Source organism: Leucopleurus acutus, assembly GCF_964270905.1.
Source record: "Leucopleurus acutus genome assembly, chromosome: 10".
Lineage (NCBI taxonomy): Eukaryota > Metazoa > Chordata > Mammalia > Artiodactyla > Delphinidae > Leucopleurus > Leucopleurus acutus.
In genome coordinates, this window is record NC_139153.1 from 92,163,782 (window position 1) to 92,235,870 (window position 72,089).

Sequence of the window (72,089 nt, forward strand, 5' to 3'; positions counted from 1 at the left end):
TTCTTGAAGAAAAAAAAAAGGAGTTTGATTGTCTCTCCTAACTAAAAATGCCAAAGGGTTACTGTTTCAGGTATTACATGACCCAGGGGCTCAAATGACGTCACTAAATCTCAGTCTTTGTTCATCTTTTGACTTTTTATCTCCTCTTTGTTAAATCATGATTCCTTTCCAGCAGAGAGGATGGAAATCCTTCTAACCAGATAAGCAGCAACCCTACGAGTGAGGTGATAAATGGGGGTTATTTGGACCTTAAGACTCTCTCTCTCTCTATCTATCTATCTATCTATCATTGTGGTAAAAGAAACATAGACTTTCCCATCATAATTATTTTTTTTTTTTGTGGTACGCGGGCCTCTCACTGTTGCGGCCTCTCCCGTTGCGGAGCACAGGCTCCTGACGCGCAGGCTCAGCGGCCATGGCTCACGGGCCCAGCCGCTCCTTGGCATGTGGGATCTTCCCGGACCAGGGCATGAACCCGTGTCCCCTGCATCGGCAGGCGGACTCTCAACCACTGCGCCACCAGGGAAGCCCCATAATTATTTTTAAGTGTACAGCAATGTTAAGTATATTCCCATTGTTGATCTCTAGAACTTTATCATCCTGCAAAACTGAAATTCTATACCCATTGAACAAGCACTCCTCATTTCCCCTCCCCTCAGCCCCTGGCAATCACCATTCTCCTTTCCTATTCTATGAGTTTGACTGCTTTGGTTACCTCGTCTAAGTGGAATCATACAGTATTTGTCTTTTTGTGGCTGCCTTATTTCACTTAGATAAAATGTCCTCAAGGTAAATACATCCATGTTTCATCGTGTGTCAGAATTTTCTTCTCTTTTAAGACTGATAGGCCTCTATTTTTTTATTGTTTGTTTCCTTTAACCTACAAATATGCTCAGTGATTCCATCTAAAAATAAACATACAAACATAATCATAATTCCCTGTCTTTTCTCAGATAAACCCTCAAACTTCTCTTTTTCCTTTTTTTCCTCATTATTCTAATAAAGGCCTACTTACCCTGTACTTAGTTCTTTACTCTTTGGGATCCAATTTCTACCTCACCACTTTTCTAAAACCAATTCCTTGAAGAGTATTAGAATCTTCTTCAATTAAAAAAAAAAGTATTTAAAAAATAAAGTCTTCTGTAGCATGATGTACTCATGGGAAATCTACTTCTACTTCTTGGTTTATGTTTTCTTCCAGACTGGGTTCTTTGCCCATTTGTTGCATGCTCTTTTTTTCACTTTTAATTTTCTTTTAGTTTAGTTTTGTTTTCAGCCACAGAACACCTGTAGAGCAGACAGAAGTTATTCATGCTTTAAATAGCTCTGCTCAGTTGTCTAACTGCTCTCATTTGGTGGAATGGATTCTACTTGATGTGTTCCCCACCTTATTTTGAGGCCAGGTTATTGTGCCTTTCCAGTTTGAAGGAAAGGTATTGCCCTTAGACCACTTCTCTGTAGCCTGCTGGTAGGAGGACTGTGGGGGTGGAGCCAAGCTGGGGCTGAAGTCTGAGCCTAGGAGACACGAGCTCTGAAAGTACTTGGAGATTCTGTCAAGTGTAACAGAGCTCAGTCAACCCAGCGAGGGATACACCCAACTTCTGTGAGGTTTGTCTCATCACTCCAACTCAACCCAATGTCTTGGAGGATGGGAAGACCTTGTAGTCTTTCCGGCATCTTTCAAGGGCCCCAAGGGAGAGAAAAGGGCTTCTAATCTTGAAGACTTTTCTACAGTTTCTCCCCGGGATGCCAGTCCATGCCCTTGGTCCTCTTCTCTGCAAATAGGAAGGTGTTAGTGAGAAGATTCAAGGTTTTGTTGGCTTGATATAGTGCTTCTGGGGAGGAAAAAGCAGAAGCCACAACAGACTGTACCGCTCCAGGATCACTTGGTTCTTCTGTTGATGCCTCTTTTTCAAAGTGTATGATGTGAAGTTTTGCCTTTTTTCTTATTTAATTGAGGCTGGTAAGTTTTTATTGTTTCCTTGGCTTTTGTGTGTTTTCAATATTTTGTTTGTTGCTTCAACTCTTGGGGAGAGAAGAGAGCCCATGAGTTGGCTTTGTTCTGCCATCTGTGTCTGGAAGTCCAACAGTTATCATCCTCATTACTAATCATAAAGATATTTTATGGTACTCAACCTCCTTCACCTTTTAAGCATTTTAATACACTTGATTATACCTTATCTGACCCAGGTTACAGGGTCTGCTCCTCTTTGACCCTAGGATCTTTCTTTTCCTCTTTTTTCCTGAAATGAAGCTGTTGGACTACATTATAGTTCTTATTGCTGGCTGCACATTAGAATCACCTAGGGAGCATTTTAGAAATACATCACTCCCAGGAACTCTAATTTATTTAAGCTTGAAATTGAGCCTGAGCGGCAGCATTTTAAAATAAATTATCCAGGGGCCTTCATGAGTGGCAGGAATTGAGATTCCTGGGTCTCTTCATGGTGACAGCGCTTCTCAGCTCTGATGCTGTAAGGCCATCTTCCTCCCTAAAGAAAGCAGGTGGTACTTATAGAAACTCCCCCAAAGTGCAAGTAGTTGAACAACTTTAGCAAGAAGGAAGATTCCATGAACAAACACCACAAAATGCAAAGAAGACATAGGAACAGCAGAAGAGGATCCCCAAATAGGATGCCAATTCTGTTTCATGAGTCAAGAGTGGGACCCAGGACTTCCCTGGTGGCTCAGTGGTTAAGAATCTGCCTGTCAGTGCAGGTGACAGGGGTTTGATCCCTGGGCCGGGAAGATCCCACATGCCGTGGAGCAACTAAGCCAATGAGCCACAACTACCGAGCCTGCATTCTAGAGCCCGTGCATCACAACTACTGAGCCCACACGCTGCAACTGCTGAGCTCACATGCTGCAACTACTGAAGCCCACGCACCTAGAGCCCATGCTCCGCAACAAGAGAAGCCGCCGCAATGAGAAGCCCGCACATCGCAACGAAGAGTAGGCCCCTCTCACCACAACTAGAGAAAGCCCGCGCGCAGCAATGAAGACCCAACACAGCCAAAGATAATAAAATTTAAAAAGTAAAATTTAAAAAGAGATAAAAGAGTGGGACCCAGAAGATAAAGTTTTTAAAAGCCACCCAGAAAATGTTGGTGAGATTTGACAACTGGTGCTCCAGATATCCTTTGCTTATCTCCTGCCAAGTGTAAGGTTTCAGAAAGTTCTCTCTAATGCATCCTGTCCTGCCCACACTCATGCCTCTGGCTTTTTTTTCAGGACTGAGCTACGTGGAACAGCCTATCGAGCTTCAATCTGTATTTACCCCACTGCATCTTCCCTGTTGTTACCAGAACGGTGGTTCTTAAAACTTAAGTGTGCATCGGAATCAGCTGGGCACCTTGATACAACACAGATTCCCAAGCCCCATGACCAGAATTTCTGATTCTGAAGTCTAGGATTGGAGCTGAGAATTTGCAGTTCCACCAAGTTCCCTGGAGAGGCCACTGCTGCTGGTCCACGGCCACACTTGGAGGAGCGCTGCACTGGAATGAGCGTCCTAAAACAGACCGATGGGTTTGTCCTTTGCCTAAAAGCCTTGAATGTTTACAGCAGAAAGCCCAACCACTAAGCAGCGTCCACAGACACTTCAGCTTTCCCAGTGACCTCTCCACCTCTCCCTCCTGTCCACATCTCTGGCTCAGGTACACCAAACACTTCCCTGTGCTACCACAATGCCGTGTTCCTTCATACTCGCAGTCTTTGCAGATACAAGTCTCTCCCTGGAGAGATTCTCCTCTTTCTATATTGGGTCAACTCCCACTCATCAGTCAAGATTCTGCTTAAATGTCACTTTCTCCATGAAACCATCACAGGATCCTTCAGAAATATCATTCCTCTCTCTGCTCCTCTGTGCTCTGATGTGGAATACAGTGCCTTGCATTTTGATTCTCTGTTTGAATATCTCGATTATCTGTTTGCATACCTTGCTAATGCTTCGTGAACCTCTTCAATAAAGCTAAATTTTATTCTCTTTATTGCTTATTCTCTATATCCCTAAGACCTAGCACAGAAGACATGCTAGATTAACACTTGTTGCACGGAAGACTGGATAGTCAAGGGCACTACAGGCAAAGAGTTGGTTGGCTTTTTCCTTAAAGCATAAAAGTACTTAAAGTAAAAAAACAGAATCACTGTTCAATGGGGGTTAAGCTATCAGTCAGCTAGATGTGGAAACTGTTTAAGGCTGGACAGTGTGGAAAATATACAGATTTCATAAAGAATATCCTTAGAACACTATCCTTTCTACACAGGAATTAATGCTACATTCTTCATTCCTTACCCTACCCTCCAAAAGGGTCTTAGCATTTAAAATTTGGTACAAAAGAGTTTGGGTGTGGTCTCTCTCTTCTGAGCAAATAAACTGCAAATAAAATTACTTCACCTGACAAAAAAGAGAAATGGCTTAATAACACCCATCACATTTGAAATATAGGACATGTAATTTGGAGGATAGAGACCCAAAGTCCTTCCTTTTTATTCAGATTAATGCAAGTATATTAGGGCTTAAAGACACATAAGTGGTTACAGGAGAAACTTATCATGGTTCACAAAAATAAACTACAGTCATCCATTCTCAGGGTTCTAAAACATTGGCTAGGCTGACAAAATCCTAAATTTATAGATGATTCTAAGGGTGAGGATGCTTTTCTCTCACTGGCTGGTATTTTACAACACATGTCATTGTGTTCAGCCTTGTAGAATTTATGCCATTAGGAGTCATACATTCAGATAAAAGCTGGATCAAGGAAAGAGGATTGTTGGCAGACTATTTGTCAGTAAATGATTTACAAAAGCATGTGACTTCCTTTGTTCTGAGTTTCAAACTTCCTTTTCAATAAAACCTTGACCAAGGGCTTGGAGATCTGCCCATGCTTGTACTTCAGAAGGGCAAAGTACTCTACGTCATGAGGGCTAGGTGACATTGGTGTGCTGAGAAATATTGGGATTCAACCACTAATTCAATGTAAAGTAATCATTTATTTATTCACTCATTCAACAAGTTTTTATTGAGGGCCAATCATGTGCCAGGCACCCTTGTTGGCCCTGAAGATACAGCAGTAACAAAACAGATACGAGTCTCTTCCCGCATGGATCCTACGCTCTAGCTGGGGAAGAGATGGGTTAAAAAAAAAAAATCAAACGTGTGCGTGCGTGCGTGTGTGGGCATGCCTGTGCATGCGTGCGTGTGTGTGCACCATCCCAGAAGAATAAAGCGGGGAGCAGGCTAGAGAATTATGGGAGCTGTAGGACTGGTTTTCATCCAGGGAAGAGCTCACTGGCTGTCCCACCTGGAGAGGTGGAAGAGTGACCAATCAGCTGTCTGGGGGAGGAAACTTCCAGGCAGAGGGAACAAGAGGCACAAAGGCTCTGGGTGATGTCACGCCTGACACGCCTGAGGAACATGGAGGGACTAGTGTGACTGGAGCAGAGTGAGTGAGGGAGAGTGTTAGAAGATGAGATCCAAGACAACAGGGTGGCGGGAGTTGGGGGGTGGGGTCTGGTCTTACATGGCTTTGTAGACCACTATTATTTTGGCTTTTACTTGGGGTGAGGTCAGAAGTCTTTGTATCGTTGAGTAGAAAAGCGATAGGATCTCTCCTATGTTTTAACAGTCAATCTGGCTGCCGTCTCTGGAACTGACCGAAGGGAGACAGGGCAGAAGCAGGGAGATGAATCAGAGGGCTGTGACAACAATCTAGCTGAGAGGTGGCTGCTGATTAGACAAGGATTTAGTGCATAGGTGGTGAGAAGTGGCCAGACTCTGGATATATTTTTAGAGAAGAGCTGACAGGATCTGCTGAAGGACTAGACAGAAAACGTGAGAGAAAGAGAGAAGTAAAAAATGATGTCAGGGTTTGTTTGCGGGGGGGCAGATGGGAAAGGCTTTGAGAGAAGCAGAGAGCTCTATCTGGAACATGTTGAGGTGCTGATGAGACATCCAAGTGGAGCCTGGACTTAAGGAAGATGTCCAGGTTGAAGATATAAATTTGGTGGTCATGTGCATGTAGATGGTATTTAAAGCCATCAGACAGGATGAGATCACCAAAGATGAGTATTGTAAAAATAATTAATAACCAGAAATTGCAATTAGAGTTGGGAAACCAGAAGGGGGAGCTCTCACACCCTGAGCCATGCTTAACGCAGCAGGAAGAAGAAAGACTCCTTTCCAGGCAAGGACTCAACCAGTGAAAAGCTATGGACTCTTTGTTTACTACAGCCCTCCCAACTTTCTTTTCCTTTTATAAAAGTGTTCCTCTCTTCCTCTGCAGGGACTTGCATGTGGCTCACCATGGTTGCAGACCCCGAATTTCAATTCTCTGCTGATCCCAAATTAACCCATCCTTGCAGGAGAAATATGTCAGTCTGTTTGTTTCAGGTCAACAGTATGTATATAGATAGAAAAGAGAAAAAGCCCAAAGCAAAATGTTCTGAACTCTCCAATGGGAAGAGATCAGGGATATAAGAAAGTCAAGGAACTGAACCAAGAAGTGAAGGATGTGGGAAGGATCTTCCACGAGGATATTGAAATCACCAAGAATTAAGACAAGAGGAGTGTTGGAGAGTGTAACAGTGACCCAGGAGCTAAAATATTCAAGGGACAGACCATCCAAAGTTTTGATTATTATGCAGTCAAGTAGGACTCAAAATGCTGTATACTCCAACAGATTTTTAGTCTACGGTGGATATGCATATTTTCTATTAACTATCCTTTAGTGCCACCTGCTGGACATAGATCAAAGCAAATATCAATAACTACAGAAGGATGAACTCTTTAAGAAAAGTCCTTGTGATTAAGAGAATTTCACAGCAGGTGTGAAAAAAAAGTTCTTAGTGTACTCTGATTAATTAGATAATCACTTTGCAATTTCACCAGAGGTAATCAATTTCACAAAGCTTGGTTTCTGAACTATCTAGGGGAAAAAATAGAGAACAAAGGAGGATATATAAAGAGGGAAGTAGAATTTGGAGAAGACTAAAAAAATAGGCACACAAAGGGATAAAAAAAGAAGTGGAAATGAGACAGAAGAATTGTCTAACTATTCTATGATTTGTCTTTTGGGAAATACACTATCCATTTTTGAAATTTCTCATGTGTACACGTGTTACCCCCTCTCCCAAAGGTTAAAGTTTTCTGTCATCAGGTCTCCCGTCTTACACATTACTAGTGACATGCCTATCCTACCACTGTATCTATGACAGAGCCAGGCAGAGTAGATGCTTACTATTCACCAAGGACTGGAGTAAGAAGAAACAATCAAGAGTAAAGATAGTTTAAACAGACTCACAGACATAGAGAACAGACTCTTGGTTACCAGTGGGGAGAAGGAAGGGGGGAGGGGCAAAATAGGGGTCTGGGATTAAGAGATACAAACTACTATGTATAAAATAGATAAGCAACAAGCACATATGTGTGTGTACAGCACAGGGAAATACAGCCATTATTTTGTAATAACTTTGAATGGAGCACAATCTATAAAAATATTGAATCACTGTGTTGTACACCTGAAACTAATATAGTATCGTAAATCAACTATACTTTAGTTAAGAAAAAAGTTAGTTGTACAATATGAATATACTTATTACCAAACTGTACACTTAAAAATGTTAAGATGGTTCATGTCATGTGGTTTTTAAACCCACAATTTAAAAATTTTAAAACAATTTTAAAAGGGCACCATGAAGCGTCCTTGTGGTGATGGAAATATCCCAAATCTTGATCGAATTGACGTTAATTAATATCCTAGTTGTGATATTGTACTACAGTTTTGCAAGATGTTACCCCTAGGTAACGGGCACATGGATCTCTCTATGTTATTTCTTACGACTGAAAAATAAAAGTTTAATTAAAAAAAAAGAATATCTAATAAAATGACTTGGTATTGAAAATAAACTGCTCAAAGACCAGAGCATGAATAAATTAGATACTGGTGAATTGAAAGGATGGTCTAAAGTTTGCTAACGTAGCTTTCTCAAATGCAGCCAAGATGAAAGCAAGTTATTCAAATCCCTTAGTGATGAACAGCAGGAGACAGTCAGACAGCAGCTTGGGAGGAAGATGCGCTGCATGATGGTAGGTTTTTGGTAGAGAATCTTAAAATAGCTTTCTTATGTGAAATAGCCATAACGCAGAAAACTACACAACAGTATGAAAAATTCAACATATGATATTAGCAAAATGAGTCCAGCATCATATTAAAATAATAACGCCTCACAACTGTGGTTTACATTATACAGCACCCACCCATTTGCCCTCCTCTTTTCTGAATGGAACCCAATTTTATTCAGGTATCCACCCCTTTCCAACTTGCCTCCAAGAAAACAATTCTGTCCCCAACTCCAAGGGGGGGGGATTTGATTGTCCCAAAGGTAACTCCCGTTCCCTTGACAGCGGCTAGCTCAGGAATTGGCATGGACATGATCTAGGCATATGGAATGCAAAGGGATGCTTTCAGGGTTCTTTAGGAAACTTCCCCCTTGCTTTCATGGGAGCGCTTCCTGAAATGACTCTCTTCTGCCAAAGGTAAGTGAGCATGTAGCCCCAGCTGCTACTTAAAACCATCCCATGACCACGAGGAATACCTGCCTTAGAAGGAAGCTAATGATGTGGGTAGAAGAATGAGAGCCGGAAAACCTGGATCCAGGATGACTGCTGAGCACTGGATCCACATACCACGGGCTCGCCTTGCCTTTTATTTCTGATTATGTACATCAGTACATTTCTTTATTTCTTTATTGTTTATATTGGTGCAAGTTGAGCTCTTAATTATTTTTACGTGAAAGCATCCTAACTGATAAAATGACTTGGTTGAGGGTTTAATTCTGGGAGTGACAGTGTTGTTCAGTATTGGCAAAGATGCTGTATATTCACCCCATCAATGGGTCAGAGGAGAAAAACACCGTAACCATTTTGAGACCGTGTGTGTGTGTGTGTGTGTGTGTGTGTGTGTGTGTGTGTGTGTGTGTGTATGTTTGTATATGCATGTAATCTCAGAAAAACTGGGAATTGGAGTGACAGTGTAGTGACTAAAATCATTCCAAAACTTTCAATTTAAGACCATGGGAAGGATTTGGGATTAGCAGATGCAAACTATCATATATAGCATGGATAAACAAAAAGGTCCTACTGCATAGCACAGGGAACTATATTCAATATCCTGTGATAAACCATTATGGGAAAGTCTAAAAAACAATGCATATATATGTATAACTGAATCACTTTGCTGTACAGCAGAAATTAACACAACATTGTAAATCAACTACACTTCAATAAAACAAATTTTTAAAAAGACCAAAGGAAGGAGAAAAACAAATGGAAGAATATTCACCGATCTTGTTGAAGCAATGTGGGAGATGGGGAGAAACACTTCATGAAGTCGCCACCCCTGGGAGGGCTCAAGCCGCCTGGGGGTTGGGAAGTTGGGGGGTGTGGTCACTGTGAGGGTCCTGAGTCCCCCACTGAGGCTGTCCTCACACTGGCCTGGGGAAGTGCTGTCTAGGCAGGCCCTGAAATGCTCCTTGATCATATGAAAGAGCAGGCTTTTATTAGACTGAGTGACACAAAATTGCCAATGACTGGACCACATTCAACCTACAACTTCCATATTACAGCGAGTTCTAGCACCTGACTGGCGGGCCAGCAGCTGTTCACCTTGGGCTGAGGACGAAGGTCCTGATGAATTCCTCCACCTCGGCTGCAGCTGGTAATTACTTGCTTTTTTCTGATGTGGGTTTCCCACATTCAAGCTGCACAGATTTCAACAAGTCTGGAAGGACAAAGGGATAAACAGTCCCTCCTTGAAGCATTAAATAAATGGTTCCAAGTATTCTGGGCTAATCTGGCAATCGCTCATTGTCACCATATTCCTGTGGAAATAGCAATTCTCTGCATCATCAACTTCTCTGCAATGCTAGACACAGGATCCAAAATGGAAATGTCCATTTTATAGAATTTATGAGGTGAAATTTAAGACTAATAAGCTGGCATTTTGGTGATTACTGTAGAACTGTTTACAATAACTTACTGCTAAACTGAAAATAACCAAAACCTCCAACAAACAGGCATTGGTTAAATAAATAGTAGCATCTTCCAACTTTTTAAAAACTGTAAACCCCTTAAGTGGTTTAAAAAAAATGCAATTTTGAATGGCATGTGAGAAAAAAACTCATTTTAAATTTAAAATATTAGGGCTTCCCTGGTGGCGCAGTGGTTGAGAGTCCGCCTGCTGATGCAGGGGACGCGGGTTCGTGCCCTGGTCCGGGAGGATCCCACATGCCGCGGAGCGGCTGGGCCCGTGAGCCATGGCCGCTGAGCCTGCGCGTCCGGAGCCTGTGCTCCGCGACGGGAGAGGCCACAACAGTGAGAGGCCCACGTACCGCAAAAAAAAAAAAAAAAAAATTTAAAATGTTAAACATTTTGGGGTCAATATACTAAAGATTGTGTTAGAAAATTTCTTAAAAATACAATAGATGAATCGTGTGGAAGATTATTAGTTAATAAAAATAGTCAGTTAGACAGGGAGTCTTAAAAAACAGTGCATATATACCCTAAATATTTTGTTTGAACTTAAAACATTTATATATACTTTCACCTGAATGTACTGTGATGTAACACCAAGGCATGGCCAGGATTCTTACAAAAACCACATTCGTAATGCATTATCTACAACTGCAGGTTTAGTTTCCTTGAATTGGAGGGTGAAATTTGTACATTTTATGAAACCATGTGAGTCTAGAAGCTTCCAAGATTTTTTTTTTTTTACAATCTTGTCTATTCCTTTATAGAGCACATTTTTTCAAAAAGCATTTCAAAATTAAATGTAACAGCCAGTTGTTGGGCTGCACCCCACAGGCTTGCAAGCCTTGTAGTTGCCCAGCCTCTAGACCAAAGAAAGAAAGAGCCCGCAGACAGTGACAGAGACATCAACGGCTATCGGATAGGGGATCTTACGCATCTGAAGCAAAAGGTCCTGGACTGACATCCTGCCATGCACACCAGACAGCAGGCAGGACACAGCTGCAATCTTCAGTACTCGCAAGAGAAGGAGGCTACCATTTATATGGGGAATTGACATCAGGTTGACTCATCAGTTACCACGGAAACCAGAGAGTAGGGCAGGGGGCAAGCAGGTAGGCACCTGATTAAGCCTTATAATTAAGAGAAGTGGATAGTCATGAGTGAAGCAGAGACTGGTCAAGCAGGGGGATGTACAGCAAGCAAGAGTACAGCCATCTTGAATGGCCTGACCATACATCAGTACAAATGGTGTTAATATGTTTTAGAAGAGACATAACTGACTCTCGGTAAATATTCAACTTGACCCTTGGGTGCATGGGTAATTGAACTTGCTGGAAGTGGCCTACTAGTCATAAATGGGCAGCTTACTGTGGGCATGGCTGGATAGGCTTACGGAGTGAACGAACACACAGGGCAAACCTGAGTGTGCATCACCTGGAAGGCTTGTTAAATTCAGATTGCTCAGCCCCGTGATCTGATACAGAAGGTCTGGGGTGGGGCTGAGAACCTGCATTTATTACATGTTCCCAAGTGATGCTGATGCTGCCAGTGGGGGGGCCACATGCTGAGAACCACCAGCACAGGCCAATCCCACAGGGCTGGTTAAGGGCTAAAATCCTCTGTACAGTCTTTCTCTCCTTTAACAAGTGAACACTGCTAGTTCCTCCTTAAGAGGAAAAAGCATGAAGTGTCATATACCTTTTATTTGTCATACACCTTTTTAAGCGATATGGTTGGTTCAGGAATTGAACTGTATTACACAGAGAGGAAATGTATGTTTCAATTACTAGAAATGACTAGGAACTGAATCACTGCTTTCATGATCCTGATGTTTAGAATGACTGCATTTGGTGCTCAAAATAGCTGATCGCTTAATTTTTCTGACAGTAATTTCTTATTTCTAAATGACAAGAGAAAAGGTTACGGATCCTTAACTGCAAACACTTTTCTGTCAATAACACGTTGCAAATGTAGGTAGCCTTTATTCCTGATCAGTGAAAAACTAACTCAGATATAACTGATTCACTTTGTTCTAAAGCAGAAACTAACACACCACTGTAAAGCAATGATACTCCAATAAAGATGTTAAAAAAATAATTTTATCATGTGGGCTTTTGAAGCATACTTGAGATCTCAGTGTACTGAATACAAACTGTGATGAGGTGAATACAGTGTCCTGAACAGGAGAAGAGTCTGGAGGTGAATTTGCAAGACTGGTCATTTGTCCTCTGAGGGACAGGGACCAAGAATAAGGGCAATGGAAAGCGGGGTCCTGGACAAGCAAGCATGGCAGCTGTCTGACTTCCCGGGGGTTCAAGACTGTTGTTAAACGGGGAGTGTTCAAATTATTTTACTCACCAACTTATAAAAAACAGAAACAGAAATGTGTTATCACTGGCTTTAAGGATGAGAATCCCTAAACACATAACAGGGAAACTAAACAATGTTACATCAAGAATGACACTGTGGGGCTTCCCTGGTGGCGCAGTGGCTGGGAGTCCGCCTGCCGATGCAGGGGACGTGGGTTCGTGCCCCACGTCCGGGAGGATCCCGCATGCCGCGGGGCAGCTGGGCCCGTGGGCCGTGGCCGCTGGGCCTGCGCATCCGGGGCCTGTGCTCCGCGGCGGGAGGGGCCGCGGCGGTGAGAGGCCCGCGTACCGCAAAAAACAAAAACAAAAACAAAAAAAAAGAGAATGATACTGTGGGAGCAGATTTATTTACATGAAAAGATATTGTACTTCTGAGTGAAAAAAGCAAGTTACAAAACAGTTTATGTTGTATTAGTCCATTTATGCGAGGAAAAAAGCTACAGCACCTGCAAAATGTTCCCAGTAGTTTTCTTGGTAGGAGGGGAAAATGTTGGATTCTTGGTGTTTTTTGTTTCTCATGTTTTTCAGTGCATATTTCCTATAACATATTACTTACGGGCTTTAGAAAAATAAAAACAACGAGGTGGCTATTATTTTTAAGAAGCAAATACAAGTGACACAGAGAGACCGTAAGGGTCATCTCCCACTGTTTATTTTAAAATAATGCCCTTTATAGATCTCCTGAGACAAAAATTCCACCATCCTATAGGAAGGCGCTGTATACACAGGTTATATGGGTGCAAAAGTGATCTATCTGCTGACACACCGTAGCATTATATATCTTTAGAATGCAGCATTTACTGTATAATTACTCCTTCAAATACGAGCTATTTACTGATAATGAAATAACAAAGACAGAAATAGGCACAGTCATAAATTACTGGTAGCCACTACCAACACCCTATAATAAATTCTATTTTTGTCCTTGTGATTGTAAAATTTCTTTTGTTAACAGAAGAATCTTACATTGTGTATCTTTTAAATGTATGTAAAATATTTTTAAATACACCTTTTAAATATTATTTTAAATAAATATGTTATCCGTAAGTTTTTTTCCCGCAGAAAAACTGGGGGATTTTTACTAGATATCAAAGTACCTTTTATTAGACACAGCAAGGCCATCTTTCACAAGGAGATCAATACAGGCATATTTTCAGCCGCCCTCAATTAAAATGCTTACAAAGATGTCTCTCTAATCCCTTCTTCTGACTCATAACTTTCCTGAAGGTTGTGGTTTGGTTTTAATTGAAGTACGCTGGTGATGTTCAAAACTTTGTTCTATGAATGAGAAAACCAATTATGTTCTTTCAATAGATAACATTAACATTATTCCCAGAGGAAGTATTTTAGAAATCTCAATCCTTTAACGTTCAGTATGAATCATCTTTAAAAAAGAAAGAAAGTTGATCATGGAAAAAAGTCACATTTACATTTGAAGTTGTTGGTTTTGTTCTGTTTTGTTTGTTCGTTTTTTAAATTTTGCAGAGATGGGGTTAATGGCTCATTAGAGGCAGAGCAGATTCAAAAACAAGCCTCCTGCCCAGTTGATGCTAGTGGCTCTGGGAACGTGGGAAGTGCCTACAGTCTCTGAGCCTCCTCTTCACCCCTAAACCCTGAGAAGGTTTTACGAGTAGTAACACGCCTAGAGTTTTAGGGCAGTTCCCAGAATCCAGGTAACGCATCGTCCCTCCATCCTGTTAAAATGGATGGTCTTGCTAAGAAAATATATGGCTTCTCTTTAGGGTGTGTTACTACTTGGCATGTTTCACTCTGTATATAGAGAGAGAGGTTTTCAAGCCAGGGTATCAGTGATAATGCTCACATCTATATTGTATATATTTTAACTCAATAAACATGTCTTCCAAGCCACTATAAATAGCATAGGCAAGAGCATGAGATTTCAAGAGAAAGTGTTATTTGGGTATTTAGCAAGTTTGAGGATTGATTTAACTTACAAGAATTACTAAAATTTGAACTGAATGTACTTTGGGTCATTTAAATTTTATTATTTGCAGAGATCTGAATGATAGTCCAACTTTTCCTAAGTGTCCCAGTACAATCGTTTTGTACTAGTAAATCATCAGCTGATCTAATATTTCATAAGATTGGCACATGCCACCACGAGATCATCTCCACAGAAAAAGCAACAGACAGACGAAAAACATTATGTTGCCCACGTAGGATTTTATATAAATAATATGCTATAAATATTGCAGCATATTCTAGTTTGCACAGTACTTTTAAGCATTATTTCATTTGGTATAACTCCGGGAAAGTGGCGATCCCAAATTAACATATACAGTATGTCCCCTACATATGAACGAGTTCTGTTCCGAGAGCACATTGGTAAGTCCAATTTGTTCGTTAAGTCCAACAAAGTTAGCCTAGGCACCCAACTAACACAATCGGCTAAACAGTACTGTACTATACTACGTTTATAATACTTTTCACACAAGGAATCCATAAAAAACAAACAAAAAGTAAAGAAAACATTTTTAATCTTACAGTACAGTACCTTGAGAAGTACAGTACAACAGCTGGCATACAGGGGCTGGCATTGAGTGAACAGGCAAGAAGAGTTACCGGCTGGAGGAGGGAGAGGAGGTGGGAGACGGTAGAGCTGAAGGATCGCCGGCAACAGGAGACGGAGGGCAAGCTGCCATGTCACTCACGCCTGACACTGATGGAACGCATGTTCACATCTTTGAAAGCTCTCAACTAGAAGGTTCGTATGCAGTGGACTTACTGTAAGGTAAAAGAGGTCCAGGGAGCCTAAAGGACTTTCCAAGGTACTGCTGTAAGAAGTAGACTGGTTCTTAAAGGTTTTGGTTCTGGAATGAGTTAGGAAAGAAGCCCCCTCCACCACCACCATCATCATCATATCTCACTGCTGCAGGAGTTCTCAGTCCTACAAGCTATAGGAAGATGAGGTGTCCATTTGCAACATCCCAAAGGGAATGTACAAACAAGAGGTGCCCAGTGGTCTTCTGCTCAAATCAGCACTGCCATGGGTTCCCAGGGAAACAAGCCATCTCCTGGGGCTGTCCTCCAGCTTCTGGAGGATATATGGGTATACTGATTTATCCACAGAAGAAACATCTACACACCATGTATCATGTGCCATTCACTTTCCAAGGTACAAAACTGCAGCCGTGATCAAGACGGACCCATCCTCCGTCCTGTTAGAACTGACACATCTAGCGGTAAAGATGGACACGCACCCAGTAATTCCAAAAGAGGGTGGCAAGCGCGACACTGAGTAATCCGGGCTGCCAAAAGGCAACTATGAGAGACGGCCACCAACCCAGACCAGGGGCTTCAGAGGAAGTGCTGTCTGAGTGGAGACGTGAGAAACAAGAAGGCATCAGGCAAGTAAAGCAGTGAGACGGGGAGAGGGGAAGGAGGGAACAGCATGAGCAAAGACGCAGAGGCTAGGGAATGTGCTGAGTGTGACAAGCTAGAAGGTCAGCAGGAGTGAGTTATGAAAGCTGAGAGTCTTACCAGCCAGAAGAAGGCGGCTGGACTTTACCTTGACCATAAAAGGGAGCCAACAAAGGGTTTCAGCAGAAGACCATTGAATAGGGACTTCCCTGGTGGTCTAGCAATTAAGACTCTGCGTTCCCAATTCAGGGGGCCTGGGGTTCAATCCCTGGTCAGGGAACTAGATTCCACATGCCACAATGAAGATCCCGCATGCCACAACTGAGACCCGGCGCAGCCAAATAAAGAAATAAATATCAAAAAATAAAAAAGAAGACCGTTGGATAAATACTAAGAAGACTGTTGTAGTCATATAACTGAAAAATGGTCGGGTGGTCTGAACAGGTAATGACAGGGGAAAGTATGAAAAGGGATGCAAGAGATCTTCACAGAATGCAGACTCATAAGACCTGATAACTTTTTCATTTTTCATATGAAGAAAACTCCATACTTCATTTAATTCTGAGAAGTGGATTTTGCTTCCTTAGGCTATATGGATGAAGCTATAATTCAACCAACTTCAGGATATTGCTTTAATCACAACACAACACAAAGAGAATTAGAAAAAAAACACACCTAAACATAGAGCATAAGAAGCACACAGATCATTAAAATACTTAACACAAATCCATACAATTTGTCTTATGACCCTCAGAGGGCAGACACAGCCAAGAGGCAGGAACCAAAAAGAAGGATTTCATTTGGCACGAATACATTAATGGAAGCATGAAAGACATTTTCACATGTTGGAAGCCACACTGAAGGAGAATGACAACTTTATAAAACCAAAGCTAGTCAAATCTTCCTCTTCTTTTTTTTAAGCTAACATAGTCATTCGGTTTACTCAGCTAAGCTCCAGCCCAGGCAGCTCTCACAGTCTAAACCCAAGGCACATCCCAGTGGGTCAGACAGTCAAAGAAAACATGAGACATACTAAGAAAGTCACACCTGGGGGAAAGGATGCCTTTTCACGAAATTCACATAAAACGGCTCATTAGAATACGTCATCTGCTTGGTTGTAAGACATGTCTGACTCCACGACCCCGATACCTCCGTACCTGTAATTTCTATCATTCTATCATTTCAACAGCTTTCCTTCTGGCAGGTCAGAGGGTTCAAATGCGGCACAACTCACAGTTTTAAGTCCTTCTGCAAACGGAGCCTCCTTCCCACCTGCTTCAGCTGAATCTGAATGATGGGCTGGGGGCAGAAGTCGGTCACTCCGCAGCCTTTTTCTTATTTCTTCTTCTTTAGTCTGAAAAGCAGTATTAAAGAGTGAAAACGAGTCCGAGTGACTTTCTCCAAGTTCTCATAACTACTGCCTATAATGAACATTCCTGGCTTCCCTATTTCATTATGCAATCATTCGACAAGCAGAGGTTGAGGAATTACTGTTGAAGAAGACAGAGCCAGCCGCCAGCCCCCACCCCATACCCTCCAGACACCCTCTAGACACCCTCCAGACATTCCCTCACAGGGCTGTGGTCTGTCCTTGCTCTCTGAGAGGCCAAGTAGAGACACCGAAGTAAAGGCTGTCAGACCAGAGCTGTGAAGGCTGGTTCCGGCAGAAGGGCAGACAGAGGGTTTATGGGCACCATGTGTGTGTAAACGTTGTAGAAGTTGTCTGAGGGTCTGCACGGCCTCCTCTCATCTCCCATCCTCCACCTGGGACCTCCTGCCACCCCTGGCCCCAACTGAAGTTTCTCTTTTTTTTAATAGGAAAAAAACACCATACTTAATTCTCAGAAGTGGATATTGCTTCCTTAGGCTACAGGGATGAAACTGTAATTCAACCAACTTCAAGATAGTGCTGCATTTCTTCACCACACAAAGAGAACTTAAAAAAACTAAACATACAGCATAGGAAGCATGGAGATCACTAAAAGAATTAATACAATCCACGTAATCGGTCTTTAAGCTGGTGACTGAAGAGGAGGCACACGTTTCAGAGGCAGCGCCCCTCACGCGAGACCTGGGCTACCTTCCTGCACTCCTCCACTGCCTGCATCTTCTCGTCTATGTCCTTCATCAGGAAATCTTTTATCTCCTTTTTGATTTTAAGTTTTTTCAGCCTGGCTGGTGGCTTTCTCAGTAGCTTCTCAGTCATGCTTACGTGCAGAAAGACACTTTTTAAAATGCAGAAACAAATGTATTTATTAGCAGAGGAGAAAGATAAGAGAGAGAGAATAAACATTGTTTAAGGTTTTAGTCCTAAAAATCTAAACAGATTTTTGGATAGATTTGTAAAAATAATTACGTGAAAACTGGTAACAGCTGAACTCATCCCTAAAGACTTTATGCCTGGTAACAACAGAACTAATTCCTAAAGAAAAAATATCTATTAGATGTCTAGGAAAAAACAGGCTATTATCAAAAAAACATGAAAGAAACATGCAGTGATGGAGGAGGGCTCTTGAGAAGTAAAAAAAAAAACGTGGAGAACAAATAAAAGATGGGAAAAGGTGGCGAATGAATGATGCATTTGTAGTTCAAGGTAAAAAGTTAAACCCCATGATTTTATAATATTCCATAAGCTACAAATGACTTTCATTTAGGGTCGAGATTAGTTTTAGGACTTTTGGTCTGGTGAAAGAGAGAATTAACACTGGTCTTTGCTGTCAGTACTTTACAAATGTTTTCATGACAATAGAAAAAAACCCATACTATTTCCTGATTGACTACCGTTTATATGTTTAGAGCAGTGATAATGACTTTGATTATAATTTCTAGTTATTAAAAAAGGTTAAACTGTTGTAAAGGGTTTATAAAGTTTAATTTTTTAAAATTGGTTTTTAAAAATAATATACCTTGGTTATAAAAAAATTAAAATGATACAGAAATAGTCCCCTAATTCTCTGTTTAACCAGCTGGCCCCCAATCCCACTCATCAGCACGAACCATTTTAAAGAGTTTGGTGTGTGTCCTTCCAGACATTCTCTGTGCACATATATCTATATATACATATATTAACAGTGCACCTGTCATGTTCAACCAATCAATGGGATTATACCATATACACTGTTTTGCAATTTACTTTCTTCATTTAATTTAATATGGACATCTTTCCAGGTCAGTATATAAAGTATATATAAAGAGTTATTAAACTGTCTTAATGAACACCAAGCCTTCATTATAAAATGAACCAAAACAGGTAGACCTCATTTTATTGTGCTTCACAGATATTTTGGTTTTCTTTGTTTTACAAATTAAAGATCCGTGGCAACCCTGCGTCGACCAAGTCGCAGGTAGGCGCCATTTTTCCAACAGTGTTTGCTCACTTTATGTCTCTGTGTCACATTTTGGTAATTCTTGCAGTATTTCAAATTTTTTCATTATTATTGTATTTGTTATGGTGACCAGTGATCTTTGAGGCTACTATTGCAAACCGATAATGACTCGATGAAGGCTCAGATGATGGTTAGCATTTTTTAGCAATCTAAGTATGTTTAAATTAAGATCTGAACATTGTTTTATTAGACATAATACTATTGGACACTTAACAGGCTACACTATAGTGTAAACATAACTTCTATATGCGCTGGGAAACCAAAAAGTTCGTGTGACTCGATTTATCGTGATATTTGCTTTATTGCAGTGGCCTGGAACCGAACCCACAGTATCTCCAACTAGGTACTCCTGTATTATTCTAGATAATTTCTCTAAAGACTTTTAAAGACAAAGGAGCTATTGATATCCATTGTCATATCGAAAAGACGGTCTCTTCAGATTGCAGTACTGTAGTTACTGAGAAAGTAAATCACACAAAGACAGACAGGTCAGCATAGCAGGAAAGGGTACCAGATCCAGACACATACAGCCCTGGGTTTGAATCCTGGCTTGGTCATGGTGTGGCTTTGCCTGAATTCTTAAACTCCGTAAGCCTTCCCTTCCTCATTTATAAAATAGGTTTTATTTCACAGGATTTTTTTTAGAAAAAAAAGAGGAAAATCTTTGCCAACTTGGTCTAGCAGGCAGATCACTTCTCCGGTTGAGGCACTGACTGGTGCATCTCTCCTGCCACATCTGGCACAGAGAAGCGAGGCCCAGCCACCAGTGGTCAGAACAGAGCAGGTAGTGGGATGGGCCACGACCCTGGATCAGTCAGGGGAGGAGCAGTGCCTGCCGAATGGCGTACCAGGGTCGGCCGAGACGCAGCCCCTAGGGATTTCCAGGTGGTAGTGCGAACTCTTCGGGCAAAGGAGGGTGGGCAGGAGGGCGCCCAGCCCATAGTCAAGGAGTACTGGGATGTACAGCCAGTAGGAGAGCGGGAAGAGGCAGAAGAAGAGGAGGAGAGAGTTGGACAAGGAGAAGGAGAGATGAGGGAGAGGATGAGAATTATGTGGACCAAGAGGAAGAGGGGGACGATCCTCCTGAGGGCAGGGTACTAGATTCTGCTGCTGATCTTAAATTGGGATACTTTTCCCGCCAACTTATGATCCCAAAGTCTGTATGGTTCTAAAGATCAGAGTGAATATCAATATGAAAACGCTGATGACGAGGATGGGAATGAAAAGCCAGAAGAAGGACTTAAAATGGACACGGTCTCAGCAGAGGGCAGCTCTGGAGAACACAGCTGGAAGGCATAAAAGAAATGGACGGCAAAAGAAAGACGCATTTGCGCTTCATGGATATTCTAGTCTTCGTTAGCCCAAAATACCAATTTTGTTTCAAAGTTCAACACCCCAAAATGATATTAACTGACATCTGACTTTACTCTTACCTTTTAGAGATAACAGTATTGTTCACATTGAAAATAAAAGCTTCTTTGAAATGAAAAAAATAAAGAGGAAAGTATACAGTAGCCACTCAATAAATGGTAATTACTTATTCAGTGAAAGCAGTGACCTTTTTTTCAATGACAGCACACAGAATCACAACCAAATACAGTTTTTGTAACGAAGGGGAGAAATGAGACTCAGAATCCCAGGGGCCAGCAGGCAGGAGGCCTGGGCTCTGTTTAACCCCGGGTCTACTGCTAATACCCACTGTGTGACCTGACACAAAGCACTTCTCTTTGGACTCACTTTTCTCAAAAGTATACCATATAACGCTCCTCTGCAGCTTGCTGAGGACGGCTAGGGTTCCTTCCAGCTTTAAAACCTATGATCCTTGGAAAGAATCCTTCTAAAGGATAAACATTTATTAAAGTTCTGGTTCAGTTGCAGCCTTCAGACACTTTTATGTGATGAGAAATTTTTCGCTACAGGAAAACTGGGAGATGTTTGTCAAAGCAAGTTCCCCCTCCCCCATCCTTGTGTCATCTTTTATGACAATTGGCTTTTAGGCTCCCTGCTGACAAAAGCCATCTTATAAAAAGACGGGACATGCTTGCTGTGCAGGCTCAACTAGAGATACTGTGAAATTAGGATGAAACAGTTTTGGGGGGAAGTTCACTCATAGACGGCTAACAGAGAATGGAATAGTCATCTGAGATCCAATAAAGCAAGTCTCCCTCAGGCTTACACAGGAGTCTGAGCCTTGATTTAAATCATGAGATCAACAGTTTCAAGAGAGCTTGGGCTTTCTGGTTTGGCTGACCTCTTCCTGTGGCTTTATCCCAAAACGATGCATAAGAAATCATGTACTTCCTTTCCCTTGTGGAAGTTAATCCTACCTGTGCAGCCCTTGTCCTTTCTTGAGTTTGACACTTTAAAGAAAAGCACTGAAAGACCTGAGGAAAGCTATCTGTATTCTTTACCACTGGATTTTATAAAGTCAGGAGTTACCAATTGTTGGCACTTAAAAAATGATAGCATTATATGATCACATTATACGTAGAGAGGTACTACCCATAGAAACTCTAAAAAAAAAATTAACTTTAAAACCTATAGAAGTTACTAGTTCAATTATTCTCTTTAAGAACACCAGCAGGGGATGGAACCAAAGATGCTGTGATAAGAAGGGGATCTCGTTTCTAGCCAACCTGCTTGTATACATTACTTCTTGCATCTGCTGTGTCTTCCTCAGAGCTTTCCTAGTTAATTATTGACCGACAGATAAACCTACCCTGGCTATGTTCTCTTAATAGGAGTCTTGTGCATAGAATAAGCCGAAGTTTCTCACAACAGATCGGTCACTCCTGCTCTGCCACTGTCAAGGCCTCCTAAGATGGTCACTCTGAGCGTTAACTGCCATTCTTTTGTCTTTACCCTGGTCAACTTCCTCCTCCTTAAAAGACTCCCCATGAGGTTCAGCAAATAATGTTACTGACTCTGATCCATTGTCAACAAACTCCCAAACTGCACTGAAGGTTATCAAGGACAGAGGTTGCCTGGAAAAGGGAATCAACTTAGACTAGAGACAGAAGGGATCAATAGAGGATTGAGAGTCTTGTGTAGGGAAACCCAGAACGGGAGAAATGAGTTTGGATGAAAAACACCTAAAGTGGTTAATACCTATGTGGATAAATGAGAGCCACTCCCATCTCTTTTAAGAGATCTGTACCAATCCATACATGTATTTACATGTGTATATAAAACTAATATACATTTATAATACAGCCACTGGAGTCTCCGTAGAATGTTTTAAAATATACTGGAAGATTCACTTAGTCTGATAATTTAGCTTCTTAACATCGTATTACTTACATATCATTATAATTCTTTCTGAGTGAGCGTAACATCTATTAGCGCAAATGTGCTTGCAGGCAGGTTACCCAGAGGGGCTATGGAATGGCTGTAGTACTGGCTAAAAAGCAGATGATGAAAAAAAGTAAGAAAAAAGATGATAGGGGGCCCTGTGGATACAGATACTGCTGTGGATTTCTAGGAAGAGACTAGCTCATAGGGGAGTCCCCTTTTCAGCATCCTTTATTATATTTCACTCTAAATGATAACTGAATTAAAGATAACAACCTGGCTAAGACAGGGACAGATCTATGTCTAAAATTCCCTTGTATTTATATATAATATTGGTCTACACAAGGAGCCTTGTTTTTAAGTATTCTCACTTTTATTGTTCTGTTTTTTTCTCATAATATTTCACTTAAAGTTTTTTTTAAATGAATGAAGAAATGGTGTTCACATGTCTGATTGGATTCCTCGTATTATAGTATCTGCTGACATTAACATCCTTTTTTTTGACTATTCCCTTTTTGTTTCCTTTGGCTCTTTGTTTCTTAGTTAAAAGTATTAACTGTCTCATAATATTTTCATTTTCAGTCCTTCAATATTCATTCTCATCTTTTTGTATTGGCCTCAGAACTCTCCCCCGAATATCCAAGACATCTGGTGTCTGACACACATGTTCTCAGCTACAGCTGGATTGAGAGAGACTTTACCTGTGACACTGAGCAATTATATCTCTTCATTTCCATACGCTTCCTGGGTATCATCTTAGTCCTATAGTGAACACATGTTCTATTTTCAGGAATATTTTAGGACTCTCTTTCACAGTGAATGGGGATTTCAGTTTCGAAAGCTTTAACCCTTCCCAGCTTGATAATGGATTTGAGGGCTTGGTGTACATTTTTATTGAAACTTCATGGCAGCGGTTCTCAGCCTGGGCTGCCCACTGAATCACCTGGGAGCTTTCAAAAGCACCACATTCTGGGCCCACCCCAAGCCATTGGTCCCAGGAGTTTTGAAAGTTTCCTGGGTGATGCAAATGTACAGATTAAGGACTGCACTAGGCAATAAGATGCACAGCTGTGCATTACAGCTCCTGCCTGTTGCAAGTCTGGCTTTTGTTGGCCATCTTGGCCCAATTCCAAAGCAAAAAAATAATAACTCTGTTATTCTTTTTTTTTTTTTTTTTTGCCGTACGCGGGCCTCTCACTGCTGTGGCCTCTCCCCGTGCGGAGCACAGGCTCCGGACGCGCAGGCTCGGCGGCCATGGCTCACGGGTCCAGCCGCTCCGCGGCATGTGGGATCTTCCCAGACTGGGGCAAGAACCCGCGTCCCCTGCATCGGCAGGCGGACTCTCAACCACAGCGCCACCAGGGAAGCCCAACTGTGTTATTCTTGCCTACCTTTGCAGTCCTGTCACATTTAAATCCTTCTGAGAACACTCCACCAACGCCCCTGACAACCATTCCATTTCTACGTAATACGAATAGGATCACAGTCTTCATCTTTGGCTCTCTTAATGATGTTACTGAAAGTCAAGCCTGTAGTTTTCATTTCTTAATAGATACGTTTCCTTCACAATGTAGCTTATATTAATTAACCTTGCTGGTGCCCTGGCAAGGTCCGAGTCTGAAGTCATTCATCTCTGGCACTGGAATCACTGAAAAATGTTTTAATGTTACTCCCACTGATGTGAGCATCAAGAGTCCATAGCATCTCTCTTCAGAAGGCTTGCTTAGCTACTGTATGTTCCCACAATCTATCCTCCTCCAGAAGGCTCTTTTTTTTTTTTTTTTGAATTTTTGAATTTTATTTTATTATTTTATACAGCAGGTTCTTATTAGTCATCAATTTTATACACATCAGTGTATACATGTCAATCCCAATCTCCCAATTCATCACACATCCCCACCCCCCGCCGCTTTCCCCCGTTGGTGTCGATACATTTGTTCTCTACATCCATGTCTCAATTTCTGCTCTGCAAACCAGTTCATCTGTACCATTTTTCTAGGTTCCACATACATGCGTTAATATATGATATTTGTTGTTCTCTTTCTGACTTACTTCACTCTGTATGACAGTCTCTAGATTCATCCAAGTCTCTACAAATAACTCAACTTCATTCCTTTTTATGGCTGAGTAATATTCCATTGTATACATGTATCACATCTTCTTTATCCATTCGTCTGTTGATGGGCATTTAGGTTGCTTCCATGACCTGGCTATTCTAAATAGTGCTGCAATGAATATTGGGGCACATGTGTCTTTTTTGTGTGTGTGTGTGGTACGCGGGCCTCTCGCTGCTGTGGCCTCTCCCACTGCGGAGCACAGGCTCTGGATGCACAGGCTCAGTGGCCATGGCTCAGGGGTCCAGCCACCCCGCGACATGTGGGATCTTCCTGGACCAGGCCACGAACCCGTGTCCCCTGCATCGGCGGGCGGACTCTCAATCACTGCGCCACCAGGGAAGCCCCATGTGTCTTTTTGAATTATGGTTTTCTCTGAGTATATGCCCAGCAGTGGGGTTCCTGGGTCATATGGTAATTCTATTTTTAGTTTTTTAAGGAACCTCCATACTGTTCTCCATAGTGGCTGTATCAATTTACATTCCCACCAACAGTGCAAGAGGGTTCCCTTTTCTCCACACCCTCTCCAGCATTTGTTGTTTGTAGATTTTCTGATGGTGCCCATTCTAACTGGTGTGAGGTGATACCTCACTGTAGTTTTGATTTGCATTTCTCTAATAATTAGTGATGTTGAGCAGCTTTTCATGTGCTTCTTGGCTACCTATATGTCTTCTTTGGAGAAATGTCTATTTAGGTCTTCTGCCCATTTTTGGATTGGGTTGTTTTTTTAATATTGAGCTGCATGAGCTGTTTATATATTTTGGAGATTAATCCTTTGTCCGTTGATTTGTTTGCAAATATCTTCTCCCATTCTAAGGGTTGTCTTTTTGTCTTGTTCGTAGTTTCCTTTGCTTTGCAAAAGCTTTTAAGTATCATTAGGTCCCATTTGTTTATTTTTGTTTTTATTTCCATTACTCTAGGAGGTGGATCAAAAAAGATCTTGCTGTGATATATGTCAAAGACTGTTCTTCCTATGTTTTCCTCTAAGAGGTTTATAGAGTCCAGTCTTACATTTAGGTCTCTAATCTATTTTGAGTTTATTTTTGTGTATGGTGTTAGGGAGTCTTCTAATTTCATTCTTTTACATGTAGCTGTCCAGTTTTCCCAGCACCACTTAATGAAGAGACTGTCTTTTCTCCATTGTATATCCTTGCATCCTTTGTCATAGATTAGCTGACCATAGGTGCATGGGTTTATCTCTAGGCTTTCTATCCTGTTCCATTGATCTATATTTCTGTTTTTGTGCCAGTACCATATTGTCTTGATTACTGTAGCTTTGTAGTATAGTCTGAAGTCAGGGAGTCTGATTCCTCCAGTTCCGTTTTTTTCCCTCAAGGCTGCTTTGGCTATTTGGGGTCTTTTGTGTCGCCATACAAATTTTAAGATTTTTTGTTCTGGTTCTGTAAAAAATGCCATTGGTAATTTGATAGGGATTGCATTGAATCTGTAGATTGCTTTGGGTAGTATAGTCACTTTCACAATATTGATTCTTCTAATCCAAGAACATGGTATATCTCTCCATCCATTTGTATCATCTTTAATTACTTTCATCAGTGTCTTACAGTTTTCTGACTACAGGTCTTTTACCTCCCTAGGTAGGTTTATTGCTAGGTACTTTATTCTTCTTGTTGCGATCGTAAATGGGAGTGTTTCCTTAATTTCTTATTTTTTCATCGTTAGTGTATAGGAATGCAAGAGATTTCTGTGCATTAATTTTGTATCCTGCAACTTTACCAAATTCATTTATTAGCTCTAGTAGTTTTCTGGTGGCATCTTTAGGATTCTCTATATATACTATCTTGTCATCTGCAAACAGTAACAGTTTTACTCCTTCTGTTCCAATTTGTATTCCTTTTATTTCTTTTTCTTCTCTGATTGCTGTGGCTAGGACTTCCAAAACTATGTTGAATAATAGTGGTGAGAGTGGACATCCTTGTCTTGTTCCTGATCTTAGAGGAAATGCTTTCAGTTTTTCACCATTGAGAATGATGTTTGCTGTGGGTTTGTCGTATATGGCCTTTATTATGTTGCAGTAGGTTCCCTCCATTCCCACTTTCCGGAGGGTTTTTATCATAAACAGGTGTTGAATTTTGTCAAAAGCTTTTTCTGTATCTACTGAGATGATCATATGGTTTTTATTCTTCAATTTGTTAATATGGTGTATCACACTGATTGATATGCATGTATTGAAGAATCCTTGCATTCCTGGGATAAATCCCACTTGATCATGGTGTATAATCCTTTTAATGTGTTGTTGGATTCCGTTTGCTAGTATTTTGTTGAGGATTTTTGCATCTATATTCATTGGTGATATTGGTCTGTAATTTTCTTTTTTTGTAGTATCTTTGTCTGGTTTTGGTATCAGGGTGATGGCGGCCTCATAGAATGAGTTTGGGAGAGTTCCTGCCTCTGCAATTTTTTGGAAGAGTTTGAGAAGGATGGGTGTTAGCTCTTCTCTAAATGTTTGGTAGAATTCACCTGTGAAGCCATCTGGTCCTGGACTTCTGTTTGTTGGAAGATTTTTAATCACAGTTTCAATTTCATTACTTGTGATTAGTCTGTTCATATTTTCTATTTCTTCTTGGTTCAGTCTTGGAAGGTTATATCTTTCTAAGAATTTGTCCATTTCTTCCAGATTGTCCATTTTATTGGCAGAGAGTTGCTTGTAGTAGTCTCTTAGGATGCTTTGTATTTCTGTGGTGTCTGTTGTAACTTCTCCTTTTTCATTTCTAATTTTATTGATTTGAGTCCTCTCCCTCTTTTTCTTGATGAGTCTGGCTAATGGTTTATCAATTTTTTTTTATCTTCTTGAAGAACCAGCTTTTTTATTGATCTTTGCTATTGTTTTCTTTGTTTCTATTTCATTTATTTCTGCTCTGATCTTTATGATTTCTTTCCTTCTGCTAACTTTGGGTTTTGTTTGTTGTTCTTTCTCTAGTTCCTTTAGGTGTAAGGTTAGATTGTTTATTTGAGATTTTTCTTGTTTCTTGAGGTAGGCTTTTATAGCTATAAACTTCCCTCTTAGAACTGCTTTTGCTGCATCCCATAGGTTTTGGATTGTCATGTTTTCATGGTCATTTGTCTCTAGGTATTTTTTGATTTCCTCTTTGATTTCTTCAGTGATCTCTTGGTTATTTAGTAACGTATTGTTTAGCCTCCATGTATTTGTGTTTTTTACGTTTTTTTCCCTGTAACTGATTTCTAATCTCATAGCATTGTGGTCAGAAAAGATGCTTGATATGATTTCAATTTTCTTAAATTTACTGAGGCTTGATTTGTGACCCAAGATGTGATCTATCCTAGAGAATGTTCTGTGCGCACTTGAGAAGAAAGTGTAATCTGCTGTTTTTGGATGGAATGTCCTATAAATATCTATTAAATCTATCTGCTCTATTGTGTCATTTAAAGCTTGTGCTTCCTTATTAATTTTCTGTTTGGGTGATCTGTCCATTGGTGTAAGTGAGATGTTAAAGTCCCCCACTATTACTGTGTTACTGTCGATTTCCTCTTTAAAAGCTGTTAGCAGTTGCCTTATGTATTGAGGTGCTCCTACATTGGGTGCATATATATTTATAATTGTCACATCTTCTTCTTGGATTGATCCCTTGATCATTATGTAGTGTCCTTCCTTGTCTCTTGTAACATTCTTTATTTTAAAGTCTACTTTATCTGATATGAGTATTGCTACTCCAGCTTTCTTTTGATTTCCATTTGCATGCAATATCTTTTTCCAACCCCTCACTTTCAGTCTGTATGTGTCCTAGGTCTGAAGTGGGTCTCTTGTAGACAGCATACAGATGGGTCTTGTTTTTGTATCCACTCAGCGAGCCTGTGTGTTTTGGTTGGAGCATTTAATCCATTCACATTTAAGGTAATTATCAATATGTATGTTCCTATGACCATTTTCTTAATTGTTTTGGGTTTGTTTTTGTAGGTCCTTTTTTTCTCTCGTGTTTCCCACTTCGAGAAGTTCCTTTAGCATTTCTTGTAGGGCTGGTTTGTTGGTGCTGAATTCTCTTAACTTTTGCTTGTCTGTAAAGCTTTTGATTTCTCCACAAATGTGAATGAGATCCTTGCCGGGTAGAGTGATCTCGGTTGTAGGTTCTTCCCTTTCATCGCCTTAAATATGTCATGCCACTCCCTTCTGGCTTGCAGAGTTTGTGCTGAGAAATCAACTGTTAACCTTACGGGAGTTCCCTTGTATGTTATTTGTCATTTTTTCCTTGCAGCTTTCAATAATTTTTCTTTGTCTTTAATTTTTGCCAAGTTGATTACTATGTGTCTCGGCGTGTTTCTCCTTGGGTTTATCCTGTATGGGACTCTCTGCACTTCCTGGACTTGGGTGGCTATTTCCTTTCCCATGTTAGGGAAGTTTTTTACTATAATCTCTTCAAATATTTTCTCGGTCCTTTCTCTCTCTCTTCTCCTTCTGGGACCCCTATAATGTGAATGTTGTTGCGTTTAATGTTGTCCCAGAGGTCTCTTAGGCTGTCTTCATTTCTTTTCATTCTTTTTTTCTTTATTCTGTTCTGCAGCAGTGAATTCCACCATTCTGTCTTCCAGGTCACTTATCTGTTCTTCTGCCTCAGTTATTCTGCTATTGATTCCTTCTAGTGTAGTTTTCATTTCAGTTATCGTATTATTCATCTCTGTTTGTTTGTTCTTTAATTCTTCTAGGTCTTTGTTAAACATTTCTTGCATCTCCTTGATCTTTGCCTGCATTCTTTTTCCGAGGTCTTGGATCATCTTCACTATCATTATTCTGAATTCTTTTTCTGGAAGGCTGCCTATCTCGACTTCATTTAGTTGTTTTTCTGGGGTTGTATCTTGTTCCTTCATCTGGTACATACCCCTCTGCCTTTTCATCTTGTCTATCTTTCTGTGGATGTGGTTTTTATTCCACAGGCTGTAGGATTGTAGTTCTTTTTGCTTCTGCTCTCTACCCTCTGGTGGATGAGGCTATCTAAGAGGCTTGAGACTCCTGTCTTTTTTTTTTTAAATAAATTTATTTATTTATTTATTTAATTTATTTGGTTGCATAGGGTCTTCATTGCTGCATGCGGGCTTTCTCTTGTTGCGGTGAGTGGGGGCTACTCTTTGTTGTGGTGCGCAGGCTTCTTATTGCAGTGGCTTCTCTTGTTGTGGAGCACGGGCTCTAGATGCGCAGGCTCAGCAGTTGTGGCTCATGGGCTCTAAAGTACAGGCTCACTAGTTGTGGCGCACGGGCTTAGTTGCTCCAAGGCATGTGGGATCTTCCCAGAACAGGGATTGAACCCGTGTCCCCTGCATTGGCAGGCGGATTCTTAACCACTGCGCCACCAGGGAAGCTCCTGTCTTTTCTTTTTGACCCACCTTTTATTTTCTGACCCCCAGTGATTCACCTACAGCAAGAAAAAAAATCTCTCCTTGTCCTTTCTATATTAAAGATGCATCATTTTTTAGTACTTTGAAGTAAGATAAGGTACTCGAAAATGCCTTGCATCCTGATAGCTAGTCTTGTGCAAATGTAAACTGTCATTATGTTGGCATCAGTTTTTCCATTATGTGGTCCATTTTTACCTTCCCCCCAGTCCCTCTTATTATTGAGAGCCTGATAATATCATTCATAAGGCTTAACAAACTTCTTTCCTTGCCAAGTACTTTCAGCAGTACTTATTTTTCCTTCTTCAAAAGAAAATGCCACTTTGGCTTTTATTTATGAGTTCTCAGCAGGTCCCACACACAGAGAAGGAAATTACCTTTATTGAAACACTAAGTGACTTGGTCTAGGTGCAAACTTGATTTCACTAATGAATCTTTTTATTCCCTATTGACTGTTTTCCCTACAACACAGGGGACTGGCCACCACTAAGGTGCCTTTGATATAATTTCTGGTCTCAATTTCCATCACTTCTGTTTCTTTCTTTTCTTTCCTATTCATTTTCCCTTATGCCTCTTTTCTGTGTTATTTCTTCTTTTTATCTTCCTTCCTCTGTCTATGCTTTAGGATTACTGGTGCTGCTGGCAGTGGCTTAAAAAGAAACCCAAACCAATGAGAACTAAACAGAACAACAGCAAATCTGCCATCTTCTTCATAGGTTTACAAAGAAGTTATTAAAAAGTCAAGAACTCAAGACTTTGGCCACGACAAGTTAACATCAGGCTACAAATAATGCTCACACTACAGAAAAACAATGATAGATCAGTCAAGATGAATCAACAAAGAAAATTAAGGGTATAACAATTTTTATCATTGTATTTATTACCTCATGGTTGACCTCAGGGTGTATATATAAATGTATACATGTATCTATTTTAGCTTTGACATTTAGGCCTATTTTCTTATTGGATAAGTCAAGGTTCAGTTTTATATTCACATGCCTAGTACATAGGCAATGTTTAATAAAAACTGCTGAAAGAATGAAGGCATTTTATTCAATGGGGCTTATCATGTCTCAAATTTGGTAAAACCCAAGATATGTTTCATTGGATTCATTAATCATTAACAATCAGGCAATTCCTGAATCCGTAGAGAAGGATGGTGTGCAGAGGGGTGAGGGAGTTTACGGGAGAAAAAACTGGCTTAGATAAATGCCGTAATCTGTACTGTGACACTAAGATGCGTATTGGTGGAAAAAATAACTCGTGATCAGTCATATTCTGTTGCTATTTTAACTATAAGCTACTGTTAATTACAAAATTACTTGCTGTGACATCATATGATTCTCCATTTCTAAATATTTTGCTGTGGCTTTGTATTATTCCTTAACAATTAACTCCTCTAGGATGTCTGATGACTTTTGTTGCTCTCGATTCTCTAAGGGTTGGGGTTTATGGATTAATCCACTGATCACTAGGTCTTCCAAAGGAAAAGAAAAAAGAAGAAAAGAAAAAAGAAATTTAAGCACGAAGATTTTATCAATCAAATGCTAAATACATGCCTTATAAATCATGCTAATTAACTCTTAGTCTCAACACTTGTACCTAAATATCTGTTTCTACTACAAATCTTTATAATCCTTTGAAATTCAAATCCTTAATGTTCTTACAGAGGATACACATCAACATAATATACTGTTTACTTAGCAGGTCGAATATTAACATAACAAAAAGTCTTTGTGCTGCTATGTACTACTTTTTTGTTGTAACAACACTTACACACTTGGGTACGATTATACAGGTTCTGTGCAATAATTATGGAGCTAAAACATAGCCACGAATGAGATAGTCTTTCAGTGACTCTGAGTTGCAGTTTGGTTTCTATGCTTTGTATACAAAGGATAAACAGCGTGATGTTGCCAAGAGACTTCTAGTTCTGCAACCCTGAGTTTACAATTACGCCATCTGCTAAATCTACATAAGTAAAAGCATGCCTTTTTGAAAAGAGTCTTTGAACCAAATCAGAATTGGAGTCGACTGGTAGCTAAATTTTTATTCTAAAAATGGCGCTGAAATAGTTTATAGGGGAGCACTAATGAGAGAGACCGCTCCCATTACACATCACCCAATTATATAAATAAGCGAGCAAGCATCTGTTTTTACAACCTCATAAAATAAAGGTGCAATGAGGGGTCCTCAGAAATGAGCTCTCTTCTATTTTAAGAAGTCCATTTCATCCAGTGGATGGAATCTTTTTATGAAAATTTCTAAACCCACTGGTTAACAAAGACAGTTTTCATGAATTTGTAATGGAAGACAGGAAAAACACACACATGCGCGCACACACACACAAACCAGATGTCTCTCACTTCAGAATATTAACCTTCCTAGTATCAGAGACTTCTCTAATTGCCTGCTGCAATTAACCCCAACGAATTTCCTATAGTCTTATCACCTTTCCAGTGCTATGTCTTCTACTCATACACGTGTTTGAAATAGAGTCAGTTCTCATTTTAAAGTGCTCTGTACAGATTTTGGTACAGAGTAGTAAATAAAGCATGGGTTTCAAGGAGGTAAACTAGAAACTAAAAGAACAGAAAAAAATCAAGAAGAGGTGAATCCTCTTCAAGGAATTAGAATGAATTATTTGTTAGAAGCTGGGCTTATCTGCAAGGGTCAAAATAATAATAATAATGAGCATTTATTGAGCACTCATGTGCCTGGCACTATATTAAGTACTTTATGTTCTTTGTAAGATCTAATTCAAACATAAATTCTGTGACAGAGGTGTTAGTATCTCTTCTTTTTTTTTTTTTTTTTTTTTTTTTTTGCGGTACACGGGCCTCTCACTGCTGTGGCCTCTCCTGTTGCGGGGCACAGGCTCCAGACGCGCAGGCTCAGCGGCCATGGCTCAGGGGCCCAGCCACTCCGCGGCACGTGGGATCTTCCCGGACTGGGGCACAAACCCGTGTCCCCTGCATCGGCAGGCAGACTCTCAACCACTGCACCACCAGGGAAGCCCAGTATCTCTATTTTATACATAAACTATATGAGAGAGGCTAATTAACTTGCTCAAGGTGACACAAGTAGTAAGTGAATTAACTAGGATTTGAACCCAAGTCTATTTGACATTAGCATCCACGCTCTTCACCACCTCACTGTACTCCTTCCCAAATAGGTTATGTATCAATAAATGGCTCCCACTGGTCATGGTCCACTTCTCTCTCAGGATGTTCTTAAAAAGAATGTCATCATTGACATCTGTCACTACCATAACAGAATTATTTTAACCATTTCTATCCATTCTTTTCTGAGTCTACCAAAGTACTTGGCTTGACATTTACAGTAGCTCACTTATACAGAAATCCCTGGACTACATCAGTCATTTCAGCTAATATTCATGATTTCTTGGGACACTGAAGACTATTGGGGGAATGTTTAAAAATAACATTGTGCTTCTTTCTGATTATAAAAGAAATACGTAGTTATCAGAGTAAACTTGGAATATATAAAAAAGAGTAAAGAGGAAAATTAAAATGTCCATACTCTTACCTTTCAGAGGTTGCCAGTTAACATATGAAATTTAATTTTTATAAATTTGACATCATACTGAACATCCAGTTTTATTTCTTATGTAGTTAATATTTACAGTAGCATCAGTTCATGCCATTAGAAATTTCATAAGCCTAAGTGTAAAAAGTGAAATTATGCAAGAAAACATGGGTGGATTTGTCTTTAATCTTGGTGTAGGGAAAGGCTTTCTAGCTATGTCTCAAAATCCAGGTTCCATGAAAGAAAGATTGATAACTTTTACTACATTAAAAAAAACCCTTCAGGGGCTTCCCTGGTGGTGCAGTGGTTGGGAGTCCACCTGCCGATGCAGGGGATGCGGGTTCGTGCCCCGGTTCGGGAGGATCCCGCGTGCCGCGGAGCGGCTGGGCCCATGAGCCATGGCCGCTGGGCCTGCGCGTCCGGAGCCTGTGCTCCGCAATGGGACAGGCCACAGCGGTGAGAGGCCCGCGTACCGCCAAAACAAAACAAAACAAAAACAAAAACGAAAAAACCTTCAGAATGGCAAAAAAAAAAAAAAACCCACAGTAAAAGTCAAAACTAGGTATCACGTACCTCCTGATTTGATGTACTAAGCAGGATACAATATCATTTTTGGTATTCTCGCTAAAAATCCATATTCTGAACCTAATCATGAGGAAATATCAGACAAACCCAAACGGAGGAATGTTCTACAAAGTAAGTGGCTTATATCTCCAAATATATCAAGGGTTTAGAAGACAAAAAAAGGCCAAGGAATTGTTCCGGATTAAAGGAAACTGAAGTCACACGACAACTACATTAAACATGTGATTCTGCATTAGATCTTGAACCAGAAATTTATTTCCAAAGGACATTTGTGAGACAACTGACAAAATCTGAATAGGTGAGTAAACAGCACTGCATCAGTGGTAATTGTCTGATTTGGATCCTTGTACTGTGATTTTGCAAAGAATGTTCTTGTTTTTAGGTAATGCACACTGATATATTTAAGAGTAAAGTATCATTATGTCTGTGACTTACTCTCAGAAAAAATATAGATGTATATGGGAGAAGGGGGGGAGAGGGAAGAGGGAGGGAGGGAAGAGAGGGGACAGTGATAACACAAACGTGGTACAACATTAACTTTGGGGGAATCTGGGTGAAAGAATACAGGCATTCTTTGTTTTGGACAACTTTTCTTATCTGAAACTTCTCAAAATCAGAAGTTCTTTTTGTTTGTTTGTTTGTTTTGTTTTTGTTTTTGGCCGTGCCATGCAGCTTGTGGGATCTCAGTTCCCCGACCAAGGATTGAACCCGGGCCCTCGGCCGTGAGAGTTCAGAGTCCTGACCACTGGACCACCAGGGACTTCCACAGAAGTGTTAGTTTGTTTTGTTTTTTTACTAAAAGGAAATACTTGGGAAATGTTAGTGTGAAACTTGAAATTTAAAAAAATTTTTATTGAAATAGCTGATTTACAATGTGTGAACCTTGAAATTTTTAACAAATATACTCTGTAGCTGTGAAGAGCAGGGATGCAGAGAGGAGACAGAGAGGAAACTGGGCAGAGAACAAGTAGAAAGCTCAGGGTACCGGTTCTTATTCATCCTGTGGGAAGAGCTTTCCTGAAAACAAATTTACACTACATTTTGAAAACACCTGCTTTGGTGGTTCAGTCCCTCCCCTGCTGGTCTCTCTTAGCACCATCCTGCTTACCTGGGGCCCTCCCTCCCCACACTGCTTTCAACGGTGTACAGATGGCAGGACTGCCTGTCCGAGGGCACCCCTGTCCTCCTAACAATCCCTAGTCTGTTAACACATGGATATTGAGTATTCGTGTTGCAGTCTAGGAGGGATTCTCATCAAGAGAGTCATCAGAGAGAAAAAATACATGTGCTGGCCCAACACAGAGGTAGAGAAAGAGGCCATCCCTGCCCTGCATCCCCCATCTCCTCCTTCATCCTCAGAGGTCATGCTACACCCTATCAGAAGCACAAGACGAGGGCAAATGTGAAATGTGCGATGGACCTAGAGGATATTATGCTGCGTGAAATAAGTCAGAGAAAGAAATATACTGTATAATACCACATCTATGTGGAATCTAAAAACTAACACAAACGAATGCATATGCAAAGCAGAAACAGACTCACAGGTATAGAAAACCCACTAGTGGTTACCGAAGGGGAGAGTGAAGAGGGGAAGGGCAAGATAGGGGTAGGTGATGAAGAGATACAAACTACTATGTATAAAATAGATAAACAACAAGGACATTTTATAGCCCAGGGAATTACAGCCATTACCTTGTAATTACTTATAATGGAGTATAAGCTGTAAAAATACTGAATCCCTATGCTGTACTCCTAAAAACTAACATAATATTGTAAATCAACTATACTTCAATTTAAGAAATAAAAAAAAAGGGTATTAAAAAAGGAAATTTGTCATAACCCGAGTTGCCACAAAAGTCCAGGAAAAAGAATCTCACTTACTATCCAATCTATTTTCCAACTCTAACTGGTCCCTAGGGAAGAAACTACAGCAATGAGGAAGGAAAGCCTCCCCCTACCCCAAATAAGTCTTCCTTGAAGTCTGTTAAGTTCAATTTGTTTCAAAGGCTGATGAAACAGAAACAAGAGCTCTTAACAACAGAAGGGTAACTCAAGTAAAGTGAAAACATACCATAGGAAAAACCACAAATAGTTTCTAAAGAACACACCAGGTCAACATCACATCTTTTATGTTTTTGAAAGATATTTTTATTGTACATTTGCTTATAACTTTGAATGGGGAGAGACAAGAGAAAAAGTTTGATGCAGATTTTACTTAATTTTTCAAATGTAGAACCTTGGAAACCTTTGCCTTGGAAAGAGGTTAACATAGTGCAAGTTTTGAGGAATTTAACTAAAGCCTGTGCAACTCGTATTCCCAAGGCCTTATCCCAACCACCAATAAAGGCTCTTAGTTTAAAAAAAGATAGTTTTAATTATGTCATCAACAAGAAGATTAACGGTTAGTATTACTTACCTAATGAAGGCCTAAGGCTATGTCTTGGAGATGCGACCTTGACATTTGAAGCACTGTCTGGTTCACAAAGCTGTGACAAGTCACCAAACACACGTTATAAAACATATTCAGAGAAACAGTATTTTATATAGATCAACATGAACAGGGGCTGTTACCTGAATTTATTCTTCTGTTTCTTTCACTAGGAAATGGGGAACTTTCTGGAATGGTTCCAGGTAAGCTTCCCAACCGGGCCTGCTTGTCCAGGCTTCCAGGGCTGCCCACATTATCCTTGGCGAGCACAGTTTCAATCTGGGGTCTGAAATTCTCCCCGGAATAAGCCACACCGACATCAGCCTGTGAAAAGGAAACGGCTCTGTAAGAGTCAAGATTTCTTAAAAGATGAACGTGCCCCACAGTCTGCTTTGTGAATAGCTGAGTAGCACCCAGCACCCTGTCAATGTGACCTTATGTGGCAAAAGGGACTTTCTTTGCAGGTGTGATTAAATTAAGGACCTTGTGATAGCAGGAGTATCCCAGGTTATCTAGGTGGGCTCTGAATGTAATCACAAGTGTCCTTAGAAGAGGGAGGCAGAGGAAGATTTGACCACAGAGAAGGAGATGGTGATGCGACGTCAGAAGCACGGACACAGTTGGAGATGCTGCAGTACCAGCAATGAAGATGCAGGAAGGGCCACCAGCCGAGGAACGCAGGAATGCAGCTCTAGAAGCTGGAAAAATCGAGGAAAAAGACTCTCTCCTCAGAGCCTTTGAAAGGAACCAGCCCTGCAAACATCTTGACTTTCGCCCAGTGGAACCAATTTTGGACTTCTGACCTCCAGAACTGTGAGGGAATAAAATTGTGTTGTTTGAAGCCACTAAACTTACATTAATTCGTTATAGTGGCTGTAGGAATCTAACACAGTGACTAATAGGAATCTACCAGGTACAAGCTATCATGCTGAGTATTCTGGAGGGCACCAAGATGAACAAGTTTAATCATCAAATGTGAAAAGTAAAGACACTGCTATGTACAAAGCCTTTTTATTTATTTATTTTTTAACATCTTTATTGGAGTATAACCGCTTTACAATGGTGTGTTAGTTTCTGCTTTATAACAAAGTGAATCAGCTATACATATATCCCCATATCCCCTCCCTCTTGCGTCTCCCTCCCACTCTCCTTATCCCACCCCTCTAGGTGGTCACAAAACACCGAGCTGATCTCCCTGTGCTATGCAGCTGCTTCCCACTAGCTATCTATTTTACATCTGGTAGTGTATATATGTCCATGCCACTCTCTCACTTGGTCCCAGCTTACCCTTCCCCCTCCCCATGTCCTCAAGTCCATTCTCTACATCTGTGTCTTTATTCCTGTCCTGCCCATAGGTTCTTCAGAACCATTTTCCCCCCCTAGATTCCACATATATGTGTCAGCATACGGTACTTTTCTCTTTCTGACTTACTTCACTCTGTATGACAGACTCTAGGTCCATCCACCTCACTACAAATAACTCAATTTCGTAAAAGCCTTTTTAAAAATGAAGCTACCATTATTGTTTTTGTTTCAATCAAACACTAATCTAGGCTTTGCTGTTACGGTATTTGGTAGATGTGGTTAACATCTAAAATTAGTTGACTTTAAGCAAAGGAAATGATCCTCAAATAATCTGGGTGGGCCTCATCCAATCAGTTGAAGGCCTTAAGAGTGGAACCGAGGTTTCTCTGAGGGAGAAGGAATTCTGTAGATGCAGCTTCAGCTCCAGCCTAGCTTTCTGGACCACCTATTCTATTGTATGGGTTTTGGACTTGCTTTGCCAGCCCTTAAAATTGCATAAGCCAATTCCTTATAACACATCTCTTTATCTATCTGTTCATCCATCCTACTGGTTCTGATTCTTTGGTAAAACCCTGACTGATATAGAAACACAGTAGAAAATAAGAAAGACCAGTCCCTAGACAGAAGCATTATTGACATCTTAGTATATAACTTCCCAAATATGTTTGATTATATAACTATAATCTTTAAAAATAAATTGGAATTGGCCAGTAAGCATATGAAAAGATGTTCAATATCATTGGTCATTAGGGAGATGTAAATCAAAACCATAAAGAGATATCACTTCACACACACTAAGATGACTATCATGAAAAAGACACATCGTAAGAAGTGTTGTCAAGGATGTGGAAAAATTGGAACCCTTGCACATTGCCGTGGGAATGTAAAATGGTGCAGCCACTTTGGGAAATGATTTGAGAGTTCCTCAAAAATTTCCTCTTAACATAGAGTTACCAGATGACCCCGAAATTCCACCCCTAAGTATATACCCAAGCAAAATGAAAACGTCTGCTCATACAAAATCTTGCACACAAATCTTGCACAAATCTTCATAGTTATTATTCAAATATCTAAAAAGTGGAAACAACCCAAATGTCCAGCAACTGATGACTAGATAAATTAAATGTGGCCTATCCATACCAAGGAATATTATTTGGCAATAAAAAGCAATGAAGCTTTTTATAGACTTACGTGTTATCAGTAGATACATGCTACAATACAGGTGACACCTGACAACATTATACTAAGTGAAAGAAGCCAGTGACAAAGATCATTCCACTTACATGACATGTTCAGAAGAGGCAGATTAATAGAAACAGAAGGCGGATTTAGTGGTTTCTCAGGAAATGCCTGTTGGCTGCCAATGGATAGTGGTTCCTTTTAGGGGGACAAAAGTGTCCCAAAATTAGCTTGTGGTGATGGTTGTCAATTGTGCATTTTAATGGATGAATTGTATCAATATATGTGGTTTACATTTCAATAAAGCTGTTTCAAAAACAAAAGAAATCAGATTATATATTAAGTGATGTATTCCTGTAACCTTTGTTTTCTAGTAACTATTATATATCAGAGACATTTACCTATGTCAATACATATAGGTCTATCTCATTCTATTTAATGGTGAGAGTAGTTGTTTATCTGACGATTGCATTGCAGTCCATTATGTAACTAAACCACCTACTGAAGGACATCTAGGTTTCTAACCTCTCAATATAATAAACAGAACTGGTATAATATCTGTGCATATACATCAGTGTGAACTCACCCAATCCTTCCATGAGAATAAATTCCTAGATGTGGACCTGCTGAGTCAGAGGATATACATACTTTATATTAATGTGTTTCCAGAGGGCCTTCTATAAATCCTGCATTGACTTACAATCCCACCTTCTCCTTTTAAGGATGTCTATTTCTTCATACCACAGTTTCACTGCTTGTAGATAGGCTGAAACATGGCATAAAAGGGGCTGATAGGTGATTTAGTAAACCACCAACTCCAAAATGCTGGTCCATGTCAAATTTTTCATAATTCCACAGTAAAAGAAGGAAAATATAAGGAGTCTTTCATGAAGCTAAATTAATTTGATTTAAAGAACTGTCATTTATTTTGAAAGGAAGTAAATTAATATGTTCAGAAAAACTTTTCTCTCCCACTCCTCATTCAATGGAAGTCAAGGACTCTAGTAGATGTTATCAGCCAACTTCTTCTCCATCTAAGACACACTTACCAGAGGAATCCTCTATAGTATCCCTAGAAGAGGCAAGAACATAAGCATCTTCTACAGACTACTGTCTTCTAGCTATTTTTTTTTTTGGCTAGTAATTTTTATTTAATTTTAAAAGCTTAAGGTAAAAAATATAGGCAGTAAGTTTTACTAGTCAATAAAAAGCAATTCTACCAACCCAGTGGTAATATACTAAACGGAGTTGGAAAGCATTTTACTGAAAGCAAAATATTTAGAGAAAATAGACATTTATACAAAATTATAAAATGCTTGTAATAAGAATAAGTGCATTTCAAGGAAAGCACAAACTTATTTTAATCTATAGAGCCAGTTAAAGCCTTAAAAAATTTAAGTGGAGGGCTTCCCTGGTGGTGCAGTGGTTGAGAGTCCGCCTGCCGATGCAGGGGACATGGGTTTGTGCCCTGGTCTGGGAAGATCCCACATGCCTCAGAGAGGCTGGGCCCATGAGCCATGGCCGCTAAGCCTGCGCGTCCGGAGCCTGTGCTCCGCAATGGGAGAGGCCACAACAGTAAGAGGCCCACGTACAGAAAAAAAAAAAAAAAAAAATTTAAGTGGAAACTGAAATATGCAAAAATGTATAAACATTCTACAAAAGATGGTTGTTCTTTTCCCGAGTATACTAAAGCTATGAAACATAAGGTGACATAGAAGGTAGAGGTTTGGGAACTCTTCTCAAGGGCATTTCCTTTCTACACGCTGCTTCCCTCCTTCTTCATATTCTTGTTTGGAAATCCACACCTGCTGAAATGTGCCCAAAGAAGCTAGAATGGAGCCACCGATCCATGAACTAAACCTCTGTTCCACTGTTGTATTATTTGCAATCAGTTTCAACCGCATACTTGGGGGTGTTTTCTGAGAGAGTTCTCTATTCAACCTGTCAGTAAAGCTCTATATTAGCGTGTTTCCTCCTGCCACTATAACGCTGCCATAGAGACCTGGTCTGATATCAATATCGCACATTCCAACACTTGTAGCGACAACATGACTGACGCCCAGCATTGTATTTCCTGATAACCCCTTTACACTGGAAGAGTCAAATAATCCTTCAGGAATCTTTAACCGTTCTGCTCCAAAATCACAGTTGTAGTCATTGGGGAATTCATAATGAACAGTTGGCATCTGTGCGGCTACTTTTTCATCGTAAGTTGAATCTGATACTTGAAGTACTGAGCCTTGAAAATCCTGGATAACACAGTTACACATGTAATTGTGCCAAGACCTTGTAACCTGTGGCCACTTCTCTCTTCTGTTCCAGTTTGCTGGAGATCCTTCACAAACAGCTTCTTTTGATGCAATCATATATGGAGCAATCAGTTCTATATTCATTTCTTGGAAGAGTTCTCTGCACTGCATAGTAATACAGTCTCCAGCAACAGGGGATTTTACAATGCTTTGCTGAAGGACATGGCCATCGTGAACTGGAACTGCAGTGGTATGAGTGGCTCCACTGCCTAAGATAAACCCAGTAGAATGACCATTAGCAAATGCTGTCAAAACAGCGGTTTTGCAAAGGAAGAACGCAGGGATGTTGTGGTGCTCAAACATTAACTCTGTCCGTTTCTCTCTCTTTGCTCTGGTATTCCACGGTGCTTCTGACATGAGAACAGGATGCAGGCTGGCTTCTGATTTGACTCATTTTGGAGGTATGAGCCAAAATAGCCTGGAAACTACCCCAATCTTCAACCATCCCAGTTTTCAGTGGTGGAATATGGCCTCTGTATTCTCCCTCGGAACACGCAGGGCATTTGTATCTATGTAATAGGTGGGACCGCCTTGTTTGCCTTTCTCACCATCTATTTCCATCAATGTACTTCCGTCACCTCTTTCTACACCATACCAATAGCCATAGGGAAATCCATCTTGGGAGAGTCCTCACCAGCATAACCAGCTTTCACAGTATAGGATCCAATGTCAAACACAAGGGTTCCGGGCTTCCCTGATGGCGCAGTGGTTGAGAGTCCGCCTGCCGATGCAGGGGACGCGGGTTCGTGCCCCAGTCCAGGAAGATCCTACGTGCCGCGGAGCGGCTGGGCCCGTGAGCCATGGCCGCTGAGCCTGCGCGTCCGGAGCCTGTGCTCCGCAACGGGAGAGGCCACAACGGTGAGAGGCCCGCGTACCGCAAAAAAAAAAACAAACAAGGGCTCCAACTTCATCTCCCCCGTACACCCCGCTGCTCATGGCTGCTATCGATGCGACTCCTACGCTAAAGGCCACCAGGCGAAGTGACTGCGGGTCCCGAAAAGCGATGGTCCCCGACTCCCTTAACTTACACCGCCACCCACCTCAGGCAACAAAGCTGCGTCCACACCCTTCTGGCCATTTTTAAAATGTCTACTGATTTTACTATTTTGGCCCAAGGGGTGATCTTCTCCTCTGAAACTTCAAAGGGCCTCAAGACTCCACCCTCCAACTCCCACTCTTCTCAGCACAGCCCTGTCACACGGATACACGTGTGTGTCTTGTTGGGGGTCACGAATGGTACCAACGAGAAAATGCCTGGATCGGGTCTTGATGAATGAGCTTCCAGTGGGGAAGGAGAAAAGGTCATTCTAGACACAGGAAAAAGTACACACAAAGACAGGGTGTGAAACAACATGGTGTGCCGAGGAACTTGAATTACTCCAGTTTAGCAGAAACAGACTGAGGTAGAAAGTGGTCGGTGCTGAGGTGGGAAAGTCTTTTGCGACAGGTAAAGACGTGTCATTTTATTTTGAAGGCAACAGGAATCTTTTGTAGGATTTTTACACATGGATGTGTAAAAGCATCAGGTATGATTTTTAGAAAAATCACTTTGGGGTTAGTGCAAATGGCAGGAGTAGAAGGAAGGATGGGACAGCACAGAGCGACCAGTTACGATGCCTACAGTTGTTCAGGTGAGATTGGATGACGCATGAACTAGGACCGTGGTAGTGAAAATGGGGGAAAGAGGTGGGCCCCGAAATATCAGAAAGGTGGATAACGGACCTCTCAGAGCTTCAGTTTAAAGGAGAGAGGTCCCTTCTGGCTCTAAATTATGACTCTAGGAACTAAACAGAAAACATTCCCTTTAGGAAAACAATAAAAGGCCAGGACACTGGCATGAAACTCTTGGGACTTTCACAATAAAAATCATACCAATTTAAAAATCTAAGCACATTTGACCACCTTCTGGAAGCATTCCAAAGCTCCCTCAGAGGCTAAGGAGAAATCACCATAGCTAGGTGGTGGGTCCCTGTCACCCTCGGGTTCTCAGAATTCAATTAGCGATTCTCACATGTTCGTAGGGAGACTCGCATTGCTTATCACCCTGTTTACAGAACGTGATCACTCCAGCTAAACCAACATCAGTTCATTGTATTGATGGTTAATTAGTTCTGTGGCTCAAAACTACACGGGAAAATATGAAAAACCAACCAACTGAACAAACAAGTAAGCAAATAAAAACTCAACAGATCTGTACTATGACGCAGCGCAAGGAGAAAGTGGGAGAGGATCTACATGCTTTTCTCTTTCTCTCTCCATCTCTTTCTTCACAGACTCAGTTACTGCCCATGTAGCCCCTGCATGGTAAGCTGACCCAGGAAAAGAGTCTTTACATATTACATGCTATGTTATTATATAATAACAATCATATCAGACAGGGCCTCCTTTTCCTTTGTTATACGAAATATATATAATATGAAATACACACACACACACACACACACACATATATTTTATATAACAAAGGAAAAGGAGGCCCTGTCTGATATTTACCTTTTAGGGGCTCACAGTTCACACTGAAGGTAAAGATTATACTGTCCCTCTTTCCAAATGAACTATTAAAAACCAATATCTACAGGGAGCGTAAGACAGTTATTTTGACGAGTTCACTTCGTTTCCCAGATCCATCGTTTTTTGAACCTAGTACAGCACTGAGTTACACACAGGGACTAATTTTGCCATTTAAGATTTCCCAGTGGAGATCCTGAAACAGGGAACTGATTTAACAACAACAATAAACAAAATGCCCATACTGGAACTGAGAGCAAACTTGAATGTTTTCAGTCTAACGCGTGGCTTTTCACAAAGATCATCTGTCAAATACAAGTCAGAATAGATTTAAAGGCCACAACCCTGAACAACCTCCCAATTGTTCCCACAAAGCAATTCATCCAGGCCTGAGCAAGGAACTTTTCCATTTATGCTTATTTAGGTATGGTCTGCCTTCAAGCTCTGTCAGTGACCAAAACTTAAATTGTAGCCAATGAAACACAAGCTTCCAGCATAAAAGAACATGCACCAGCCTTCAGTTTCCAGAGCAGAAATTTAAGGTTTTTCTCTTTTGCAAACTAAGAAGTCTTTCAAACATCTTATCTATGTGCAACACATTCTGGAAATTTTAACACCCAATTTCATAATCTAGACTTGAGAATAGACATAGTCCAAAGATGAGAGATATTTACAAACTAATTAGATCTATGCCTCACAGGGATAGGGCATAGACAGTTTTCCTGGTCTACCTATGCGTGCATTTATATTTTCACACCAATAAGAAGTCTGTCTGCAATGGTACTGGGGGAAGGGGGTGGGGAGGTGGGTCGAAGGTTTTATTTTTTCCTTGAGATGAAGTTGTAGCAGAAGTACAGATTCAATGTTTCCACATTTTGTATCAATTTCATTTTATGCTTCCTTGTCTTAATAAAAATTGATAAATTTTAGACAGAATTGAAAAACTGTGCATTCCAAGGTAACAGCTATGCATGGGAATTAACACCATTCCGAAAAAGGTATTACTTTTAACTACAGAAAGGTGTTTTGTTTGTTTGTTGGTTGGTTGGTCTGGCAGTATTATATGTTGTGTTCTAAAGCTTTGGGGAAACAAATTTGCCAAACAGCTTGGAGGGAGGGAGTCATTTGTCAAGGCTCCCTGGAGCTGAAACCTTCTGAAATCAAATTATTGGCAGATGCATTTTATAAATATATTTGTCTGTAGACATATAGGAAGAATTTTCTCATGAAATTTTGATTTTTTTCTAGTGTACTTCAAATAAATGTAATAATAAATAGCAACCCTCCAAAAACCAAACAGAAATATATATATTCATATTTTAACATCTTTATTGGAGTATGATTGCTTTACAATGTATATATAAATATATATTTTTAATTGCACTTTAAAAGTTAGCTCCTTTTACTGACGACAAACAAGAATTTTCTTGTCAAAGTTTAGGGGAAAACTGAAGGATACTTAGAGATCATCTATTCCAATCTAGTCTCTCCCCTTTTATATTAAGCAAGAAACTTTGAGTTAATCACATAGAAGAAGAGCATTTCTCTAAATAAAAAAGTTTCCCATGCTTTCCTTCTTATGCATTATTTTATTACCATGTCCTCTTTCCACTTTAAGGGAGAGTGAACAGAAACTCTGCAGGCAGATCTCAAGAAGTTTGATTCAGAATATTTTGAAGTCGTGCCGCTAAGAAACATAAATATTTCATGCAAGCAAACATGTTCATCTCATTTAAAAGACACTGCCGAACTAGTAAACTCTCAGCCTTACGCATTTATGAAGGTAGCAAAAAGTACTGTTCTGACAGCCTGAGAGTGTTTAATTAATAATCATACTTTTCCCAGATCAGATTTCCAAAGTCAAATGCTTGGGGTAGGGAAAGAGAGGTACAGACGAGAGTCAACTCTGAGTCTATTTTCAGGTTATTTTAATATTAAATTTCCTCCTTGCTGAGTGTCATTAGTCTAGTTATGCTACTAGGAAACAGGAAGATGCTAAGGAATTGCAGGAGCTGGGAGGGACATGCAGTCACCCAAGAAACATTCGTTAATGGCTGCTCTGCACCAAGCACTGTAGCGAGCACTGGAGACACAAAGACATAAAGCAGTTCTTGGGCTTCCCTGGTGGCGCAGTGGTTGAGAGTGCGCCTGCCGATGAAGGGGACACAGGTTCGTGCCCCAGTCCCGGAAGATCCCACATGCCGCTGAGTGGCTGGGCCCGTGAGCCATGGCCGCTGAGCCTGCGCGTCTGGAGCCTGTGCTCCGCAACGGGAGAGGCCACAACAGTGAGAGGCCCGCGTACCGCAAAAAAAAGAAAAGCAGTTCTTTTCCTCAGTAATAGCTTAGGATGGGAGGCAAGCATGGAAACAAATAAGTACAATGAAAAATTCTGAAATATGATAGGAGAGGGTGTAAGGTCCACTCCACCAGCACGGGGGCAGGGGCAGGGGGACTGCAAAGAGTGGTCTTGAGTCATATTGAAACTTGGGGGCATATTTGCCTGTGGTCCAGGAAAACAAAGAAGGAAAGGTCTGAAGGAAAGAGAACAGGTGCAAAGGCACAGAGGTAGGAACAGAATGGGGTTGCGGAACACGTGGTGAGGTCTGACCAGAATCGGAGGGAAAGGAGAGATGAAACTGGAGAAGTTGACAGGCGTCAGCTCGAGAGTCGCTAGTAAGGCACACTAAGAACTTAGGATTTTATCTCACATAAATAATGGTAATAATAGTGATTGTAATAATTAATATTAAGTGCTTATTCTGTGCCAAGCTTTGGTATGAGCACTTAATGTGAACTCAATTCATTTCATCCTCACAACTCTATAAAATAACTATTATTACCCTCATTTTACAGATAAGGAAGCCAGGGCACAGAGAGATCAAATGACTTAACCAAAGTCACACAACTAACAAGTGGTGAATCCAGAAATCAAACCTAGGTAGTCACATTCTTGACCATTGGTTGGTGTGTCTACCTAGTGGGTCACTGACGTTTTTTCAGCAGAGAACTGACATAATCAGATTTTATTTTAGAACGATCCCTCTGGAGGTCATGTGGAAGATTGGAGCTGCAGGGCAGGTGGAGGCTGGTCATGAAGGAAGCACCCAGGGAGACTAATGAGGAGCCTTGTACCAAACTCCAAGCAAGGAAATTCAGGAAGAAACCCAAACCCCTCCCAGGCCTTGAGATGCTTGGCCCAAAGGGACCTAGTGCATTTGACACTTGGAGAGGATTGCTTTTCAGCACTCCTTCTCTATACAACAAAATTATTTTCAGTAATAACCATGAAATGGGACAAATGATAAATGGCCAGAAAACAAACTCAAATAGTGAAAATTTTCTTCTACTGAAGTCTTATATGTAATCATGCCAGTAAAATAAATTTTAAAAGATTTTTGCACAAACAAGGAAAAGCAAAATGGATTAGTACTTTAAAATCACATTATTTTCTGGAAAAGGAGAGGGAAAAACAGCATTCTTAATGTCACTCCACAGCAGTGATGAATAATAACAAAGATGACCAAATTGCTCCCAAGAAGCCCATAAATCTATTAGGGAGAAGCAGCTTTAAACAAACAGTTACCACGTGATAAGGGAGCACCAGAGTATTTGGGCAGTGGTGCTCGGGCTCAGCGCAGACAGGAGAAGTAGGATTTCACGAGGCAGACGGGCAATGGGGCCCAGGGAGGCATTCCAGGAAGAGGGAATGGCATGGGGAAAGGCACAGAGGGTGAGGAAGCCTGGAGGAACTGAGCACTGCAGGTTCTTGGCTTGGCAGACCTGAGGGTCCACGAATGAGAGCGTCTGGAGAGCAGAGGATGTCATTAGACAGACCAGTAGGACCAAATGTAAACTTTTGCACACTGCAGGGAATTTTTTTCTTAGCAAGATAGCCTGGTTAGGGCGGTGATGGGAGAGGCAGAAAGACCCAATAATAGGTAATGGGGCCCTAAAGGCAGACAGTGGCGGTTGGGATGGAAAGCAGAAAACAATGTTGAGATGGGTGGGCATCTGGGGACAGGCATCCCCCAGGGCACCAGGGACTAAGCCTGAGTCCCAGCCTTTAGCTGCCTCTGGTTTGTTTTTGATGGACGCACACACAGTAGGTGCTGTAACTGATACTGAAGAATGTCTTGCCCATCACCTGCTGAGAGAAAGTGTGTGCTCTTTAAACTGTAGTTCCAAAAATGCGCTTCAGGAGGGGTGACCTTAAGTCTTGGTTTGCGGCAGGCAGTATGGGCTTATATCAGACTGTCTGGGCAAAGTTATTAATAGGGTTCCCTTCCATTCTTAAGAGTATTCTGCTTTTAATGATAAATTATATGGTAACACTGTCTTTGGGTAACCGCTCCGGAAGGAACCTTTGTGGGTTCCTAGTTCTGTTTGTGGAATCTCGCCCCGGTGGTGAGGATGTAAAGAATCATGGACCGCACTTCCGCCTCCCTCAGCCCATCCCTCCAAACACTACCCTAGAAAAAAGCGCCTATTCTTTTCTCCAGAAGAATTACGGGAGATGAAACCTTGAGGGAGAGTGGGCAGAGTCCTAGGACGAGACTCTTGACAACTGGTTCTATCTCCAGCTCCGCCCCCAAACGAGCTGTGGAGCCTCGGGCAAGTTGTCCACCTCTCTGGGCTTCTAGATCCTCTTGTGAGCAGCACGAGGGCTCAGCCAGACGGCTGCTAAGATCTCTTCCAGCGCTAAGGAACTCCCAAGGGGCCCACTTTCCGGAAGCCTATATGGCGGCTCCCAGGAACTCTCAGTTTCCCCTGCGAATCACCACCAAACCAGCTCTGTGCCGAACGCCCCGCTCATCCCGTTATTCCTACCTCTGCCCTGGGGTGCGACCACCTTCGCGGCCTCTTGAAACACAAAAGCTAGTCCTGTAGCAGCACGAGACCTGGTTAAGACAGCAGTTAAGCGGCCCCAGAAGAAAGCCGCTTCCTCCCCGCCCACCCACTGCCCGTCGTCCAAGCCGCCTCCAAGCGTGGGAATCGCCAGGCCTGCCGGGTAAAACACTTTGTTCCCGTTTGTCTCTTTGTTTTTACCTTGAATCCCTCTTTCCAGCCCTTCTGAGGCGCGGGCACACGTCTCTGTTCTGCAGCGGCCTAGGAAGGTCCGCAGCCCACGGTGCGCGCCGCGCGCCGCTCCTCGGGCCGGGCCGCCCCCTGCGCGCCCTCGAGCGCTCCTCGCCGCGCCCTTCGCGCACGTGCGTTTCGGCCCTGCGCGCTGCGCCTCCCCCCGCCGCCCTCAGTGACTCCAGCCTCTCCCGCCTCGCGCACTTAAAGGCTCGGCAGGAGGCGCTCGACACCAGGGCCGTGGCCCGGAACCGTCGCCACTGTAAACCCCATCACGCGGACCTAGGACCTGGGCGGCAATGGGACTTTTGTAACCGGGACCTGCAAGATCGGAGGCGTTTAAAGGACACCTGGGTTGCCCTCTCCCGAGCCTAGTGAGGGGAGACTGCTGCCTGGCCACGCTGGTTTTAAAAGTACCCTAGGCGCCAGCATCCTGCGGGGACCTCTTTTTTTTTCCTTTCCAAGGCATCGTGGGGCACGTCCCCACCCCTGCTGCCTCAGCCGGGCGCTCAAGCTGTTGGCTTTGGGGCTACAGACCCCGTGGGGACTGTGTAGAAGGAGGTTGCGAGGAAGGCGACCGTAGGAGTCCCGCCGGCGGAAGCAGCGCTTGAGGACAGGTGGACGGTGGAGGCGGCCCGCCTGGCAGCAGACTGCAGTGGCGCAGGGAGACCCTGGAGGGGACGGGCACGCAAACAGAAGCCCACTCAGTGAAGAAAACCAGACTTTTAGGATCATAAACAGCTCAGCAGCCGCGAAATGGGTCATGCAAATCATTTTTATGGAAGGTGCATTTTATGAGCTGTTACCTTGTAAGGAAAGAGGGTGGATGGGTGTGCATATTTCTCTCAGAGAATTAAAATGGTGGCATCCATCAAAGAAAGGCAGACCAGGTGGACTGCCCAAATGAGCAATAAGTTGTTCCTTCCTGGATTTTTTTTCCTTTTTATCCTATTTCCAATTAATTTTTGTTTTCCAGAATAAATTATTTTTAAAAGAGTTGAAAGGGATCTAGACGTTATCTACCAGCCCCTTATTTTACAGGCTGCAAACTTAGGCTCAGTGAGGTTGAGCGACGTAGACGGGGGTGGGGGTGGGGGGGCAGTTAATGAGGGAGCTGGAATGAGGCACCAGGTGGCCTCACTCTGTCCCGTGTATCCGTAACACCAGGCAAATACGAGAAAGGATTCTTGGAAATGTCGTACAAGTTCTGGATCCTGCTAAGGAAATTAATGGTCAGCTGTGTTATAGGAAGCTGATTATTTGCTTTATACCATTTAAGCTCATTTCACTCTCCTTACTGCTGTGAGGGTGCTGCCTGTCAATTTTCCTTTGGCTAAAATTGAAGAAGAGGAAAGATGAGATGAAACTCAAGCCAAGGCATTATGATTGTTGAGCGACAGGCATTAAACATTTGTGAATGAAGAGTTGAAGCCAGGCTAAAATGGTGTTTTGGGAACTTCTCTGTGTTAACTCATGGGTGTAATAAGTCACATGAAATGTTCCAATTGGAAACTGAAAAATTCTCAACTAGAACTCAATACAGAGGACACCTATAAAACGTTCTTGAGAAAGTTTAACGGAAGTTTGTAGGATGAACTGTAAGAGTGAAATACTACAGATCTTTCTTTTTTTTCCTTTGAAGGCCATCTGTGAACAGAGGCTTGCTAGGACATCAGTGTGAATGAATGATACCCAAATGTATTGTGCAGCTATCTTCTGAGGCATCCTATCATTTACAGTCCAAAGTTGTGGAAAATGCCCGGTTTTTTTTAACATCTTTATTGGAGTATAATTGCTTTACAATGGTATGTTAGTTTCTGCTTTATAAAAAAGTGAATCAGCTATACATATACATAGATCCCCATATCTCCTCCCTCTTGCGTCTCCCTCCCACCCTCCCTATCCCACCCCTCTAGGTAGAAAAATGCCCTTTTTAAAGGTATGTGCTGGAGCCTGCTTGTACTGTCTCATGAGAGACAATTCTCGGGAATATCTGGACCTAGTTGTTCAACACAGCCATTACTAAAAATTAAATTATATAAACTCACAGTTAAATTAGTTATATTAAAAACAAAGGTAATAAGTACAACTCAGTTTCTAATTGAAGAAGAGGAAATTATTTTAATCAGTTTCTAATTATTACAACTTACTACGTTTCTGAGTTTATTGACGTCTCTTGTATCTGTATGGTGTGCTACTGTGTGTCTCTTCCCAACTCCACCTTCAGTGATATCACGTTGATAGTTTAAAATCAGCCAAGGTAGGACTATGTACACCATGAAAACTGGTAGATGCTCCAAATCAAAGGCTTTCTCCCCAGCCCTCCTCCCCCTCCCCCTCCCCCAGAGAGCACACCACTGACTGTTTATTCCAGAATGCCAAGGCATGCCTCTGCCCTCTACACCGTCCTCTGACCTCTCTCTGCAGTGAAGCAGCCTCTGTTACCCGCAGCCTAAGCCACAGAATGTGTGCTGGTATCATTTCCACATCTCCCTTCACTGGAGCTGGGGCGCTATTCTAAGGCTCCAGGCTCTATGTCCTTAACTATCCTATTCTGGTCTTGGATAACCTGTTTCCACCTGGATGACTGCTAGAGGGAAAAATCCTTCAAGGCTCACCCAAGCAGGGCTGTCACTTGCTCCCTTTAAAGTTTGACTACTACTCTCCATTTTTCTCCTCAGATATGAATAATCTCTGGAAGGTCAAGTTTTTACTTCCCTACAGAATCTATTTAAGCCTGAGGTTTGTCTTGAGCTTTTTTTTCCTCTGGAGCGATGAGGGTATTGTAAGGACTTGGGCCTCTCACACTTTACAGTGCACACCCTGGAGATCTTGTTAAAATGCAGATTATGATTCAGTAGGTTTAGGGTGCGGCCCCAAATCCCACATTTCTGAAAAGCTCCCAGTGCTTCTGTCGCTTTTTGCACAGGGTCACACTTGGAGTGGGAAGGGTGCAGAACTCATCAGAATATCAAATCATGACTTCAAAAGGCAGAAAGGAGAAAGGAAAAATGGGAGGAAGGAGAAAGAATAGAGGAGGAAAATGACAGGGAAGAATAAAATGAAGTTTATTAGACAATCAAGCATAGAGGAAAAGAAACCCTGGCCTCATTTTATCAAGGTATCCTCTGTCTAGGAAGCACCTTTATCACATAAAATTACAACTAGGAGCCTGAGTGCCACACCAGCTTCTCATTCTCTTCCCTGGTAGAGAAAGGATCTTTGCAAGTTAGTGGATCAGAGTGAAGAAGAAAAGAAAATCCTTACTTGCCATCACCCAAGCTCTGGAGGTAGCTTTTCCTCTTCTGTCTGTTCTGAAAGTTACCCTTCCAGGGATGACGGGCAAACCAGAGAGCAGACGTGTCTCCCCGCAGCACTGGGAAGGTTAGTATATCAGGGCGGCGGGGGTTGGCGGGGGCAGTGGTTGGTACCACGCCGCCAAGGGGTTTCAGAGTTCACATTGAAAGCTCTACAATTTTAGTTCAGACCCTAAGCTTTTCTAGGAAGTGGGACGTCAGAGAAATCAATTCTGATCCCACCACCAAATCCACTGAGTTTACCAGCGTTCTTCCTATGCATAGAAAAATTACGTGCTGACCTTCATTCCCAAACGTGTCCCAACTGACTAATTATTTCAGAAATAGCTGACATTTTTGAGGGCTTGCTAAGGATTAGGTAAATGAGGGAAGCTGATGACTATGTTGGTATTTCTATTTTATCAGTCAATTGGCTTAAAGCAAGGATGGGAAAACTATGGCCCACTGCCTGTCTTTATCTGACACATGAGCTAAGAATAGATTTTAAATGGTTGAAAAAATATAGGAAAAAAAGAACATTAATTAGTAATTCCTGAAAATTACATGGCATCCTAGTTCCATTGTCTGTAAATAAAGTTTTATTGGAACAGAGACACTCCCATTCGTTTACATATTATCTCTAATTTTTGCTACAATGGCAGGGTTGAATAGTTGTGACAGAGACCATATGGCTTAGGTAGCTGAAGATATTTATTATCTGGCCTTTTATGGAAAATGTTTGCTGATCTCTGATTTAAAATGATAAAGTAATTCCCACAGGGGCATGAAATAATTCTGCGGAACCCCAACGGCCTGAAAGAGTTTGTACTGCTTCCAGAAGGGCCAAAAACTCCCAGGAAAGAGCTGCCATACGAGGGGAGTTTATCTCATTAACTAACAACTCCCAGGCCCATGAAACATTTTGTTAAGTGGCTTCATTCAACTGCTAAAACCCTCCCCTGCTTCGATCGAGTGCCCTGTTCAACAGGATGGCTATGGAGTAGCGAACAAAACTTCCCTGTGCCGCTCAGCTGTTTTGCATCCTGAGACTTAGCGCAGGGACGCTTGTCGTTTCTGGAAAAAGAAAAAAGAGCACCAGATTGTAAGAAAGAGGGTGGTATTTCAAGTGTCATCTTGAATTTAAAGACCTAATTTAAAAACCCCATATTGTTCTGGTTCTTCACGTCCCTTTGTCAGACGCTTCAACCCAAACATTGTATTTCTGGAAAACAGTCCTCCCCTTCACGCACACATTGTGTCGCTCAGATGTGAAGTTTATAGCTGAGGAATCCACTGGCACAGGTTGCCGCAGTAACAGAACCAAGCACACTTAGAAACCTCATGGATCTGAGCGGTTGTGTGATAAAACTACTATGAGTCAAGGCAAGTTGCACCAGCATATTGTTAAGAAATACACAACAACACATTTGCATAATCAAGATTTTTGCAACCCCTGTGCGAAAGCTTGCCGTGACACCAGCGATGAATTAATGGAGTTGCCTAAAATGCAGAGTGCAAGCGTATTTTAGGCCTCCCTCTAAGGGACTTGATAGGACAGATCCTGGCAGGGAACACCCAGAAATAAATGAATAAGCCCACAAACAGAGGAACAATTGTTTACCAAACCTTGGCGTTAAGCCACCAATCTGGATGTTGGCTCATTCAACACAAACTGGGTAAATACAGAGAGAAAATGCCAATCTCAGAGGAATACCTCAGTGAATGGCAGCTTCACAGGAAGTGTAGCCATGATAATCTCATAGAATTATAAGCCTCCCATTTACATCTACCCTTAAGAACCAGTTCTGAGCCACCTTTAGGTCTTATGTGTGTCTAAGACTGTGCTGAGGGCTTAATGGGGGTGTGTAAGAGGGGGACCAGTCCTCGCTGAATGGCTGTGAAAGGCGAACTCGCTTTTTAGAAAGCTGTAACAACTCTTAAGGTTACACATGGCAATTTTCACACACTGATATTCTCACAATTAAAGAAAAGTAATATTTAAGTGATTTTCACCGCTTCTAATTTTGGCAGTACGTGGGCACGCAGCACTGAGCCTTTTAGAATGAGTGGTGTGATTTTTCCGCTCTGGCCTTGAACATATTGTTTGCTACTCTAGGGGAGTTTGGCTGCTTGCAGAACTGAAAGACTAGGGGGAGAACAAAGCTGTCTAAGAGACTTGAATTTTTTCTCCACTGGAATGTGGTGGAAAGAATGCTGGGCCAGCTGGCTCGGTAGTTGACTGGCCTCCAGGAAGTTGTTTAACCTCTGGGGGTCAGCGCCTCACTCTTGTAATAAAAGGACTTGACTAGGAGGATGCTGAATATTTAATAGCCCCTGGAGCACCTATTCTCAAAGTGAGGTACTGTAGCATCTGTTTCAGAATAACCTCTGCATGTTGTCATAAATGCAGATTCCCAGCAATACGAACAAACGCATTGGATCAGAATCTCTGAGATGGGTGCCCCAGAATCTGCATTTTAAAGAAGCATTTGGAGTTATTCATATGCATAGCCATGCTTGCCACATTGCAAAGAGCAGAGGGGAGAAGAATCTGGGCTTCAGAGAAGATCAACCTTTGACCTTGGAAATTATTTCACCTTCCTAAATCTCAGTGTACTCATCTTTAAAATAGGAGATAGCAATACTACCTACCTCCTAGGGTTATTGGGTTATATATTTAATCGTCCTAATATATATATTTAATATATAACTAACTAAATATATATATAGGCATGGAAAATGCTTCACTCACCCACAGTAATTACAAAATTCAGGGCAGCTAAGACGATTTAGACTATATTTTGACATTTAGGGTTGACCTATTTTTTTTTATTGTAAAGTTGTAAAATTCTAAACTCTGACTGAAAGTCCACAGCTTTATCAAACTAACATCACTGCAAGTGAAGAAAACAAGTTTTGTTGGATAATCTGGCTTTTGAACAAGATAAGTTTTTTAGGGTTTTTTTTTTAACCACAAGCTTGCTTACATCTCATTTTTAGACCCACAAGGACAGTTCATCTGCCCTCTAGCCCTCATGCATCAGGCCCCAAAGCTCTAGGAAAATAATAATTTTTAAAAAAGAGTGCAAATATCACTTGTCATTTACCACCAACCGAAAGGAAGCATTGCCCTTTTCACAGTGGATGCTGCCAATTTCCTTTCTTCTGGAGAAGCCCCCTTCTGAGCGGGTGGGGTTCACACAAGCCCCATGATTCCCTGCTTCGCTCTCCTTCCCTCTGTCTTGTCTTTGATCAGGCTCTACAATTATAGCAGCCCCAGCGAGCTGCCTGCTCCGTGCTCTCTTTCGGAACAAGCTGTGGTGAGGGCCTGATAGTCCGAATTACTTGGAGGGAAATTACAGCTCTTTTCCCCTCAAAAGTCTGTTGAGTCTCTCCAGGAGATTCATCACAGGGAGGCTGTTACTGATTTCTCTCTCTCTGTGAAGACTGAAATTCAGGTACAAGTACTCTTTTTGAGAGTTACGGATGGGGGAGGGAGACAGAGAGAGAGACAATAAGGAAACAGAGAGAGAGAAAGATTTTTTATGAAGGGGAAAGGTAAGGACAACTTTCCCAAACAGAGAAGTGTGTGTGAGTCTAGAGTATGCTCTGGACCAGCCTCTAGTGGGAAAGAGGAACTCAGTTTTTCAATTCCCTGTGCCTGAATGGGCTTCATCCCCATACCAGGTGGCACCAGTGTCATTGTTTGCAGAAATAGCTCCCTTCCATTTAATTCCCCAAACATGGATTGGGCACCTACTAAGTGTCAGGTGCTCTGCTGAGCTCAGAGTTGGTGTGTGATAACATCTGCTTTAGCCCTACCTTTCAACCAGGTGTCGGCAGGTGGAATTCTTGTAGGGACAACTATTAAGAGTAGAAGGGTCACGCAGAGACTGTGGACCTAGAATGAAAAAATGTCATTCATTCTTAAAAAAAAAAGGTCCGTGTTCAGAATGCCAGCTCGAGGGCTAATGCTAAGCTCCAGCTCAGTTTTGTGAATGCTCTTGAGTGGCAGATGGTCACTTTTTGCACATGGTGAGGTACCTGCCACCACACTTTCAGGTGCTAGTAAAGTAACTGTGTGGGTCAGAAAAAGCCTGTGCTGTTCCACTCTCCATGGAGTGTACATCAGCCAGCCACGGGATGACGGCCGCCCCTGTCCTTCCAGAGGCTCTTCTTACTAATTCTTGGGGAAGTGTTTCAGACCCAACCTGCCTCATTTTTCTCATGAATCCTTCATCACCTTCCTAGATTGCCCCTCAGACACCCCAGCTGACACCATACCTATAGGCTCCCATGAAATCTCCCATTGTCTGATGTATTGAATTTTAATTTATGGCCAAGCATCATTTGTTACTTCCACCTAACCAAGCCAATCTTCTTGTCATCCACACATACTTTTGTAGCCTTCCATTTGTTCTACATGTTTGCTTATTTATTCACTCAACAAATATTTAGTGAGCTCCTACTGTGCACCAGGCACCGTTCCAGGTGCTGAGGGTACAGGAGAGGCCAAAACAAAGTCCCTGCCTTCAAAGAGCTTAGAGTCTAGAGTGGCAATGGAATACACAAAAGAGTAGCCGGATACCCTGGGAGGTGGTGAAAAGTGCTGTGCAGGAAAATAAAGCTCAGAAAAGGATAGAAAGTAACTGGGAGGTGGGGGGGGGGGGAGCTATAATTTTAGATGAGGGGTCAGGAGAGGTAGAGAGGAAATGACCTTTGTGGATGGAGGGAGACAGCGTTTTCTAAGCAGAGAGGACATCAAGCAAGAACGCCCTGCGCCAGAGCATGCTTAGACCATGCAAGGGAGAGGGTGGAGGCCAGCGTGGCTGCCCGGGAGTTAGGAGAATATAGGGTCCAGGTCAGTGAGGCAACTTATGTCAGCATCATTGCTCATAGGACTGGGTGGAACCCCAAGAGAAGTAGTACCATCTCCTTCTTGTTCTTGGGGAGGTTGTGTGTTATTATACTCATTGTATAAGGTGTGTGAGGGTCAGAAAGGGGCTCATTTATCAACCTATGGGCCCACGATATGGTTACACCCAGTGATCCTAAGTCCACGTCGCCTGCATGAATCCCACTGTTTCTTCTTCCCTTAGCAGAGTTTCTCCAGCACTCAGCAGAGGATCATACTGTATTTCATGACAAAAATCCTCCTTTTTTTTTCCAAATGTATTTTTACTTTACAAACAGGCAGTGGGGACTCTGACGGGGACCCCAAGATTATGCCCGGACAGTGATGTGCTCCAGAAGCACTGCAGCAGGGAACATGCTTCTCTCCTGACAGGATTTATCACTAATGGATCCATCAATCTCTTTCAGTGCAGTATCTGAAGAATTAAAAGAACTGAAGAACTGTCCGTAGTGGGCAAGCCTACAACTTTCCTGCTGAGTTTATTCTTATTCCCCCTCCAGAGTGAATCCCAGCTGACTATTAATTAGGCTGACTATTTACCAGCTAAGTGCAGAAAGGGCGACAGTAACAGATATTTGCAGAAATATTAGCAGTGATGCTCACCTAGGAGGGAGAATCTTACTTTCAAAGTACACCACACAATGCAGTAAAATTGTACTTTCAGTTGTTCAGAGCACATGTGATATCCCTTCAAACTGCTAGAGGGGAATATTCTGCTTGTTATCCTCTTATACAATACATTTAGCTTGGGTTGAATTCAATTTAGCAACAATATAAAAATCCTTTTATTTCCCATTCTGTTAGGGAAAAAAAGCAAAGAATGCTTCAAAGTTGCCGCAAGAGGAAAAAAAGAGACATCTCCCCTGTCCTCTTTCCTCAATCTGTTATATATTTTTAAAAAATTATCTGTCTTATGATTATTATATATCTTGACAGCATCAAAAATTTGGTTAAGTGATGCCTCCAACCTTCTTCCCTTTCCCCTGATGTAACATGATTCAGGTAGACTTCCAATCAAGATTGAGTAATAAGAAGCAGACTTACGCTCCCACCAGAAACAATTAAAAACAAAATATGTGAAACAATGGCTTTTAAGACAGTGGACACCAGGCAATGAAGGACAGTGGTCCCTGAGAGATGGAAAGCAAATAGAGTGAGCCTATGATTACCTTTATCTAACTGCCTTGAGAAAGATACCAGATGATGGTACAGGGAAGGAAAACCCCAAACAGCCAGCAGAGTCCTTGAATTGAGGAGACGATGCTGGGAGTCCAGGGAGGGAAAAGGTGGCAAGAGTTTGCAGGGCAAAGTACCTGAGAGGAGACAGAGAGAACTCTGGGGACTGCAGAGTGTCCCCTTGAGTACTCAGTGGAGGACTGATCAACACAGGCATGTAAGAAAACTACTCAAGGCTGGGGAAAGAACCACCCAAAAGGATTAGAGGGAATGGAACTCTGAGCTCTTACAGTGCCTGTTCTCACCAGTCAGACTAGAAAACTTCAGTAGGCATAGGTTGGAGTACTCAGAAGGTACTAAATACTTGTCCTTAGTAGTGGGAAAAAAATTAGCCCTTCACTAAGCATCACTATGGCCCCACCTAACAAATCATAAAAGCAAACTCTGAAACTGCGTGCAAGTAATGGAACTGCACCCCAGAGTTTAGGAATATTTATAGAGACTCAAAGCTATCCAGGACCCAACAAGATAAAATTGATATTGTCAGAATTCTAATTAAAAAAATGGACCAGGCATGCAAAGAAACAGGAAGATACGATCCACAATTAGGAGAAAAATAAGCCAACCAAAACAGACCCAGAACTAAAACAGATGTTGGAATTAGCAGACAAGGGCATTAAAACTTATGATTACTGTGTTCTATATGTTCAAAGAGCTAAAGGAAAGATTAAGCATGTTAAGATTAGAGCCAGGAAATATTTTTTAAAAGACTCAAACTGAACTTTTGGAGATGAAAACTTCAATGTCTGAGATTTTAAAAAAATAACCTGAATGGGATTAATGACAGTCTTAATCCAGTCAGGATGCTATAACAAAGTACTATAGACTGGATGTCTTATAACCAAGACGTTTATTTCTCCCAGTTCTGGAGGCTAGAAGTCTGAGACCAGGGTGCCAGCATGGTTGAGTTCTGAGAAGAGCCCTCTTCCGGTGGCAGACTTCTCACTGTATTCTCACATAGTGGAAAGAGGATGAGAGAGCTCTCTGAAGTCCCTTTTATAAGGACACTAATCCAACTTGTGAGGGCTCCACCTCCAATACAATCATATTGGGGGTTAGGATTTCAACATATGAATTTTGGAAGGGACACAAACATTTAGTCCATTGCAATGACCAGTTAGACATTGCAGAAGAAAAGACTAGTGAACTTGAAGACATAGCAATAGAAGCTATCCCAGATGAAACACACAGAGAAAAAAGACTAAAACCAAAAATGAACAGAATATCAGTGAACTGAAGGCCAACTTCATACAGCCTAAAATATCTGTAGTTGGAGTTCCCATTGAAGAGGAGTGGAGGGATAGGAAAAGTATTTGAAAAAATAATGAACAAAAAAATTCCAAATTTGATAAAAACTATAAATCCATAGATCCAAGATGCTCAAGAAATCTGCTGCACAAGAAACATAAAGAAAACTACACCAAAGTACATCACAATCAGCCAATCAAAACCAGTGATGAAGGGAATATCTTAATAGCAGACAAAGAAAACTTGCCATGTACAGAGGAACTATAAAATAGCATCTTAAAATACTGAAAGGAAAAGGGGGGGCAAGTTATAATTTTATAACCTGTGAACATATCTTTCAAAAACAAAGGCAAAACATACTTGTCCAGATACACAAAAATTGAAAGAATTTATCACCAGCAGACTTATATATAGAAATGGAAAAGGAAGTCCTACAGGCAGAAGAAAAATGATAGAAGATGGAAATATGGGTCTACACAAAGGAATGAAGAGCACTGGAAACAGTAACTACTATGCATGAATAGAAAGGAATGTTTCCTACTATCTAAATCTTTTTAAAAGATAATTGATTGTATAAACAAAAATAATAACAACATAGTATGGGGTTTATGACCTATGTGATACAATGTATGACAATGATAATAGCACAAAGGCCAGGAGGGGAGAAATGGAAAAATATACTGGAAATATTATTAAAAAACCAATGACACGATCTCTGAATAAACTCCTAAATATTTGGAAACTAAAATGCTATCTTCTAAATAACCCATGAGTCAAAGAAGCAATCAAATAACTGAAAGAAAGAGTCTTGACATCTAGTCTCTTTTCCCAATTCTTTGGGAAATTAAAACACCAGTAAATATTATGGTAGGATTTGGGGGGAGTAATAATAGTAATTACTTGTAACAGTAATTGGGAAGTGTATTAGTTTTCTATAGCTGCGTAACAAATCTTCACAAATTTAGTGGCTTAAAACAGCACACATTTATTTATTTATTTTTTGCGGTACGTGGGCCTCTCACTGTTGTGGTCTCTCCCATTGCGGAGCACAGGCTCCGGACGCACAGGCTCAGTGCCATGGCTCACAGGCCCAGCCGCTCCGCGGCACATGGGATCTTCCCGGACCGGGGCATGAACCTGTGTCCCCTGCATCGGCAGGTGGACTCTCAACCACTGCACCACCAGGGAAGCCCAGCACACATTTATTATCTCAGAGTTTCCATAGGTCAGGAGTCCAGGTCTTCCGTTCGGGATTTCACAAGCTGCAATAAAGGTGTTGGCTGGGGTCTCAGCTGGGACTCAGGATCCTTTTCCAAACTCACGTAGTTATTGGCAGAATTTATTTTCTTGCATCTGTGGAACTCATTGAGGATTGCTTCTTCAAGACAAAAGGGAGAGATTCTCTGCTATTTCTTTTTATCTTTGACCTGCAGACTCTCCTTTAAAGGGCTCACCTGGTTGCCAAGGGAGAGAGGGGTGGGAAAGGGATGGATTGGGAGTTTGGGATTAGCAGATGCAAACTGGTATATATAGGATGCATAAACAAGGTCCTACTGTATAGCACAGGGAACTATATTCAATATCCTGTGATAAACCATAATGGAAAAAGAATGTATATATATGTATAACTGAGTCACTTTGCTGTACAGCAGTAATTAACACAACATTGTAATTCAACTTTACTTCAATAAAAAATAAATTAAAAAAAATAAAATCAATTGCTTAACAAAACAAGGCTCACCTGATTTGGTTAGGCCCACCCAGGATAATCTTCTGATTAACTCAAAATAAACTAATGTAGAACCTTAGGTGAAATGCTTTCACCTTTGCCATATAATTTAACCTAACCATGACTGTGACACCCCATCATAATTACAGGGTCTACCTACATTCAAGGAGATGGAATTATACAGGGGGTATACACTAGGGTCCTGGGATATTAGGGGCCATTTTAGAGTTCTGCCTGCCCCAGGGAGACAGGAAGAAATAAGTGTAGAAAGCGAATATTATTTGTCAATTATGTGTTATTCATAATATCTCCTAAAAGAGATTCTCTTCTTAAAAGAGATTAAATATTGCTCCTGAATGCAAACGATTAGCTTTGATTGGCTTTATGTTATTTTTTTCCCCTCAAGATCATTCATACCCTTCTGAATAACCTTAAGAATAATTACAGTTATGGTAATAGCTACTGTTTCTTGAATGCCTAATATGTGCCTGGCATTTTGCATAGCATTTTACATATAATATTACATTCGAACTTCACAACAAGTGTATGAGGTGGGTATTATACCCATCTTGTAGATGATTAGAAGATCCTGAGGCTTAGAAATCTTAAGTCACTTACCTAAAGTAGCACAACTGGTAAGGAAGGAGTCAAGATTCAGACTCAGAACTGTCTGATTCTAAATCCAGTGCTACAGAGACAAAAATGGGAATGCAGAGAGCAGGGAAAACTGCGTTTCCACTGCTAGCTCTCCTTTTTGAACAGTCAGTCACTTCTTATTGAATTGTTTCCTTTAACGATAAATGCAGCCATCTCTGAAGATATACATATATTTTTTCAACTCTGTTAAAGCATTTTCTATCAATTAGAAACATTCCCCGTATCCACCTTTTCCCTACTTCATCTCAAAGGCTAAAAAAGGGATGTACAATTGTGAGTAGCTGACTTGTGTCTCTTGGGTAAGCTTCTGATTTGAAGGGTGAAAATGCATTTGGAAACATGAAAACATGTGTGCAGGTGACACTTCCCTAGAATGCAATTATTGTATGCAGTTATTATACATAACCTCAGATGTCTGATTGTTGGTAGTTCTTCTATTATTTTATACATTTGAAACAATTTGCCGCCTGAACATCTAAGTCCCATGTGAAAGCTAGCTCCTATCGGATTGAATATTGTTCCCTAAAATGGGGGTCCCCAAGCAGTTGTTCTTGAGACCAAATGGCTAATCGCTCTGGTGGTTGCCTCCCTGGATGGCGACTCAGAGGGGACAAAAACGTCTCCTGGGGGAAGGGACATAAAAGGGAGGGAGCAATCGCCCTTAAGGAAAAAAATGCATGTGGAGCCGACACAGAAGTTTTCATCAAGAGAATGCCCTCACGCCCTTTGTCTCTAGTTTTACTCGGAGAGAAGCGAATACCATGATCTCCAGGGGAAAATCTGTGGACCCCGGTTTAAACAGCAGCATCTTCAAACGTACAGGGCTAAGTAATTAACGTCGCCACCAGGGGGCAATAAAACCACAGCGATGCTGGAGTAATAATAAGCTTGCCTTTATTGTGTCCAAAACTTCTCCAAGGATAATCTTAGGTGAATGGATTTTGTGCTACTCATGGTCAACGATGCAATTAAGAATGAATACACTAATTACATTTCTACTTTAAAGTACCAATAATAATCAGCCTATGCAGCTGGGCAGTACAGTTGGGCAGGCTCTGTGGGGAAAACTTTTATTCCCCTCTGCTACCTTCCCCCATAGAAAGAAATCTTAGCCTTAAAAGGGATTGTGATGGGAATCATGGGGTGGGTTGGGGGTGGGCATAGACAGGAGCAGGGAAACTTCCAGATAAGGAAAATGAAGCCCAGCGACATGAAAAGTGGATTGTCCAGCACCATTCTCCTAGAAACAGGCTCGGACCCCAGAGATACTGAGTCCCATCTACTAGGAACCCCACAGGACTGTGCAGCCTTCTCAGTGAGGAATGGCGTCACCAATCATATTCTTTGTGTGCCCACAGTATTTAACATGGGCTTAGTGAGTTCCTAATAAGGTCAAGGCATTGAGGTATACTGGAGGGAATAATAATAACAACAATAATAATACAGACATGACCCCTGCCCCCAGGAACTCAGGGTCTGGTGAGGATACAGATAATGAGTTAATGATCAGACCAACATCTAATCACAACGATATAAAGGAAAGTACAAGTTAGTGTGAGATCATATAATGAGATGGGAGTGGGGGTTAGACACTTAACCTGAGGCTTGAGGGGAGAGACAAACAAACAAAAACCTGGAGAAGAACATTCCAGGCTGACACCAAGTTGTACTGGATTAGAGAGAGAGAGGCCGGTACCATTGAGTGCAAAGTGCCCTCTAGGCCATGTCAAGGGTTTGGGATTTCATTCTAAGTGCAATAATAAGTGTTGAAGGGTTTTGTACAGAGGATTGACATGAATGCAATTATATTTTTGTAAGATCAGTCTGGTTTCTATTTCGAGAAAAAATTGAAAGGGAACAAGAGTTAAAGCAGGGAGAATTATTAGGAGGCTGTTATGGTCCCCCGGTGATAAACAATGAATGCCCAGTAGTGAAGATGGAGAGAAGTAAACAGATTCCCTCTGTAGTTTGAGTGAGACTAGATCTACCATTGTCTTCGATGTTAGGGTTAAGGGAGAATGAGGCATCAGTGATGACCTCCCCAAATACTGGGCACGTGACAGGGTGGATGGGTGACATTTACTGAGTTGCGGGAGGCAGGAAGAGGGACAGAGATAAAGTGTTCGATTTTAGACACGATAATTTGGGAGGTCAGGAAACCATCCAAAGGGGATATAAGGTTGGAGCTCAGAAGGAAGGTGGTAGCACAGAGATTCAATTTTGGGGATCATCTGCACAAACCCCGAGAGTAGATGAGGTTGCCTAGCAAAACAGGGTTGAAAGAGAAGAGGGCTGAAAAGTGATCCCAGGAAGACCCCAGTATTCGGAAGACAGGCAGGAAATGGATTGATGCAAAAGTGACTCTGAAGGAGCTGCCAGATGTGTTTAAGAAAAGCTAGGAGAAAGTGGTATCATGGAAGCCAAGAAAAGAGGATCTTTCAAGAAGGAGGGAGTAATCCACTGTGTCAAATGCTCCTGAGTGATTACTTCCTAAGGTAAAGACTGAAAGGAGAATTGGAGGAGGATGGTTGGGGGAGGGGGGAATCAGAGCTGTGAGACTGGGGACACAATGAGTCAGTCACTGTACAGCTGGGCCACATCAGGTGTCCACTTGAGGTTGGAAGTCATGAGTTTATAGTGATATCAATTCTCTCATTTGTATAATCACTTTGGCTGAAATGTTCAATATCAGGGAGTACGTACCCCTCCCCACCTTCCCCGACATACATAGCAATGTGCCACAGTGGCCACTCAATGCCGCATGATAAACATGGCCCAACTTTCGGAAGGTAAATTTACATGATGATAATTAATTTAAAGCATTTTTATTTAAAACCAAGAACACATATAAAATGGATTCGAACACAAAGTTCAAATAGATTTTTATAGTAAATCGGAGTATTTAAAAAAATTTTTTTCAATTGAAGTATAGGTGATTTACAATATTGTGCTAATTTCTGCTGTACAGCAAACTGATTCAGTTATACATATATACATCCTTTTTAAAATATTCTTTTCCATTATGGTTTATCACAGGATACTGAATATAGTTCTCTGTGCTATACAGTAGGGCCTTGATGTTTATCCAGTCTATATATAAAAGCTTACATCTGCTAACCCCAATCTCCCACTCCATCCCTTCCCCAACACCCTCCCCCCGGCAACGCTTCTCTATGTCCATGTAAATCGGAGTATTTTAAACAGGATATTATGAGTTCCAGAAGTTTCGCCAGGCCCTCCCTCAAATTCCTGAGTAAGTGACTTGCTTGCTCCCCTTTGCAGATAAGGGTTCCCGTGTGAAAAAGTTTGAGAACTAATGACTTAGGCTATAGTGGGTGTGGGAGTCCCATAGAAGCCAAGTGGAGATTAGGAACCATATTTTTGGACTCCAAAGCATGTGATTTTTCTACCTTCCCACATACATCTAAAGATTGTTCTTCAAGATTGTTCATTTCTGTGCTAGAATGTTCTGTTAAACTGTTCTCTAAATGACGCACACAACAATCCTGTATTTCTTTTATTTAAGAGACAATTGTGAATGTGGCTCCAGATGCTGGCTATAAATAGAATTTTATTAAAACCCGTGGCAACCCTGGCCTGCCATTTGGCTGGTGGACTACTCAGCTATTTTGGGCCTTTCTTTTGGTAAAATTCAGAGCTGTGCAAACTGGGCTCAACATTGTACTAATTCTGGACGCTGTTTAGGGAAATACATTTGCATTTATATCATCCTTGCTGTTTGACAGATGAGTAGAAGGAGTCACAGAGGTGTTGCTTGCTTGAAAGGCTAAAACTCACAGGCAGAAGCTGCTAGTTTCCTATTCTGTCAGAGTAAATGGTGCTACTATTTTTGGTTCGGTGTTCTTTTCCATTTCTGGTTATAGTGATCAGAGAGAGACAAATTCTACTTTGTTTCTAAGATACTCTCTGATCTCTTTCAGGCAACTCACAAGCCATGTATTGTCACTGAAGCTCTCACATAGTAAGGTCCTTGGGTGATGGTGGCAGGTGGGGGATTAGTTAGTGCTAAAGCCCATGTAACAAAATAAAAAGGAAATATTACCTCAAACTCTGTGCCAGGAATGATGATGAAATCTGTGGACTTAACCCTTCTTTAATAACTTGTCAAAACCTGTTATCTCCTTAATGCTATGCCCTTTGAAAAGAGCCAGAGGTGACTAAATCTCACCGGTAATGAGTAACATTGAAAAAGCATTTAAAGAGTGTTTAAAAGGGTAAAAATTATTTTAAGCATTTAGGGAAACCCAAAATTCTATCTATATGCTAAAAAGGGTAGTATGATAATGGAGTCTAATAATATAGTAATAATCAGATTAGAGAGAAATTTAGGAGATAGGAGACTGGGAGCCAGTGACATTGTCATCCCAGGAAGGGGCTTGGTTTCAGGGGTACAAGAGAGGTGCACAAATTCCCTGCAGTGACTGAGAAGATAGTTGGGGGGGGGGGAAGCAAATTAGGAGGTTGTTATAGATCCAGCCAGAATTTTCTATCATGTTTTTCAATTGGGAGGGTATTTACAATGCAGGGCATATGGATAGAGATTTACCAGTCTCCTTCTAGACATGGAATGGCCTCTCTGTGGCAGGGAGACTCCTAAGCTCCTCCTGCCTCAAATCCCCACCTTCCAGTACACTTGCTTTTGTGTAATCTTCTCTCCTCGAGTGTGAGCTGGTCTAGTAACCGGCCTCTAATCAGTGACATCCAGCAAGATGATGGGTGACCCTTCTGGACTGAACGACATAAGATGCTAAGTTCCAAGTTGCTGGCAGACTCTCCGCTGCTGTCTTTGATGAAGCAAGCTGCTGGGTTGGGGAAGCTCTCGTGGCCTCAGGAACTCAAGACAGCCTTTGGCCAACAGTCAGCAAGGAACTGAGGCTGCCAGGCCAACAGCCTGCAAGGAACTGAATCCTGTCAAAAACCCCATGAGCTTGGAAGTGGATCCTTCCCAGGTCAAGCCTTAAAATCAGACCCCACCACTGGCCAACACCTTGAAGGCAGCCCAGTGAGAGACTCTGAAACAGATAACCCAGTTACACCATGCTCAGACTCCTGACCATGGAGTCCTAACTGTGAGATAATAAATGTGTGCTAAGTTGGAAAAAAAAATACCATCTTCTAAGGGCAGGAATTCATCATGCTCTCTCATACTTGCATCCTTTGCCCACCTATCCCTTCTGCCAGGAACATCCTTCCTCATCCTTCCCTTCCATTTGGGAGACTCCAAATCTTTTTGCGACAGTCAGCCATGACATTTCTTCCCGGAAACGTCCTTGAATAGTCAGGCTTTTCCCCCTCTGTGCCTCTTTGGCAGCTTGTGCCATCTCTTGTCACACGTGCTGCATCGTCATCGATCAACGATCGGTAATGACTGTTCACTAGACTGTGAGATCCTTGAGGGCAGGGGCTGAACATCTCCATCTATTTCCCCAGCATCTACCAGAGTGTCTACCCCAGTGTTTACAATAGTAGTACCTGCCAACTGGATAACCTGTGTCCAGAAGAAAAATACCCAGACTGTGACTCTGTAAACATGCCAACGATCACAAACTCACCCTGGTCAAATCTCATTGTCTTAGAGGTTTAAATTAAGCAAAAGACTTCCCAGTTTGTGCTGCTGACCCACCAATTTTGAAATCGCACTCATGTGGTTCATTGCATTAACATTTCAACATAGACAAAGGACCTGAGATACTCAGATAATTTATTGCCAGGAAATTTTATTTCAATAACAGAATGAGCCCTGGCTGCCTAAGATGCTGCCCTGCTTTCCAACCTTTTCCCCACTTTGCATCCATTCCAGCTGTCCCACTTCCACATCCCTCCTCCTGCCACCATCTTTTGTTTCTCTGTTGCCCACCCCTCTCCACCATGGCCTCCACACTAGGTGGTATGCAGAATCATTAATAGGGCGTCTAGATGGTAAAGGTGGCCCCATTACCCTCCCTGGTCTGCCAGTGAAATTGCAATCTGTGGACACCTCCTGTACAATATAAATTAATATTAATAATAATAATAGGAGCTTTATGCTGGCTCTTCCTTTGCTTTGCAGTACCAACCAGTTACAAAGCCTCACAATGTTGTGCTGGGAGATTTTTTACCACTTGGAGGTTAAGTGCATGAGCTCCAGTTAGACTATCTTGATTCAAAACCACTGCTTCCATTTGCACACTGTGACACTTTGGGCAAGCTATTTCTCTGTGCGTAAGTTTCCTCATCAGTAAAACAGGGTGATAATAATAATGCTTACCACACAGAATTGTTTCAAGAGGATTAAGTGTATTGATATGTCCCAAAAGCTCTTGAAATAGTCCCTGGCACTAGATAACTGCTTTCTCTAGTTGAAGATTACAAAGTTTGCCAAATAATTAGAAATGTGGTAAAAGGGATCTACATGATAAGTTCTGGCCAACACGATGCTGGAGAAACACCATACCAGAAGCATTCAATATTGTGCCTTTGGGCAAGTCCAGGTTATGTTAATGGATGCAGTCTGTTCAGGTTTTGATGACTATCTCTTATTTTCTCGCCTTTTCTATTTGGTTAACAAGATAATGTTCTTCCTTCAGGTATCTCTGCATCCTGGCACCTTTATCCCAAGGATCTCCCTTGGTAATCATCCCTTCCCTCTATGAGAAAGGATAAGTGTTACCTCCAGTTTTTCAAATGTGAAAACGAAGGCACTAAAAGATAAAATAGGAACTGACGGATGTCCTTTGGCGTAAACTTATTTAAAACCCTTTTAGGTGCAAGGTTTCCTGTCACAGCTTCATGAATAATGGTGTCCACATTAATTTTTCCTTTTTCTAAAGCCTATAATTTGCTCCTTGCTCAATTAGACACTCTTTTGTTGTTCTCTGTTTCATGCATATTAGTTATGTTTCATCAAGGATGCTGGCAACTTCCTAAGGCTGGGGACTGTACTCTGGGCCACTCTCACCCTGTCCTAATCACCCCTGGGCCAGATACCAGATGAGTAGGGACAGCCCCTATGCCCCAGAGCCCACAGAAATTATTCAATCTAGCCAGTCCTAAGCCTGCTTCCTCACCAAGCCCATTATTTCCCTCAGAAACCACAATAAAGGCCCCTGCCAACTGTTTCCCTCTCTCTCTTTCTCTCTGCCCACTCATCTTACCTCAGTGCTTCCTGTGTGGCTCTTCCTGGCACGCTGTGCCTCCTGTTTCTAGGAGACTGTGAGTATAATAAAAACTTCCTCCTCTCTGGTGACCATTTCCATGTCTGTGTGTCTTACCACAACTGCCTAAAACAAATCCTGCTACCAACTGAATGCCAACTCCAATGGCTTAAACATTAATGAGATACAGTACTTCACATAGCAAGAAGTTCTTGGATAGGGAAGATCTAAGGTCCAGTTAACTCAGTGGTTAGATTATGTCATTCCTTCTGCCTTTCTGCCCTGTCTTCCTCAGAGGGTCAACCTTGACTTTGGCTAGCCTCTTCTGGGTCAGAAGATTGTTGCTTCTGTTCGAAGTATTACATCCAGATACCACTACAAAATGGAGTGGAAGAGGGACTATTTCTTCTATTTAAGGAAACATTTTTTTTCCATAGGCCCCTCCCAGCAGATTTATCCCATGTCTCATTTAGGCAGAACTGAGTGACAGGCACACCTTAAATAATCATTGGCAAGGGGGAATGGACCACCATGATTGTCTGAGGCTCATAAATATTTATCCTGCGTCACAAAGAGGAGGGAAGGATACCCAAACAAAAAAGTAAGGGTCCTGCCAATAACGGAGGAGTTTGGATGGAACCAGCAGTTGCTACAATACACTTCCATGCTGATCTATCCTTTAATCTTAAGGAGATTCTCATTTGCATAGGAAGGAGTCTAAGAACTTAAGTATAGAATAAAGAGTTACTATTTCTGGGTTAATATATCAAAACACATTTTCTGGAACAACAATGTCCCTTATTTTCCAATTTTGTCTGCGGATGTAGAGTTCCTCCTGATGAGGGTCTATGGCGCCTGAAGACCCCTCTTCAGCATATTCTGCTCCAGGTGTCATCTTCCTTCCACTCTCTCTCCCCTCTCTTTTTTCTCTTTGCTCTGCTAAAATTGTATGAGTGTACTACAACACTTCTCCCTTCTTTCTTCCTGCAGTTTTACTTTCCAAGGGAATTTCGTGGCTTCCCTGACACACCTCCCTTCGTTGCATCAGGACAGGAAGAACTAAGGTTTCAATTTGCTTCAGAAACTGAGCTTTGAGCTTGTTGCCATAACTTGACAGACTTTGGGATCATCTTTATGGAGATGGGACAAATACGCACTGTGAGTCTATAAAAATATCGGTGAGCCAAAAGGGTGGACTGTGGCAGACAGCACTCATTCCTGTTGTTCCTGAAATCTCTTCTCTACCAAATCCTCCAAGTGTCGGTCTCTTCCATCCTAATCTTGCTAATTCTGCTAATGAATGATGACTGCAAGGGAAATGTTTGCCAACTATATCCTGCATGACAACGTCTGTGATCTAGTCTCTTTATCTAAGAGGCTTGAAATATTTGATAATCCAAATTAGAACCAGGGCTATGCAGAGGGTTACAGTGACTCCAGACTTATCCCAAAGAAAGGCCAAAATTAGCTATGATGTGGGTGCACATGAAATCTATGAAGCTTCTTTCAGCCACCTCAAGAGCAGGCAAGGACTTCCTGATGTCACGTGTGTGTTATCATAGCATCACATGGGAGGCAGAATCACCGTGCTGAAGGGTGAGGCCTGGAGCCAGACTGACCTGCGTTTGAAGCCTGACATTGCTGAATCACTTTGAGCAGCATCCACACCTTCCCTCACCTCCATTTCCTCTTCTGTAGGTTGGTGATAATAGTAGGATCATGGTAAAGGACAAATGTTTGTAAAGCCCCTGCCTATTACAGTGCCTGGTATGGAATATGTATTTGATCAGTGGAAACTGCTACTATTATCACAAAAGTGTATACAACTTAAGTCATCACTTCCTGGTCTTGATTAATTGGGTAAATAAGTCTCCCTTATTTCTCAGCTTCCTTAGTCTCCCTGAGGGTGAATCTTCCCAGAAGGCAGAATTACCTAGAATGCTTCCATCAATACTTTCCCATTTTCAGATTAAGATCAGGTGTTATCATTTTGCTTTGTATTACTTGTGAACATAAAATAAAATCCTAGCCATTTAAATGAAAACAATAGCATCTATATTTAGAAATCTATGTCATAGGTTAAAGTATTAAAAGTGACAGCAGGGCTTCCCTGGTGGTGCGGTGGTTGAGAGTCCGCCTGCCGATGCAGGGGACATGGGTTCGTGCCCCGGTCCGGGAAGATCCCACATGCCGCGGAGCGGCTGGGTCCGTGAGCCATGGCTGCTGAGCCTGCGCGTCTGGAGCCTGTGCTCCGCAACATAAGAGGCCACAGCAGTGAGAGGCCCGCGTACCGCAAAAAAAAAAAAAGTGACAGCAAGGGCCAGAATGAGGTTTTAGCAATATCTTAATGGTGCACTAAGAAAACTCCAAAATGTTTGCTTTATCCCCATCCTCAAGTCATCACTGGGAGGATTTTTATTAATAATACGTGGGACACCATATCAGACTGACAGCAGGGACTAGCTGTCTAAAATTCTTTTGGGGACAGGGCAGATATAAACAAACCAACCAATAAAAACTGTAACCAGGGAGACTTTCTCCATGGGAATGTGGTTTAGGTGGAACATTCCTAGGCACCAGTTAAATAAACTATTTTAAGTTTGTTCGTGTGGCATAAAGGCCATTTTCTTGTTAGCCAACATCCAAATGGCCTGTGCTAAACATGGACCTCCTAAACACAGAGGATATCTGCATCACTCCATGTAACATCCAGACGAGGCACTAATAGATGTCCGAGTAACGGGGACCTGGATAATCTTAGTTTCCCTTGATTTGCTTTCCATTTAAATGTGATAGGATCACAATATGAGAGGGCAAGACATCTGAGAGATTAGAGCCACACAAATACTATATGAATTTAAACCTCAGAAAAACCCACCGCACAAAGACAAATGACCAGATGATATTCTGCTTCAGATGCAGGGAACAGGGCTGCAGTCCAGGTGACTGGGGAGCTTTTCTGCTCATTCTAAAGCTGCCTGAT

General features: G+C 41.7%; 1 protein-coding gene and 1 pseudogene across 2 annotated transcripts; both read right to left on the bottom strand.

Moving 5' to 3' along the window:
- Window positions 1-16,873: 16,873 nt before the first annotated feature.
- STMND1 (stathmin domain containing 1) lies at window positions 16,874-52,145 on the bottom strand (the record flags this gene model as incomplete). The annotated part of the gene is given in 10 exon segments (XM_082847435.1): window positions 16,874-16,954; window positions 16,961-17,134; window positions 17,861-17,992; window positions 31,247-31,317; window positions 31,320-31,409; window positions 36,638-36,818; window positions 48,842-48,901; window positions 48,905-49,074; window positions 49,351-49,542; window positions 52,139-52,145. Coding segments are annotated over 10 exon segments (1,158 nt in total).
- On the bottom strand, window positions 40,495-42,223 carry LOC309967871 (actin-like protein 6A; annotated as a pseudogene). The gene is made up of 2 exons: window positions 42,194-42,223; window positions 40,495-41,976 (listed from the first exon to the last, which is right to left on the bottom strand). The product of its transcript is annotated as an actin-like protein 6A (transcript).
- Window positions 52,146-72,089: the final 19,944 nt, after the last annotated feature.